A 72,089-nucleotide genomic window follows, 5' to 3' on the forward strand; every position below is an offset into this window, starting at 1 on the left:
TTTTTTAAGCAAGTGAAGTGTTACGTACTGACGCTAAAGATGTGTACAAATTCTGCACGCACATTCTTACCGAACCGTCGCATATGTTTTATATATTAAGTTGGTCACAGTCGCGTAACCATGACAACTACAATGTGGACACCAACAGCACCAGAAGTGGTAAGCTGATAGGTAGATGGCGCTCGTGCTATGTAAATCAACTACAATTGACGCCTAACAATTAACTACAATAAAAATTAGCCGTACGTGACGCCTGTATCGCAAAACTTCATGTGTAATGTTTATAAAATTATACAGCCAGCACTGCAACCAGAATTGACGTTTCACCAACACTACAACTAAGTAGGGTCTTCCCCAATGCACCTTCGAAACATGGCGTGGCTCTGTTTTATTTCTTTATTTTCAATACTGTAATCCCTATCGGTCTGTTAAAAGGTGGGGCAGTTTACAATACTGAAAAATTAAATGCAAAAACACGTTAAAATATACAAACAGCATAGCACAAACAGCGCAATGTCAACTAAAACAAAACAAAAAACACAGGCTTACACGGTGCGAAAAAAATTATACAACAGCACTGTAGTTATACATTGTAGGTATTTAGATAATATACACACAGTAACTGCAGATTTTTGTCCAAACTTCCGAGCGAAATCACACGATGAAATATTTCCGAGCTTAGTTTATTCCATAAGAGACAGTTATCGTGCACTCCACCCGGCATTTTCTTACCTTTCCACCTTTCTTATAAAAAATCAGCCCCCTCCCTCGTCTTCAGTTGTCTTCACCAAAAAAGAATGCTTGCAGACATAAACTCGGGATACGTAGGGTCGTACAACATAAAGGTGGAAGGATCGAGGTGATACTCTGCCTGGAAACGACAAGTAGGTCTGGGATTGATGCTAAGCATTCCATGGTACAAATTTTAGTCTTGTTAATTTTCTGCGTGATGCTAAACTTGCAAGGTTTACCTTATTAATCAGTGCAGTGATGGATTCCATCATTTTGTACTTGGAAAAATAAAGCGTGCTTCAAGACTCTGCACTCGCTCGATCTGATTTATTAGAGTTGGTCGCTACGGGTACCACACTATAACCACGTACTCCGGGGTGGGTCAAGCAACCGTAGTGTAAGCCTTAAGCGTTACATCAGGAGATGCCTGCTTTAGTTTGCGTCGTAGCATTCCCAGCTTTCGCTGAGCTGATCCACAAATGTTAGCAACATGATAAGCCATGCGTGATAGTAACACCTAAGTATTCATCTTCATTGCACACCAAATTTCCGTACTCCCAATTTTATGAGTAAATTGTGACGGGGATTGCTTTGTTGTGACATCATTCAGACTGATTTTTCGAAGTTTGCATGTCATGTTGTACACACCAATCATAAATTTTGTTTAATGATTCATTTAACAAGGATTGTTCATGGGCACTCTTAAGACGGCAAAATAACAAACAGTCGTTTGCAAGGAGGCGAACTTCAATCTGTGGATCCACATTAGCAGCAATATCATTGGCATAAAGCAAAAATAACAGGGGTCCTATCACAGAACCTTGGGGCACCTCAGAGTTGACAGGCAATCAAGCTGAGTATTCATCAGCTATTTTCACAAATTGACGCATATTACACAAATACGCCTCTATCCATTTTATGACCATGGGGCATATCTCATACGTTTTCAGTTTTCGTATCAGTTTCACTTGGTACACCTTATCAAACACCTTAGAGAATTCTAAGGCAATAACGTCCACTTGTTCCTTCTCGTTTATAGCATTTGAGAAATAATGTGTTGTCTGAAAGGGTTGTGTAAATGTTGATAAGCGTTTGCAAAAACCATGTTGCTTGGAATTAAAAAGATTTTCTTTTGCGTACTGGAGCAAATATTTGCTGATGACATGTTCAAGTAGCTTTCATGCAGTGCATGTTATAGGACCGTAATTATTTACTTTTATTTTTTTCCGGCTTCTAAGATTGGAACGACGTGACCTATCAACCAATCATCCGGTAAGGTGGCCCGTTTTAAGAAATGCTGTAAATATTTCTGCTAAAATATTAGAGACCCATTCACTGTAGCGTTTTAGACAGGCATTCAGTATTTCATCGAGACCAGAACTTTTTCTCACATCTAAATTAATCAGGAGTGCTCCAATTCCTCCTTCAAAATTATCATATCACTTGGACGTTCTTCGTTTACCTGAGGGTGCCCGTGTGCACAGATTTGGGTGCACGTTAAAGAACCCCAAGTAGTCGAAATCACCGGAGCCCTCCACTACATCGTCTCTCATAATAATATTGTTACGGAAATGAAGTAAACAAATAGGGAGGACACAATCAGCTGAGGGGTGCGTGAGGGTGCCAATCAGCCATTGTGACTCTTGCCTGTGGCTTTTCCTCTATAAAAGCATTTTGTACAGAAGTAATCAACCCCGTAACATATTGGTGAGAGGTGCTGGGTAACCATCAGGCAACGAAGCTCCGCAGCGGACGTCGCATCGGTTTTCCAGCCATGGCCAATGCTGAGCCCTCCGCATCAACGTCAGCGTCTCCGACGAACACGGCGTCGCAACCAAACGTTTTCCCGCCACTTAAGGATCCCGCTACATTCTGCGGGACTGATGGCATCGACGTTAATGATTGGTTGGCCATGTTAGAACAAGTGAGTGTGCCAAACAGATGGGATCCCACACTTCGGTTGGCTAGTGTGCTCTTCGAACTCCCAAGCTGGGACCAATGCAAAGAAAAGATGCGAGAGGTGTTTGGTGAAACCGCCAGTCGTAAGATCGCCACCAAAAAGGAATTTGCCAGCCGTGCCGAATCCCCAACAGAATCACACCTCGCATACATTCAGGACGTGCTGGCCCTCGGCCGAAAGGCCGAAAGTGGCTTTACAGAAGGTGACAAGGTCGCGCATGTCCTGAAAGGGATTTCCGACGATGCGTTCAATCTCCTGATATGCAAGGGCTGTTCCACCGTGGACGCGATCATCAAAGAGCGTCGTCAGTTTGAGCAAGTAAAAAGTCGCCGCATTCTGCAAACATTCACCCGACTTCCAAACACCGCTGCAACATTGACCTGCGAGGACCAGTCCGCGCCACAACGCCCGTCGCCGCCTGGAGACCTGACACGCATTGTTCGTCGCGAATTGTAAGCAATGGCGCCCTCGGTGTTCTATTCGCGCAGAACCGATACCACTCCTGTTACTGTTCCTCTTGTTCAAGCCATCGTGCGCCAGGAGCTTAAAAACATCGGAGTGCATTCCGTGTACCATGTCACCACGCCCATAGTCAGCGAACGCCCTTTCGCGATGCCTTCCTCCAACCGACGGTTTTCTCCACGTACCCGCAACCCGATTGAGGGGTGAACTGCAGATGAACGCCCTATATGTTTCAACTGCCACCACGTTGGACACATTGCTCGTTACTGCCGCAACACATGGTCCTCGGCCACTCGTGCAACGACCCATGTGTTGCGGCACATGGGTCGTTGTGTGTTGCGGCACATCGACGGCACCGCCCACACCATGTGTTGCGCACATCGATGGTACCACCCACACCTTTTCACTGGCCGAAGAGTCCAATGCCATTGACCTATCTCGGAACACACTGGGTACAGCGGCTCGCCTTCACCACGTGGGCACCAGTCTCATTCGCCGCAGATACGCCGTTCATTGTCTTGTTCGCCACGGCCACGGCACTTCTCTTCCCCCGTGGCTTCCGGCCGCATCATCTCCGAAAACTGAGAAATGCAGCCCCCGGAGATGGTACTGCATTGACGACTTCCACAGCAAATCCTCTCTTCATTCCCACCAGACGAAGTGTAATAGACGTTGAAGTAGACGGCGTACCTGTACAAGCACTTGTAGACACTGGCGCAAGCATTTTGGTCATGAGCTGAAGCCTACTCACACGTTTAAAGAAAGTTCTGACACCAGCGGCTGCCCAAATGCTCCGTGTGGCCGATGGCGGCATGCCGATGGTTGTCGGTCTGTGCACTGCCCGCTTAAGTATAAAGGACCACACTACTTCTGCCATTCTAGCCGTGATTGACCACTTTCTTATGACGTTATCCTAGGCCTGGACTTCTCGAATTATTCTGCTCTTATCGATTGTGCTACCGGCGTCCTTCAGCTAGAGCTGCCTCAGATAGTCGCTGAAAATCACACTGCCCCGCCGCGCCTGTGCCCTCTTCAGGATGTACGGCTGTCGCCTCAGGCCGCCACCTACGTCGTTTTCACCGCACAGCCACAGGTTCCCGATGGTCAATATGTCCTCTTTCCTCCCACCGACATCCTTTTGAGCCGAAACATCGCCATTCCCCATAAGCTTGTGACTGTCACTGACAACTGTACCTCGCTCCCACTTCTCAATTTTAGCTTGTGCCCTCAAGTGCTTCCTCGTGGCATGTTCTTGACCAGCGTATCTAATGCTGACGAATTCAAAATAGCGGCTCTCACCACCGAGATTGATTTACTTCAGTATCCTGTAGCTAACAGCACCTGTTCTCGGCCAGATCGTATCTCGAAGATGATTGCATCCGACCTCAATCCTGCGCAAGCCAATGACATCCATCACCTTCTCGCGTCATATATCGACATTTTTTATTTCGACGACAGACCTCTAGGGCAAACATTTAGTGTTCAACACCGTATAAACACTGGTGACGCAAGTCTTATTCGCCGACGCCCCTATCGTGTCTCCCACACTGAGCGCAGAGTTATCCAAGCGGAAGTTGACAAAATGCTCAACAAAGGTGTAATAGAACCATCAAGTAGTTCTTGGGCCTCCCCTGTCGTCCTTGTGAAGAAAAAGGACGGTACCTGGCGCTTTTTCGTTGACTATCGCCACCTCAATAAGATCACGCGAAAAGACGTATACCCGCTACCACGTATCGATGACGTGTTAGACTGCTTGCACGGCACTACATACTTCTCGCTTACTGATCTTTGGTCCAGCTACTGGCAGATTTTGTCGATGAGATGGTCCGCGAGAAGATGGCCTTCATTACACCCGATGGTTTATACCAGTTTTAGGTCATGCCTTTTGGACTATGTAACGCCCCTGCCACATTCGAACGAATGATGGACTCTCTCCTGAGAGGTTATAAGTGGTCTACTTGTCTCTGTTACCTAGACGATGTGATAGTCATCTCCTCTACTTTCGATAGCCACCTAACCCGTCTCGCTGCAATCCTCGTAGTCTTCAAAACAGCTGGGTTACAACTCAACTCCAAGAAATGCCAATTTGGCCGCCGTCAGATTACCATTCTGGACCATCTTGTAAACGCCGATGGCATCCAACAAGATCTCCCCCAAAATCTATGTCATCCGTAGCATTCCGGTGCCCCACTCTACATCCGACGTCCGGAGCTTCATCGGCTTATGTTCCTACTTTCGCCGTTTTGTGAAAAACTTCGCCGACGTTGCTAGGCCACTCATAGATTTGCTGAAGAAGGGTAGCATATTCTCATGGGGCCCTGAGCAGGCTCAAGCGTTCACCGCTCTCATCGGCTACTTAACTATGCCCCCCATACTTGCCCACATTAATCCTTCTGCTGCCACAGAAGTCCGCACCGACGCCAGTGGCCACGGTATTGGCGCAGTTCTCGCTCAGCGGCACCACGGCAGACAGTGCGTGTTAGCTTACGCCAGCCGCCTGCTTTCTCCCTTTGAGAGTAATTATTCCATCACTGAGAGAGAGTGTTTAGCTTTAGTTCGGGCCGTCGCCAAGTTCCAGCCATATTTATATGGTCGCATAGTCTCAGTCGTTACAGACCACCACGCCCTCTTCTGGCTGACTTCTCGGAAGGATCTGACTGGACGTCTGGGTCGCTGGGCTCTGAGGCTCCAGAAATTTTCGTTTAGCGTCAGCTACAAGTCTGGCCGTTTGCACAAGGACGCAGACTGTCTTTCTCGTCATCCGGTGGATCCTCCTGATCACGTTGGGGCTTACCTGGAGAGCAGCGTAATGGTGTTTACTGATCTCGGCGATATGCGCATTGAAAAACGACGGGATGAGTCAGTGCGCACTATCATCGACGCCATTAAGTCTGACAGCCATGACGCTCAATTCCGTATGTTCGTGCTGCATGACGGCATCCTCTACCGCCGCAACGTCAGCACTGAAGGCCCTGAGCTTCTGCTTGTCATTCCTCGTCATCTACGGCCTGCCATACTTGAACAACTTCACGACGCGCCAACAGCGGGACACATTGGTGTTTCCCGCACATACAATCGGATGTGACGCCGGTTTTTCTGGCCAGGATTGTACCGCAGCTTGCGTCGATATGTCGCCACTTGCGACCTCTGCCAGCGCCGGAAAAGACCTTCTTTGCGGCCAGCTGGATATCTTCATGCAATTGAAGTACCATTTGAACCATTGCATCGCATGGGACTCGACCTTAATTCTTGGCCCTTTTCCGACGACGACACTGGAAAATAAATGGATCGCCGTCGCCACAGATTATGCGACCCGTTACGCGATAACAAAGGCCATGCCAAGCAGTTGCGCCACTGACGTCACGGATTTTCTTCTTCATGACGTCATCTTACACCACGGTGCACCCCGACAGCTGCTTACGGACCGCGGCCGCCTTTTCTTGATCGAAGGAGGTTGTCGACAACTCTGGACGTGTGCTAGAGCGCATAAGCTATCTACCGCCTACCACCCACAAACTAGTGGCCTAACTGAACGTCTCAACCACACGCTCACAGAGATGCTTTCGATGTACGTCTCCGAAGGTCGTCGTGACTGGGACACCAAGTTGGCCTATGTGACTTTCGCATATAATTCCTCTCGACATGACACCACGGGATTCTCACCTTTTATCTTTGCATGGTCGTGACGTCATTTTGCCATTTGAAACCACCTTGCCTCTCAAGCCATCTGCTTCCGAGTACGTTCGCGAAGCCATTGATCGGGCTCACATGGCTCACCAAGTTGCCTAGTCTCGTCTCACCAGGTCACAGGATATGCAAAAAGCCCGCTACGACCACCGGCATCGTAATATAATGTTTGCCCCAGGTGACCGCTTGGTTCTCTGGTCACCATGTCGCCGTGCAGGTCTCTCCGAAAAACTTTTGTTTCGATACACAGGACCCTATTTAGTCTTACGCCAAGTTAGCGACGTCAACTACGAGATAGCGCGATTGCACTCCAATACGTTACCGAGTTCGTCATTTGTTTACATTGTACATGTTTCTCGCATCAAACCCTACTTCTGTCACATTTCTCCAGACTCGCGTCGAGATGGCGCTCCAACGCCCGGGCGTCCTGTTACGGAGATGAAGTAAAGGAAGAGGAAGGACACAATCAGCTGAGAAGTGCGCGAGGGTTCTAATCAGCCATTGTGACTCTTGCCTGTGGCTTTTCCTCTGTAAAAGTATTTCGTACAGAAGTCACCGACCCTGTAACAATATGGTGGTTTCGGAACATAAACCCCACATATTATTATCATTTACCTGAGTGTCTTCAGCAAAACATTCACGTTTGGTGGGAATTACATTGACAAAGTAGTTGTTAAATGCCTCATCCATGCCCCGCCGCGGTGGTCTAGTGGCTAAGGTACTCGGCTGCTGACCCGCAGGTCGCGGGTTCGATTCCCGGCTGCGGCGGCTGCATTTCCGATGGAGGCGGAAATGTAGGCCCGTGTGCTCAGATTTGGGCGCACGTTAAAGAACCCCAGGTGGTCGAAATTTCCGGAGCCCTCCACTACGGCGTCTCTCATAATCATATGGTGGTTTTGGGACGTTAAACCCCACAAATCAATCAAATGCCTCATCCATTCCTAGTGGTTCTTCACGATTTGCCCCATTGCATATTACACTATCTTTGATTTCGAAGAAGACAAGTACCTCCAAAACGTTTTAGGATTATGGACCATGTAACCAGCCAGCGTAGTTGAAAAGAAATGAGTTCGTGCATGTTTCAACTCTTTCCGTATTCACACGCCACGCCTGAGGAATCTTTCTGCGTACATTGCGCTGTCGGTGTTTTAAATTAATAATATTGCGGGTTACCCATGGAATGTGCCGCTCAACTCGTTTTAGTTTTCTCGGAATGAAGTGCGATAAGCAGTATGATACAAGAGACGCCACATTATGTTGACGTGTTTATCACGTAGAAGCATGTCGAACCCCAATTTCTGGGCATCCAAAATTGACGTGCCATCAGCCCGTTGAAAATCGCAGACGTAGGAAGTCCAAGCGTTTCATTCATCCCACTTAGAACAGCTACTGCTGATTTGTGTTCTGATATTCCGAGTTCAACAGGAACATCATGATTGAAAGTTCTATCTGACAAGAATATTAAATGTGGAATTGACTGGCAAAGCTCCTGTATTAATGTTGTATTATCGACTACTTCGACAAGGCTATAATTAACCATTAATTTTAGCATTAATTCCACGTGCGAGTGATTTGAAAAACCTGGAATTCTATTACGCCCATCAACACCCAGTAAATTAAAATCGCCCATAAGTATTATTCTGCATCTTAAATTGGATTTCACAATTAAATAGACATCGTGTTTTTAAAAAAAGTCTAATAAACTTGTTGGTGCTCTGTATAAAACACCCATAAGTATGGTAGCCTGACTAAGGAATAATCTACACTCAATACTTTCATATTCATCGATGTCCGGTTGCAATTCATACTTCAATGTGTTTTTTTATCAGCAGGGAAACACCACATTCTCTGATCGTCCTGTCCTTGTGAATAACGTTGTAGCGTACGGGGAATACTTCCTCGCTGCCAATTTCAGCGTGCTACCAAGTATCTGTTATTCCTATTTCATGAGAGTCATATAGTAAGAATAAGTATTCTAGTTGTTCCTGCTGATGAACAATGCTTCTGGCGTTAAATATTTTGAGTCTTATTTCCTGCGGATTTTTATGTCATGCTCTGTCGCGAGGCAATGAAGCGGAACCCTTAGGTAATCGTACAGGCGTGCCTGGGCGTACAAATATCCAGTGTAGGCCATTTTATTGATGTATAGCCTGTCATTAACAAGCTTGACTTTCACGCCAGCCTGTTCATCTGATTGAGCAGAGTGCCATAGTTCTTTCCTTTTATCTTGCGTTTCAGATGAATAGTCATGTGAAATACTTATGCCGGTTCTTTTCAGTTTTCTGCAGTTCTGAAAAAATACTTCTTTTTTGGTGTGGTTATAAAGATTCAAAATAATCGGTACATCTCGATCCTTCTTTTGTCCCTGTCTGTGAATTCTTTCAGCTGAGGTTACACGGACAGCGATGCGATCTAATAAACTACCCTTTACCACCGAGTTTTCAATTGTTTTTTTTGTTTCATTGGGACTTTCTGGCATGTCGTAAACGATAACGTTATTTCTCATAGCCCAACACGTTGAGCTATGAGAAACAACGTTATCGAATTCAACAGTTTTTTATTTTGCTGTTTATTTGTCTCTTCCATGTTGCATACTGTGTTCTGAAGCCCTCGCATCTCGCACACGCCACGAACACTTTGTCAAGTTTTTGTTCAAGTAACGAAAGCTTAGAATTGATTTGTGTCTGTGATTCAAGAGTTTCTTGTAGCAGTTCTGTGTAAGGGCTGAGATTAGTCTCGATATCTCCACAAAGTAAGAGTACCAAGCATGGTCACAGCAGGCTTATCATATAAGCACAGTAAGCACATATAAGTTCACATAAGCATATAAGCACAGTTTGTAGAGAGTGCCAGCACAATTAAACAAAGAGAGTCAGCGCTAAATCAAACAGGGAAGCAATAACTAACCTGCTAAACAATCCATGTGAGTTTAGGCGACATGAGTGCAAAGCTGCTGCTGCTCCCACTGAAGATGAAACGCCACGGTTGCTGCTTTATAGGGCATGAAAGATAACATGATATGCCTCCACCCGACAACGCCCACTTTCTTGGCCAAGCGACATCATCCGCTCGGAACCGCAACGCTGAAGAGTTGCTGAAGGGCCCACTGCTTTATTCAGTTGATGCATAGAATGGGGCGGTTAGCGGCAGGATCTGGAAAACAAACCATGCGCTTTAGGCGACATGACTGCAGAGCTGCTGCCGCTCCCGCAGCGCGCTTTGACGCATGACAGCGATATTGCCGATGGCCAATTTTAGCGTTTGGTGAGGCATCTAAGACTTTCACGTAATAATGCACCAGAAGGCCTCGATCATTTATAGTTCATATCTTCGAACAGCTATGGTGTTTCGTAAATTGGTTAGACGCACCAACCATATTCGGCGAATGTGCCTCGTGAACGCATCTGACATACGAACAATATTGCAGAAAGAACGAGCTAGCGAATGAGGGAACTAGCGTGCCACCGTAAATGATTCCTCCGCGGGAGCTCCAGTCACGTATATAATAGGTCATGAGAAACAGCTCGTAAACCGTCGCGCGAATGAAACGTACACGTGAGGTTCCAAAACAATGAATGCCACAACAAACAACGCATGCTTTGCATAGCTGCCTTCGCACGGCAGGTTGGCTGATTTGTCAACGTAACAGAGCCAGAGAAAGCAATGGGCTCTGAAATATACGAACATGCGGCAGAAGTTACACCATCTCCACATAAAGGAAATATATGTGGAGGCGAAGCAGTTGGAGATCGTTCGCTTGAGCGCGAGCTGGCCTATATTTTATGGAGAGCCTGGGTTGGCGCTAACACTAACACTGGTGGCGGCGTCGACGCTGGCGCTGATCGCGGCGTTGCGCAGGAGAAAATCGTGGAGAGCTGCAAAGCATGCAGTGATAGACCGATGTTTCCTACTGGAACACACCAATCGCTGCTAATGAGCAATGAGAGACAAAGCACGTGCTGATTGCACGCAGAGACCCTCAGTCTGCTTTCAGTTAACGGGCACGCTGCGAATTTTCATTGTCCAACAACACACAGCAGAAATCTCCCGCCGGCACTACCTTGGAGGTCAAGATCCAATGTCTTAATACATTCGGGGTATGGAAGTGCAGCGTGAGCAGTCGGTTTTTTCAATCAAGTCACTTGCTGCGATGATGTCTTTCGCCGCAAATCGTTGCGATTAACGGGTGGCATCAAGAGTATTTGGCCATCACTAGACTGGTTCTGTCATCAGAAGAACCAACAGCAATGTCAATCTTGGGTGAGCACCATTTCACAGCACAACGCGCGTGGAAGGACAAGCGCGCATACGTAAAACAGGTGCGCTCTTCACCAGTGTGCCCGAGCTTCGAGAGCAAAGATTGTAGTCGAGAGCGACTGTAAACAAACAAACGCTGCGAGTGGTTCCACTCGACGCCACCTGGCCAATGCTGAAAAAGAGGAAAGGCACGCCTTTACCTACATACGTAGCTACATTACGAAGTTCTAGGGGCTTTAAAGCGCGTGCACATGTGAGCGTATACTTTTGCGTATACTATAGAATTTTTGTTTGTTTGTTTGTTCGCAAGAAGCAATATAATTTCATTTATTTCTTTTATTTTTATTTCAAGACAAAATCGTTACACTTTGCCTTGGGGGGCACAACTGAAGGCTAAGTAGACGCCTGGCTAGGTCATGTCACCCTGACAGCAAAAGAATAGACACACCAACAGGCATTTGTTGTACAGAATGCACTGGTACGCAATCCAGAATGATTACAGGATTAAAGAAAACACAGCTGTCTTAAAGTGATATTGATACAACGAACGTGTACTCATATTGAGTCACAATTTAAACAGAAGAAAGAAACTAAAAATTGTCTTTCGCCGCTATTTCGAGAAATAGGTGGATGAAAAACTTTATTGAGGTCCTCAAGGATTCCCCCCCCCCCCCCCGTTTCATAGGGGTAGGATCGCGGGCTGCTCCCACGTTAGGACGAGGAGGCCTAGCCTCACCACCACATCGTGGGCCTTTCGGACAGCCTTGAGTTGTATGAGAACCGGACTCGTGAGCCATAAATGAAGGAAATTTTAGGAAAAGTCTTCATTTTTTTCTTTGTAAAGAGGGGCACCTCCAGAGCTCCTGGTTATAATCACTGCGATTGTGGCAGTCCGGACAAAGTTCTGAAATATCGGAGTAATGGCTATAGGTTACGAGGCTAGGGTATGTTCTTGTCTGAAGCATGCGAAGAGAGATTGCCTGTGGCCTAGAACACTTTTCGTGTGGCGAGAGAAATGCACAAAAATATAATTAACATTCACTAGAAAGGACAACCGATTTGACTGGGCATGCTTATGTACAGAAGGAGAAAACTATGAATGTACCGAGCAGAAAATTTTAAAAGAAAGAGGTTATCTATAACTCAATCATATCATTACAAAAGTTAATAAACAATCACAGGTCATTAGAACAAAGGTGTACACGAATACAAGACAATATAAAGTCGCAAAATTTTGAGGATCAGTAGGGTCGTCATTTTAGTCTGTTAGGAGCTCTTTTGTTATTCTTTTGAATGAACTAACTGATGTTCATTCTGCAATAAATGAAGTATGGTTGGGTATTGATTTAGGATGTCTGGTATAAGTGAGCTTAACCGTTGGTCCCCGTAGTTAGTGCGAGATCTAGGTTTGTATATTAAGCTGTGACGTAAGTCATATGGTGTTTGTTTGACGTAATATGTATCCAAGAATATAGATGCATTTACTTTATATTGGCGCTGTATCTCTAAGCATAGCTTCTGTCTGTATAACTGATTGATGGGCAATATTTTATGGATTTTGAAATGTTGTCGAGTACTTCCGTGGAGTAGAGTGTTAGATATTGCACGTATGGCGCGCTTTTGTAGCACTAAAACAGAAGTAAGGTTTGTGACAGTCGTTGTTAGCCACACTAAGTAGCAGTATGTTAGTCGGGAGTATACTAGAGCATACTAAATTTGTCGCTCGATATTTGTTATTGTGTTAAAAAAAATATTAGCACTGTTCGTAAGAGACAGCCAATCGCTAGTCGTACAAAGGTGTCCAATGTTAGGTGGCTACTATCGGTGTCCCATGTTAGTAAGAAAAAAGGTTGAACAATTTGGTGGCGCGTATGAAAGGCTCTCTGCATTAGGTCCTTGGAAAGAATGCGGTCTGTGATTTACCGTAATTGAATGTTTCGCACCTTTTAGCTCTCAAGTGGCTTCACCAGAAAATTGGAGGTTCCATGTACCTTTTCAGGTTTGTGCGCCTTCATGGAAACAGAAACACAATGAAAACAGGAACGCTTCTTTAGCAGGAACTGCCAATCAAAAGACATAGCAATATATTCGCGAAGAGCCCGTGCCCTCCGCAGAAGTCAATAAGCATCATTTATTAATATGGGAACTGTAATTCACAAATGAAAACGCCTGGCGACCACATTTTCAAAATTTAACACTTGCTGTTCCTTCGGAAGGCAGTTTAATTCACGTGAGACCTCTGTCCCATTAGAGATGGGTCCCATTAAAATTTGTTTCTTTCCTTCATATTAGCGCTTCACTAATAGCGGTTTAAAACTAGCGCCACCTGACTGCAACACAGGGTAATCATCATAAAAAAGTCCTCCGGAAGCTCTGTACCTTCCCTCAATTAACGTGTTGAAATAAGTAATTAAAAGAACTACTGATTGCATTACTGTTCTAATCAGTATGCTGTATGACAACACGAAGTATCCATACGATTTTGCCTCGAAAAAAAAGCAGACGATTGATTCAGGTAAACTAGCAAATTTCTTAGTCAGTCGGCTCTCCTTGAGAAAACAACTTTGCATTTACGAATAATAGTGCTGGCGTAGGGGCATGTTCACAATAGCTGTTGCTCATCGCAAGTAACTTGTCGCTCTCAATCTTCCGCACACGCTTGGCTTGCGAGGTGAATAAATAGCCTACAGAGGCGCACGCATGCTTGGCATTGTATCATGCACAAGCCCCAGAAAAGTGGTTCCTAGGAGCCACCGTTCGTGCTGCGTGAATATAGGAGCCCTCGAAAGCACGTGCAAGCCACCGCCTATGGCGCGAGCAATGGGGCACAAACGTGTCGAATGCATCAGGGTGATTGGACGACCCTAGAAGAGGTGCCCACAGCGGACGAGTAGACATGCAGCACGTTCTTGATGACCCATTGGTCCTGCTTGAGAACATCTCGGAACTGGTCGCGGCTGATGCGTCCTTCTTTCTTGACGTCCAGCCGCCGGAATATCAGGCGAGTGCGGCGCCGGATGAAGTGCAGCTTGTGGTCCTCCATATCGGGCGACTCGCCGTGCAGCTGCCAGAGGGCCTCGACCACGTTTATCAGTTCGTCCAGGGTGACGAAGCCGTCGCCTTTCTGGTCGAACACGTCGAACGCCCAGTTGAGCTTGTCGTCCTCCGTCCCGATCACTGTGATCGCGATCGTCTTCACGAAGTCGCGGAACGTCACGTATCTGCGAGGAAGGAACGGAGACGGCACGCACGTGCTTCAGCCTTGGCTGCCTTTTTTTCCCGATTTCTTATTCGACGGGAAGAGGTTTAGTGGAATATACCTCTACACATGGGCCAACCAAACTTATTTAGAGTGAACGCTTTTACTTTACTTTAGAGGATTACTTTAGAGGATTTGTTACTACAATGAGTTTCGTCGGTGACGCAGTTTCCAGTGTGTTGTGTTTTCAATAGGTACCGCAGTCAACCGAAGGGCATTGTTGTTTACTACTACTACTACTACTACTACTACTACTACCACCACCACTACTACTACTACTAATACTACTAATACTACTACTACTACCACCACCACTACTACTACTACTAATACTACTACTAATACTACTACTACTACTACTACTACTACTACTAATAATAATAATAATAATAATAATAATAATAATAAAGCCTTTTAAACGTCCAAACTTGTTGGTGTATGCTATAGTGCTGACTTTCATGAAGGTATCACGCTGCCCCTATAAAACTTGATGCAGAAAAACACACACGAGCAGCTGCCGGAGGAGTTACGATGACTTGACAGCCGAGACGCCCACGACGGCTTCAAGTGCTTGAGTTTGAAAGTACGGCAGCATTAGAAGTTCGGCGAGACAAAATTGGTGTCTAGTAATGATATTGCAAGCAGTAAAACAAGAATACCGAGCATTTCATCAGACTTTCTGCTGATGGTGGGTTGTAGAGGAACTATGCCTCTTATGATGATAAAGGACGCACAACTTTATTTCTGCAAGCAGCCTGTATAAGTGAAAATAAGCTCGGTCCCGCCCGACTACATTATGGCTGGATGTCTCTTTGTTCAAGGGACGTTGAAGCGTCTGTGTGTCATAGTCTCCGTGTGTCATATTTATAACTAAATGGGAATCTCCGCGAATGTTGTTGCCAAATGACTGACGGAGCACGCATGCTAGTGTGTATGCGCTGTTTTTTTTCTTAGTAGCAAGGTGCCTGGTCATTACTTAGGCGGTCGTCAAACTCGTTTCCAAACAGCTTGCTAATATGTGATACTAATACAGGCAAACATCACCAACACGGGCATAACGTGACCACATATAAGAAACAAAACTGTAGTAATGTGTACTTTTTAAAAAAAGATCTGTAGCAGTTAAAAAACAAAAACATCTTTATATTACCACTTCAGTTGATGCCGATTAGCCCACTGCATGTTATCTGCACGTCTGACACAAATGTAAATGTTTCTATAATTATACAGGTTCATTTAGGTAGTTTTACGGTCTTCGCTACATATTAGAGCTACTGTTGATGTCCACATGCTAAGTGCATGTTAACTTTAAACGTTCAACAAACGTGCTGCACATGACTGCTAATGAACGTAAGTACATTGCGTTATGGCTATATATATATATATATATATATATATATATATATATATATATATATATATATATATATATATATATATATATATATATATATATATATATATATATATATATATATATATATATATATGCAGGTCACACAATATGAAGGGCACCTAATCTACGAGTAAAAAGATATTGCTTCCATGCGCGAGTACGTGGCGAGCACGTTGTTTACAAATAAAAGATAAAACGCATAAAAGATAAAGCACATAACATGGAGAGTAGTCCGACCGGTAAAAACAAGAAAAAAAACTATAAAATACTAATAAAAAAGACAAAGACGTTACAAAGCTGCTACGTAATCAACGGATACAGACAATGTAGTGCGACTTGCTGAGCAAGGTTGAAAAAAGATGGACAGGGTGATACAGGTTACGCGGATAGGCAACTAAGTTTTCCTACGTTTTCATTCAGACCAGATGCGACGGCGTTGAACTTATAGATGAGGAATGATTGACGAGCTTCTATATCATAATTTGTGCGGAAACCAGGTTCTAGTAATGTGACCTGTAGATTTTCAAAAGAGTGGCCAGGGAGGTGCACGTGTCTTGAAATGGGCAAGTGGGGCAAGGTGTTAGCATGAGATTTATGGTTGTTAAAACGCAGTCTAAAAGGCCGTTCTGTTTGACCAATGTACTGTATTTCACATAGCGCAAATTCTGTCATGTATATCACGTTCTTAGAATCGCAGTCAAGATTGCTTTTGATTTTTAAGGAAAAGTTGGAACCAGTACTGGTGACCTGTTCACATGTGCGCATGTACGGGCATACTTTGCATCGCGGTTTTTGGCAAGGATGGCACCCGATCATGTCAGGACTGTCTGCTTTCGACGATGAAAATATGTCTCGAATAGTTTTAGCTTTGCGATACACTGCTTTAGGTGGTTCGGTGAAAATGGTTCTTAAGCGTTCACTTTGCATTAGAATATTGTGGTGCTTTCTCAGCACATTCGAAACACGCGGAACTGACGCAGAATGGGTAAGGACTAAGTTTCTCTGCGGTGAGGGAGTCGAGTTTTTAGCAGCGCACAACAGCGTTTACGATTATGCATGTCGGCACGTTTTATTGCGTCATCAATTAATTGCGGCGGATATTTTTGTTTGACGAGAGCATCCTTTAGTGTTCCGCAATTTTTTTGAAACTCTGATTGCTCTGAGCAGATTCTTTTGAAGCGTAAGGCCTGACTGTAAGGGATGCTAGTTTTGCAATTTTTCACGTGGCTACTGTGAAAATGCAAATGCTGTTGCCGCTCTGTAGGCTTCCTGTATAGAGCAGTGGATAGCTTATCATTTACAATGGAAATGCTTACATCAAGAAAACTAAGCGTTGATGTGGAATAGGTATGAGAAAATGATATTGATGGATGGGCGTAATTAAAGTCAGATATGAATGAAAGCAAGTCCTGTTCAGCATGCGGCCAAATAAGGAAAATGTCATCAATCTAACGTTTATAATAAAAAAGTTTCAGCGCGCGGGTTTGCAAAAATTCACTTTCAAGCTGGCCCATGAATATATTGGCGTAGTTGGGTCCAATACGCGTACCCATTGACGTGCCGCTAACTTGGACATAGTGTTGCCCTTCACATTGAAGGTTATTTAGCTCTAAAATGAGCCTGAGCAATACTGCTAATGTGTTGCTGTCGATAAATTTACCCGGTGATGGTGCTTCATAGGACCTGGCGACTGCCGCTATTCCGCTTACATGCGGAATGGTGGTGTATACACCAACGTTCCGCATGTAGACGGAATAGCGGCAGTCGCCAGGTCCTATGAAGCAGCATCACCGGGTAAACTTATACACCAACGGTGGTGGCACGGGCTTCATCAGAGTATGAAGGGTATACAGGCCTTTGTCACTTTTAAGGGCCGGTAAAATCACACTGTCGATCAAAATTGTGATTGGGAAATACGTCAGCAGCCCCAAAACAACATTGTCAGCAAAATTTGATACGCGTGCTGAGTAAAAAGATCGCTGTCGAAAATTAAAGATATGAGCACGTATTCTGCTCAAGGAAATGTTTAAAATGCTTTTCAAGCCATACAAAGGACACGCAAAAGACAAAGCAAAAAATTAGTGTCGAATCAAATATCATGGGCACATCTTACGCACACAGTAACATACTAAAGGATTTTGATTGATACGTGGGGTTTAACGTCCCATAACCACCACATTATGATTATGAAAGACGCAATAGTGGAGGGCTGCGAAAATTTTGACCTCCAGCGGTTCTTTAACGTGTACCCGAATCTGAGCACATGGGCCTACAGCATTTTCGCCTCCATCGAAAATGCAGCCGCCACAGCATGGATTTAATCCCGTGACCTGCGGGTCAGTAGCCGAGCACCTTAGCCACTAGACCACCACGGCGGGGCATACTAGATGTACAGTAAACAAAATTCAACTTGTCACTGAAGTGTCAATGCCAAGTGTGAAGGCAGACTACTGCACGCACACATATAGTACGTGTATGCACACAATAAATTAAAATAAAAAGAAACGACGTAATGGGTGGGGTGGGGAATTTAGCGCATTACTGTTATGGACAATGCTATATAGGAAGGGAAGATGCGTCCAACGCTTTGGCTGGTGCCTAAGTGCAAAGCTTTGCACTTGTTAATCAGGTAGGACTCGTCAACTTCTCATTCGTGATGAGTTTTAAACAGGAAGGTTAAAAACATGGGCTCTGTGATCGTTAAAACGTAACCTGAATAATGGTGTTTCAGTTTGCCCGATGGGTCACTCCATGCCAAACATCCCAGCTGTTTTGGCGACCTTTTCAAATGTGTTTAAAAATTGTGCTGATTTACTTCATTGAAAACAGTGAAAAGGTTGAGTATTTCCGAAATAATTTTGTTAGGTCTTGCTTTTTGAACTTCTCGGAATGTCGTTTGGGTGTTGTTTGTTGAAAAATTCATTTTACAAGTACAACTCCTTTTTTCAATACCAAATTTAGTCTAAATGTTAGTTAAACATTTTTATGTAAGTTGTTTGAAGTTCAGTAAAATTAGTTCAATTTTTCTTGCACATGACAACTTCACAGCCGTAGATGCCCACGCTGTATGCAATTGATACCACTCTCAATTGATTTTGCCATATTCAAGGGCTCGCTCAAAGCTTAGAACCTCCGAAGCGTGTTTATACTCGTTCCTAGCACCGTTCGTCAGAGATTACAGAGTACAGAGTCAAAGATTACAGAGTCAAATTAAAGATTACAGAGTCAAAGAGTACAGCAACACCGACACTATGTTCTCACTCGGCCGGCTATCACTTTTAAGACCGACGAAAGCGCAGCCGGCAGGTATTCGCTGGAGTTGTCTGCGTCACTCGAACTCGGAACGAAACCACGTCACGCTGGTAGCACTGGCAGTCGTTCGTCGCGTCGTTGTCGTTCTAGGGTTGTATGCAAGATCAGCCGAGTTTCGGCCAAGTTCGCGAAACTAGGGATCTTCCCGAGCTCTGGAGAAACCTCCTTATGAACGAGCCAATAGTGCGATAAAGTTAAATCCACCCTTCAGTCTACTGCGTTTCATTGGCTACGATGGAACCAGTTATCGCGTTAAGAACGGTCGACTAAGTTGGGTGGTGTTTTCAAATCAGATGCATCTTCTTTCATTCTTTTTGTCGTTTCACTGAGAGCAGAAGTGCACCCATGAAATAAAAGCGTCAGAAACATTTCGTAATAGTATGTTTTAGATGCATGGGGTGTTTAATTTATTTTTGAAACTTTTATTGCCTGCACTAAGTCTGTGTTAGAATAATCAGCTTGGTAGCCTCTGAGATCAGTACCAGCCGAGCGTTGCGGCTCTATTCGCCGCGTCTGTGCAAAGTGACATACTGGCTGTGCGAGTGGACAAACACCGTCTGTTTCAGATGAACTAGGCCATAGAACGGGTCCAAATTTTCTTAAACTTAGAAAAGTTGTTGACAAAAGAATACGGCACGAACTTCACGTGCAAAGCCTCGAACAATATGTACTGGCGGGTACGGCTCCGAAGGGGCTGCGCTTGTCGCTAACACCATCGATGCATAACTTTGCCGAAGGGGAAATGAAACGGTGGAATAAAATTCTCGATCACGCCACACAGGAGCTAATTAAGGTCACCATCGAACACTGTAGAAAGACTCTAAACGCACTGACCGACGAGGAGCGGTATTTAAGAAATAACTTTTCTCTTTCGGAGTGGGAAGCTAAAGAACTCGACGTATTTGAGCACAAAAAAAAAAAACGGAGGAATTTGAAAAACTTAAGAGGACGAAATTTGCGCGGGACAATGTGTCACAAGCTATACCCACTGCTGCTTACAGAAAAATACCAAACCATCTCACCTTCAAAAAAATTTGCCACCACACCCCAAAGAGCCAAACGTTATAAACCTTTCCGACAAGGAACTTAGCAAAGAATTATTGAGTATACTATCACGCGGACTTACATTCTGCCCTGGCAACGGAAGGTATGATGAATTCACGCTCCTAAAAGACCTAGACAACTTCGCACGAAATTTACGATTGGAGGAATATTTCTTTGATAAACCCGAAAAAGATAACGCACTTTTTCGTGGGGTAATCGGACGGCAATGGACCCCAGACGCCAATAGAGATTGACATCTGGATCTCTATATAGACGCGGTTCAAAAAGATGTTATACATGCGTACAAGGTGCACAAACCAGGCATGAATAACATATCAAAAAGAGAAAAAGAGGCACTACTCACGTTGAGCAACTGCGAAGATCTCGTCATTAAACCAGCAGACAAAGGAGGCGCGATTGTTGTTCTGAATAGATCGGACTACATTGAGGAAGGCAAGCGACAACTAAATAACAAACAATTCTACAAACACCTTGACTTTGACCCTACCACGGAGCACAAAAAGATCATTGTAACAACCCTAGAGGATCTCACACGTGAAGGCGCCATTGATTCAAAGCTTAAAAAGGCACTTATTACGGTACATTCGGCGCCTGGTCGTTTTTACATGCTGCCGAAGATTCATAAAGAGAATAACCCTGGCAGACCCATTATATCAGGCACGGGAACGTTAACGGAACCCATTTCCAGTTATATTGATTCTTTAATCAAAGACATACCACCCACACATGAGTCCTTCTTGCGTGACACAAACCACTTCCTTCGGGAAATAGCAGACGTGAAAATTCCAGATGGTGCATTTCTCGTAACATTGGATGTTAGCTCACTCTACACAAATATCCCACATGACGATGGTGTAAGGGCGCTTGTTGAATCGTATGGCACACACAACCCTGTCGCTTATCCAAGCAAAAAAGTAATTGAAATTTTCACAAGACTTGTACTCGATTTGAACAGCTTTGAATTTAACAACCAGTACTATCTTCAAATCAGCGGCATGGCAATGGGTACAAGAATGGCCCCAAACTATGCTAACATATTTATGCACCACATAGAGTCCAATTTTCTTTCATCTTGTAATATCAAACCATTACTCTATAAATGGTACCTAGATGATATATTCATAATTTGGACACATTCGGAATACGAGCTCCTCAAATTCATACAGGCATTCAACCAGGTACACCCCAGCATTTATTTTACACACTCCTACTTTAACACTGAAATAAACTTTCTTGATGTACTCATTCGAGTTGACGATGGTGCGTTGGTAACTAACGTATACAGAAAACCCACGGACAGGCAACAATACCTGCACTTCAAAAGCTGCCACCCGCGACATTGCAAGACCAGCATTCCCTATTCCCAAGCACACAGATTCCGATGAATCTGCTCCCGCACCGAGGACTTCCACAAAAACAGCACACATATGCGCGAAGTACTCCTTAATCAAGAATACCCGCCAGCTTTCATCGAAGACGCCATCAAAAAAGCTGAAAATCTGGACCGCCAGATTCTTCTCAACCACCAGAAAAACGCCGACCAACACCGCAACAAAAACTTGCTATTAACTTTCACGAGCAACCCACCGAACATAAACAAGGTCCTAAGAAAACACTTTAACATAATGGAACAGAGCGTGCGACTATCCAAAATTTTCACTTCTCCTCCTTGTGTTGTATACAGATGGCCAAAGATATAAAGCATCATTTAATAAATTCAAAGATAGATGTGAAACCTCAAATTGGGTGTCACCCTTGCGGAAAAAGCAGATGCAAGGTATGCAAACACATGCAGACAACGACAGTGGCGAAAAGCACCCACTCGGATTTTAAGCACTGGATAAGAGGTGCACTAGACTGTGACTCAGACAACGTCATATACCTCCTGGAATGTGGGGTATGTAACAAGCAATACGTGGGCCAGACAGACACTCCGTTTAGAATTAGATTCAACAACCATCAGGCACATGTACGATCTCTGCCAGGCCTTCCACTTTCAAAACACTGCACATTAAAAGACCACAGCTTTGATGACATCAGGGTTACAATACTAGAAAACAACTTTCGAACAATCAGAGAACGGGAACAACGGGAATCTTATTTTATCTACAAATTTAACACGATAAAATCTGGAATAAATGAACACCCAGGCAATCTGTCAGCGTTACGACCGCTAAAAGACGCGAACGCTTCTCTCTAATCAGTCCGGTTTCATTACCACAATAATATTACCCGCTAACAAAGCTTTTGGCCTATGCATCTGACAACACAGAAATGATTTGCCTCATCAAGCACAGCCGGAACGCACAGATAAGTGGTCCCGGATGTCGTACAGTCCCCCCCCCCCTTTTTCTTTTCTTTTTTTTCTTCTTTAGGTTTTAACGCACATTCTGTTCCTTCACTGACAAGGAGACATTGCATATAATGAATATCGATGGCGGTGCATCAATCACCGGCTTTTTCATTCCTCCCGACGCCATCAGCACGCACTCGACGCACTTAAGCCCTCCCCATTAACTTATCCTAAACTTCAAAGAGGAACGAGCCGCCAGCGGCCTACACGGAAAGGTGAAATACAGGAACGGCGGCTCACTGCCCACTTGGGGAAGAGTGGGTGCGGGGGAGGTATTGTTGACAATGATGACAATGCTCATCTACCTCTGCCCTACTCTGTTGAGATGGGGCCCCTTTATAACTACCCCGTGTCGGTCTTGCTTCTTCTCCTAGATTTTCTATATTTTATTTAATGTTTGTCCTCCCGTTTCGCTGTTTCTTCTTCTCCCTTTTTTCTCTCTCTCTCTTTTCTGTGTTTTTTTCCTTTTTTTACTTTTCTTTTGACCCCTTCCCTCCTGTCTCGAGAGGCTATAAGAAGACACGGAACATGTGTAAATAGTATTATGCCTTGAAAAAGACGGGGTTCCCGTCGAAACGTCGGCACAATAAACAGTTGTTATGTGAAAGCGCATCTACCTTCATATATATATATATATATATATATATATATATATATATATATATATATATATATATATATATATATATATATATATATATATATATGGCAGCTGTGCCTTTTTACTCAGCCACAGCTGCCATTCACGTCTTCGCTCTCGTCTTTTGCCACCAACACAGCATGTCATTACCCTCTCCCCGAAGAAAAAAAAAGAAGAAGCATCGCATGAAAGCCATGGCTCCGAAAAACAACGAAAGGTAGTCAGAAATGTCTGCGTCCTTTGAAAAGAAAAAGGAAGAGATGAAAAATAAAGAAGCAAGAAAGTAATGCACAATTGTCTTGAAGGCTATCGCCACATCACAAAGTTCTTGACTTGCAGTCAACACGAATAGTACGGCTTCATCCTGGATACGTGAACCACATCCGAAGAGCGTGGTCTGCGAGAATGGTGTGACGTGTCTGCTCGGACAACTTCGTAGTTCACTTCGCCGAGGCGATGAAGAACTCGGTAGGGTTCGAAGTACCGACATAATTTTTCTGAGCGTCCCCGTTGATGTATAGGAGTCCAAACCCAGACTAGGTCACCGGGTTCGTATATTACTGCTCTGTGGTGGGTGTTGTATTGGCGAGCATTTTGATTTTGCCGCAATAAAATGCGAAAGCGCGCCAGCTGCCGGGCGTCGTCGGCACGCTGAACGAATACATGTGTCCGGGGTAATTATGTCCGGCACAGTTGGTTGCAGCATGGTGTGAAGCATTGTGGTGACGTCGCGGCCGTAAACCAGACGAAAAGGAGCAAAGACGGTGGTTTCCTGCAAAGCCGTATTGTAGGCAAATGTTATATACGGGAGGATTTCATCCCAATTTTCTGATCGTTGGCGACATACATCGAAAGCATATCTGCAATTGTTTTGTTAAGGCGTTCGGTTAACCCGTTAGTGTGCGGGTGGTACGCAGTTGTTGTTCGGTACGTCGTGCCGCTCAGCAACAGAATCTCTCGGAGCAACTGTGCCGTAAAAGCAGTACCACAAACTGTGATGACGACGGCGGGAGCACCGTGGCGGAGAACGATGTTCTCGATGAAAAAGTCAGCCACCTCGGAAGCAGTTGCTCGCTGGGCGGCTTGTGTTTCGCAGTATCTGGTCAAGTAGTCGGTGGCAACCACAATCCAGCGGTTACCAGCCGTAGACGTCGGAAATAGGCCGAGTGAATCCATCCCGACCTTTTCAAAAGGTGCGTGAGGGGGTCGCAAAGGCTGAAGCAGACCGGCTGGTTTCGTCGTTGGAGTTTTGCAGCGCTGACAGGCTGTGCATGTCTTGACGTACTGCCGGACGGTTTTCGTAAGTTTCCGCTAGTAGTATTTGTCTTTGATAGTGGGGCCTGAATTTCGTTATGGCCCATACAATCGCCAGACATTCTTTTTCAGTCGTCGAGTAGTTCTTCCCCGCAGATGACAACGTGTGGCTAGCGTAGGTGATGACGCGTTCCACGCCATCTGGATATTGCACGAGAATAGCTCCGAGGCCAAGGTTGCTCGCGTCAGTGCGGACTTCTGTGTCTGCTTCGGTGTCGAAGTGACCTAGGATCAGTGGCGTTTGTAGGCGTTTTTGAAGGTCGCGAAAAGCGCCGGATTGTTTGGGGCCCCAGACGAAGGTGACGTCATCCTTGACGAGTTGTTGTAGAGGGTCGGCGATTTTTGAAAAGTTCGGCATGAAGCAGCGGTAATAACCACAAAGTCCCATAAAGCAGCGTATATAATGCTTTGTTTTCGGTATCGGGAACAAAGCAACTGCCATAGCCTTGTCAGGATCGGGGCGAAAACCACTTCTGCTGACAATGTGGCCATGAAATTTCAGTTCTTCATATCCAAAATAACACTTTTCCGGTTTCAGAGGGAGGCCGGCAGTGCGAATAGCCAGAAGAAACGCTTCAATCCACTCAATGTGCTGTTCAAAAGTCATAGAAAAAACGACTACGTCGTCTAAATACACTAAACAAGAGTACCACTTCATACCACAGAAAACTGCGTCCATCATTCGTTGGAAGGTGGCTGGAGCGGAGCACAGGCCAAAAGGGAGAACTTTAAATTCATAGAGACCGTCTGGTGTAATAAACGCTGTTTTTTCTTGGTCCCGTTCATCTACTTCAATCTGCCGATATCTGCTACGGAGATCCATGAAAGAGAAGTAACGGGTGTGTCGCAGGCGATCCAAGGAGTCATCAATACGAGGAAGAGGATATACATCTTTTTTCGTTATCTTGTTCAGTTACAGTAGTAGACGCATAATCGTAATGAACCATCTTTCTTTTTAACCAGAACAACTGGTGACGCTCAAGGACTAGTCGATGGTTGAATTACGTCGTCGTCGAACATTTGTTTCACTTGATGACGGATAGCATCTTGCTCCTTCTGCGACACGTGGTAAGCATGTTGGCGCACGGGTTGCACGTTGGGCTCAGTGGTAATTCTTTGCTTCATTAGAGGAGTCTGCCGGACGTTCGAAGTAGTGGCAAAACAGTCACTGAAGGATGAGTGGAGACTGAGGAGCCTTGCCCTCTTAGGTTCTTCCAACTGGCGATTGACGTTGAGGCGACTAGTCACGTCAGTATCGCAGCTATTCTGAGTCGAGATTGTCGTAATCAAAGGGAAGGCGTCCAAATCATCCAATGCCTCCAAGTAAGCTATGGTTGTGCGTTTTGCAAAATGCCTGTGTTCGCCACCGAAGTTCGTAACTAAAACCGTAGTCTGGCCATTTCGCAGTTGAACGAGGCTTCGAGCAATTCCCACTTCCTGATCAAGCAATAACGTCAGGTTACTTTCGGCGATGCCCGTAATTGACTGCTCCCGTGGACACTCAACAAGCACGAAGATACTACTGCGAGGTGGCAACGTGACGCAATCATCGACTACGCGTAAGACCACGCCACAATGTTCGTTTTCAATGTCGGAATCTGGAGAAACACAGTTAACAAAACTGACGAACAAATCACGCCGATTAATTATCGTTCCATACTCTTGCAGAAAATCCATGCCCAAAATGACCGGCCGAGAACAATTGGGCAGTACAAGGAATGATGCTACAAAAGCCGACGCACAAATCTCAAGCCTGGCGGTGCACCTTCCTATAGGGGATACGAGGTGTCCTCCAGCGGTGATTAGTTGAGGGCCGCCCCACGTTGTCAGCACCTTGTGTAGACGGGTGGCCACTGAAGCACCGATCACCGAGTAATCAGCTCCCGTGTCGACAAGTGCAGTCACCGGATAACAGTCGATGGAAACGGTAATGGCAGTGGACGTTCTGTTGGCAGTTTCACAAACAGGCCTCAACGGCACGTCGTAAGGCAGCGGCGGAGGGTATTTGTCGGTTCGCGTGACAGCGGCCTCACCTCCGGAGGTCGCCGTTTTCAGTTTCCCCGGCGTGGGCTTGCGCCACTGACACCAGGGGACCCAAAGGCGGGTCGGGAGCGGTGCGTTAATGTGGATGGACGGGGTGATGGTGACCGTGACTGTCGTCGCGGCGGGACAGGAGCGTGATGACTACCTTCCAAGTAATCCGCAATTTCTTGTGGGTGCTCACCATAGCGTGGACAACGTGCATCTGGGTGGAATCCCCGTAGGCCTATTCGTTGGTAGTAACAGTCGCGGTACATGTGTCCAACTTCGCCACAATGGTAGCACAAAGGACGATTGTCGGGTGCACGCCAGACGGTGGACTTTCGCGGGCCAGGACGAAAATCGGCCTGAGAAGGCAGGCGATGGGCTGGACTTGGAAAGCGTCGGGGGGTCCCAGTAGGTGCATGAGCAAAATGTGCCGTCGACGTCGTAGAGACGCGTAGGGCATCCGCGTAGGAAAGCCTGGGAGGTTCGACTTGCGAAGGTGCTGAGGAGTGAATGAACTGCCTGATTTCGTTACGAACGACGTCCGTAAGAGCAGCGCTACTGGGAGGGGACGCTAGAGGAAATTTCCGAAGTTCTTCGCGTACAACTTGCCGTATGAGTTCTGTGGGGACCTCCCTGTTATCACCTCCTGGTACAAGCGAGCACGCAGCGGACATGGCCGTCTGACTCTCATACTGCGACACCCGCTGCCGAAGCATGCGCTCCATAATTGTGGCCTCACGTATGAACTCGGACACGGTCGTAAGAGGGTAGTGCACAAGGCCCGCGAAAAGTTGCTCCTTTACGCCTCCCATTAGCAGGTGCACTTTCTTGTCTTCTGGCATGTGGGGGTCAGCCCATCGAAACAATCACGACATTTCTTCGACAAACATGGCGACGCTCTCGTTCGGCATTTGAAATCGCGAAGAAAGTGCCTGCTCAGCTCTCTCTTTCCGTTCGGGGTTACTGAACGCCTCGCGAAGGTGCCGATGGAATTCCTGCCAACTTGTGAATGAAGTTTCGTTCTTCTCATACCACACTCTTGCCGCGTCTAAGAGGGAGATATACATGGTAATGCCATGCTGTGTTGGTGCAAAAGACGAGAGCGAAGAAGTGAATGGCAGCTGTGGCTGAGTAAACGGTCCTCCACTCGAGTTCCTGCCTATCGTTTCCTCTCGCGACAGACTGCTGGAGGTTGCTTCTGGTTCAGCACCAGCAGGCATAAGACGTTGCAGTACAGTACCCAGCACCTCCACCAGTCTGTCGCGAGAGGAAACGATAGGCAGGAACTCGAAGTGGAGGACTTTACTCAGCCACAGCTGCCATTCACTTCTTCGCTCTCGTCTTTTGCCACCAACACAGCGTGGCAATATATATATATATATATATATATATATATATATATATATATATATATATATATATATATATATATATATATATATATATATATATATAAGGGGGTTTATCGTCTAAAACCAACTGCCTGGTTCAAGGGGCGTCAGTCACTGTCACGAGCTTCGCTCTTCGTCGTAGTCGTCTTCTAGGTGCTCCGACGAGATACTGTCTCTCTCCCTCTTCCCCACTATAGTTGGCCCGGTGGTCAAGAGGAGCCATCCTGGCAACTCACAGCGAAGCAAGCACAAGGGGATCATAGTAAGGTTTTAAGCGGCTGATGTGGACTGTCTCACGACCACGGCATCGTCTGTCATCGACAGGTGTCACTGGTTCGACGACGTAGTTGACCGGTGACCTGTATTGAACGATGTGGTACGGACCATTGTACTTGGATGCAAACTTTCGAGAGAGGCCGGGGGACTGGAATGGAATCGAAAGCCATACAAATGAGCCTACGGGGAAGCTGTGGGCAGGCTTGTCTTGGTCAAGTCGTTCTTTTTGGAGACTTTGTTTGACGGACGTAAATGAACGCACTAATTGGCGGCACTCTTCGGCACACTGAACAAGTTCGGGGGGCTGGGTGGTATTGTAAAGCATCTGGGCGGGAAGTAAGTATCGTGTCAAGCATAGAAGAGGGCTCACAGCCATACAGTAGAAAAAAGATTAAAACCCAGTAGTTGCTTTCGTGGCCGTATTATAAGCATACGTCACGAAAGGGTCACTAAGTCCAAATTAGAGTAGTCGGAGGACATGTACATAGAGAGCATATCACCGAGCATGTGGTTAAAGTGCTTCGTCAAACCATTTGTCTGTGGGTAATGACTTGTAGTGGTGCGATGAAGAATATTGTACTGAGAAGCTCCTAGACTACTTGCGATAGAAACGCACGCCCACGGTCGCTAAGCAGCTCATGTGGCGCGCCTTGGCGAAGGACAAGGCTACGCAAGATGAACAACACGACATCACGAGCAGCAGCGGTTGGCAAAGCGGCAGTTTCAGCGTAACGGGTTAGATGGTCAACGGCCACAATAATCTTGCGATTTCCAGCAGGAGTACAAGGTAGTGGGCCGTAGAGGTCGATGCCGGTTCTATCAAACGGCCGAGCTGGGCACGGAAATGGTTGTAATTCGACAGAGGCATGCCAAGTTGTTTTCCGTCGCTGACACTTAGTGTAGCAGCGCATGTACTTGCGAACGTACGAGTACATTCCACACCGAAAAAATTGCTGGCGAAGCCGGTCGTATGTTTTCAAAACGCCAGCGTGCACATTTTGAGGGTCTGCGTAGAAGTACGCGCGCATGTTGGAGCGCAAATGGCGAAGTATAACAAAAAGCCATTTTTTACCATCTGGCTGATAGTTACGATGTTACAACATGGCATCCCGTATCGCATAATGGGGAATTTTCCGACGTAGTGCACGAGGTAGACGCTGGCCTCGTGTCACCGAAGACGAGGAGAAAACGTCGATGAGCGAGGCTATCCAAGGGTCCTTGCGTTGTTCCGAAGGCATGTCAGCGCTGTCGATGCTGGCGATGGTAGCTTCGGCAAAAGAAACAGGTGCAAAGGCTGAAGGAAGGGGTGAACGAGAAAGAGCATCTGCGTTGGTATGCTTGCGGCCTGATTGGTAAATGGTGTGAATATGAAATTCCTGTAAACGTAGCACCCAACTTCTAAACCACCCCGAAGGATCCTTCAATGAAGCGAGCCTACAGAGTGAATGATGATCTGTAACTACATCAAATGGGCGTCCGTATAAGGACGAAATTTTTGTAGTGCCTAAATAATGGCCGAACATTCCTTTCCGGAAACCGAGTATTTGTGCTCTGTCTTGGTTAGGGTGCGACTGGCATACGCAACTACATACTGCGAGAGGCCAGGCTTGCATTGAGCGAGGGCAGCGCCAAGTGCTATGCCACTGGCATCCGTGTGCACCCCGGTTGGAGCAGTAGAGTAGAAGTGGCGTAAAATAGGTGGTGAAGTAAGGAAATGGCGTAATGTTGCAAAAACATCATCACATGCTGGTGACCAATCCGAGAGGTGTCCATCGCCAGTGATCAGCTGTGTCAGTGGCGCGATTATCGAAGCAAAGTTCTTCACAAAGCAGCGAAAGTATGAGCCCAGTCCGACGAAGCTGCGAAGCGCTTTCACGGTCGAAGGCTTCTGGAACTTAGCGACAGCACGAAGCTTCTCTAGATCTGAGAGGACGCCATGTTTTTAGACATCGTGGCCAAGTATTGTGAGCTTCCCAGCTCCAAAGTGGCACTTCTTGATGTTTAGTTGAAGGCCTGCGCTCGTGAGGCAGCTCAAGACTTCGCTGACACGATGGAGGTGGCTGTCGAAATCAGTGGAGAAAACAACGACATCATCCAAGTAACATAGGCATGTCTTTCATTTTAGCCCACGCAAGACGCTATCCATCATTCTTTTGAAAGTAGCTGACGCATTACAAAGGCCAAAGGACATTACATTAAATTCGTACAGCCCATTGGGCGTCACAAAAGCAGTTTTTAGACGATTTCATGGTGCCATGGGGACCTGCCAATAACCGGACCGTACGCCTAGTGATGAGAAGAATTCAGTGCCTTGCAAGCAGTCGAGGGCATCATCGATGCGCGGCAAAGGGTACACGTCTTTAAGCGTAACTTTGTTTAAACGGCGGTAATCGACGCAAAAGCGAATTGAGTCGTCTTTTTTTCCTCACAAGTACCACAGGTGAAGACCAGAGACTGCTGGACGGCCGAATGACGCCACCTTGAAGAATGCCGGCCACTTGCTCGGTGATCACACGACGCTCAACAGGAGATACACGGCAGGGACGCTGTCGCAGAAGCGCTTGGGAGCCGGAATTAATGTAAAGGAGAACGGTGTGCATTCGGCCTAAGGACGTCTGCTGACAATCGAACGAGCCGCGAAACTGGCGAAAAGTTCTAGAAGCTTCTCGTGGTGTGGTTCTTCAAGTTCGCCATCAATTGAGGGGCCAAGCAAATTAATGTTTTCATGAACAGGTGAACAGGCACATGTCGTCAGTGCATTAAGCTGCAAATCACTTTCACCGTCAAGGCCGAAAATGGAGGAAACGTCTAAGTCTTGGAATGTTCCAATACATTCTCCACGACACAAGGTTGTGGGAGACGGCAAGGGATTTGTGACAAACAAATTGGTAGCGCCCATCGAAATATCTAGAACTGCAAACGGCAACGCGAGGCTCTTGCGACTTTGGAACGTTTGGGAAGGCGTAAACAACACTGCAGGCTTAGACACATCGTCACAAGACACGGGAAGAAAGGCTGCGTTAGTTGGTGGTATGTTGATGTCGTCTGCGACAAACAGCTTGTTCAACGGAAGTTCCGGAGACGAGGCACACAACGCAGAGAAGGCCACTTCAACACGAGCACAGTCGATAACCGCATGATTACGAGACAGAAAATCCCAGCCGAGGATGACATCATGAGAGCATGCCTGTATCACAAGAAATTCAACGGTATACAAAACATCTTGGATGAGAAAACGGGTGGTACAGGCAGCTGTTGGTCGAATATGGTGAGCACTGGCAGTACGGAGGGACAATTCCTTTGGCGTCGTGGTAACCTTCCGAAGCCTGCGGCAAAGTTTTAAATCAATTACTGAAATAGCAGCACAATTGTACACAAGCGCAAGGGTACGGTAACCATCCACAAAAACTTCGATCAGGTTTGTCGGAGAAATGCGAGGACTTATTATTTCAATAACGACGCAGTTCGTGCCTCGGGAACTGCGGCATCTAGTTTTCCGCGTCTGAAGCGCAGGGTCGATGGCGCATACGGTAGAGGGAGCGACGTCAGGGAGATGTAGATCGGTGACTGACTGATTGATTGATTTGTGGGGTTTAACGTCCCAAAATCACTATATGATTATGAGAGACGCCGTAGTGGAGCGGTCCGGAAATTTCGACCACCTGGGGTTCTTTAACATGCACCCAAATCCGAGCACATGGGCCTACAACATTTCCGCCTCCATTGGAAATGCAGCCGCCGTAGCCGGGATTTGCTCTCGCGACCTGCGGGTCAGCAGCCGAGTACCTTAGCCACTAGACCGCCGCGGCGGGGCGGTGACTGACTGAGGGAGGCCGGTCAGGTGAAGAGGATCCTTGTTGACGCGCCGTGTAGTTGAAGCGCCGAGAATCGTGCGACCATCTTTGCATGGTTTCGCTGTGAACGAGAAGGCGGTGGCGGCACAAGCGAGCCACATGTCTTGCGTAACCGCAAGAATAGCAAATCGGGCGGTTGTCTGCGGTGCGCCACAGATTCGGAAACGCCGCAATTTGCCGGCTGGACGGAACTGGTGATGACCAAACATAGACCGGTGAGGTAGCATAAGTGGGCTGTCAAAGTGCTCTGGCTGCAACGACTTGCGCATACGTCAAGGGTGCGGCCTCCAGAGATGGTGAACGAGCGAAAGGAAAAGCGTCAGCTACCTCATCTTGTATGACGTGCCTTATGGCCGGGGCCAAATGATCTGGGGACGAAGGATGCGTTTGGGCTGGTTCGGGCGTGCTCGATAAAATAGAGAGCTGCCGAGCGACCTCTTCACGCACGAACTGCTTTATGCGAGCCAACATGTCGTTCTGGTCTGCGAGAGTCAAGACCGCGATCAAGTCGCGTTGTCCCAGAGAGCGCCGTGTTTGGGCACGTCGCTTTCGCAATTCGTCAAAACTCTGGCACAAGCTGACGAGACCGGCTATGGTTTGTGGGTCCTTGGCTAACAACATTTGAAATGCATCATCGCATATACCCTTGAGGATTTGTTTGATTTTGTCAGCTTCGAGCATAGCTGGGTTTACCCGCTTGCACAAGTCAACAACGTCTTCATTGTAGCTGGTAAAGGTCTCTCCTGGCTGTTGAGCGCGCTCACAAAGTCGTTGTTCTGCGCGAAGTTTTCGCCCAGCAGGGTGGTCGAGGACTTGCGAAAAGCAGGTCTTGAATGAATTTCAGCTGGCAATGTCGGCTTCGTGATTGCGCAGCCAGAGACTAGCGACGCCGGACAATTAAAAGATTACATAGGTCTTCTTAGCCGCATCGTCCCACTTGTTCGCTGCGCTCACTTTGTGGTAAGTAGCCAGCCACTCCTTAACGTCTTGGCGGTCAGTGCCGCTGAAGATCGGTGGGTGACGCAGTGACCACATGCCGAGAAATGTGGAGGCGGGAACTTGCGAGGTACCTTGGGTGGGAGGGTTCTTCCGGCATTTCTGGCACTGGATGTAAGGTACGACTTCGCAGTTCCAGCTTCGAAGACTACCACAGCACTTCCACCCAATTATACTTAAGGGGGCTTATTGACTAAAACCAACTGCACGGTTAAGGGGGCGTCAGTCACTGTCACGAGCTCAGCTCTTCGTTACAGTCGTCTTCAAGGTGCTCGGGCTAGATACTGTCTCTCTCCCTCTTCCCCATTACAATATATATATATATATATATATATATATATATATATATATATATATATATATTGTTAAACAAGGCAAGGTAACTTAATGGGGGTTTTTAATCGGCCCTGAGTCCGCGATCACAGTATAATGATGATGATCTCCACCGCCATGGCTCGTACCCACTCAGAGGGATCGAAGTGGAGGCAACGTCGTCTTTATTCTCTACCCACGCTTGCCTTGTTTTTCCTGGTAGTGATACTTCTTATCATTTCCCCGGTCTCAGACGAAGCCCTCTGGGCGAGTCATTCTTGCATCCTTCGTGTAAATGGCTTCAGGCGGGCAACATGCGTCACCTCTGTCTTGCATGAACGTCGGCCACTAGTGGCGACACGTGCGATTTCATAGCTGACCTCGCTGAGACGATGGAGTATCACGAAAGGACCGGCCTAGTGCGCCAGTAGCTTTTGGCTCAAGCCACGTCTGCGTATTGGGGTCCACACCCACACTAGATCACCGGGGGCATAGGTTACATGCCTGTGTTGACTGTCGTAGCGAGTTTTGTAGGACTCTTGCGCGGCCAGTGTACGTAAGCAGGCAAGTCGACGTGTCTCCTCCGCACGACACAAAGTTTCCGCAATTGTTAAAGCGTCATGGACGACAAAAGGAAAGATAGTGTCCAGCGTATGTTGAGGTGAGCGAGCGTAGAGCAGATAAAAAGGGCTGTAGCCTGTCGTTTCATGTTTCGACGTGTTGAAGGCGTACGTGACGAATGGTAATACTTCATCCCAGTTTTTGTGGTCGTAGGCGACGTACATTGGCAACATGTTGATCAACGTTCGGTTTGTGCGCTCGGTGAAGCCGTTAGTTTGTGGATGATACGCAGTTGAGTTTCGGAACTTAGAGGCACACAAACGAAGTAATGATTGGACAATATAAGCGGTAAATTGTCGTCCACGGTTACTTATTATCACGCAAGGAGGTCCGTATTGGAGGATGACTGAATGCAACAGGAACTACGAAACCTGGACTGCCGTGGCGGAGCATAAGGCAGCCGTCTCGCAGTACCGCGTCAGGTAGTCGGCGCATAAAATTATCCACCGGTTACCTTTTGAGGAGCGTGGAAATGGTCCCATCAGATCAATGCCGAGAGGAGGAGGAGTAATTGAGGAGGGACAGGGAGGTTAGCCAGTTCTCAGACCGGCTGGCTACCCTGTACTGGGGAAGGGGGTAAGGGGGATAAAGGATGAGAGAAAAGAGACGTTGTAAAAAAAGAGAGAGAAGGTCATCAGAGGATCCACGACACTGTTTACAGTCTGTCTCTAAGACCACTTGCCCACAGAAAGCGCAACAATGCTCTCAATGCCTTGCGTGCAGAGGACGGTCTCGGCCAGTGTCCTAATACCCTTTCTTCCGACAATTGGCCATTGTCTATTCTATTTAAAGCTTTTGACAGTTCTTTTCTTGGCACGCTGAAACGGGGACACTCGCAGAGAAGATGGGAGAAAGTCTGTGCGCAGCCACAGTTGTCACATGTCGAGCTTCTGGCCATTCCGATTCGAAAAGAATAAGCATTCGTAAAGGCCACCCCAATCCACAGACGGGACAAAAGTGTCTCCTCTGCTCTGGTTATTCCTGATGGAAGACGGAGCTGTAGGTGTGGGTCCAAAAGATGAAGGCGGACGTTGGTTAATGCCGGTGAATTCCACTGAGCGAGTGTCTGTTCTCGTGCAAGTGATCGAAGCCTTGCAGCGGCGTCCGTTCTTGATAATGGTATAGCTACACAAGGGGCATCATCATGAGCAGTTTGGGCTGCTTCATCTGCATGGTCATTTCCATCAATGCTGCAGTGGCCTGGTATCCATTGATACGCTATGTCATGTTGTTTCTCTATAGCCCGGTGATGAAGCAGTCGTATTTCAGCAATTAGCTGTTCGTTTGGTCCATGACAATATGGCGAGGCAATGCCCTGTAGAGCTGCTTTGGAGTCGGAGAATATTGACCATGTCTGTTGCGGTTCTTCAACTAGGAACTCCAGAGTGGCACGAATGGCGGTGAGTTCTGCCGTCGTGGAGGATGTCAGATGCGAGGTCCTGAACTTTATCGTGATGGATTTCTCCGGAATTACCACTGCGCCTGTTGAACTTGTTGAAGTGACCAACCCATTCGTGTAAATGTGAATGCGTACACTGTGTTTCTCATTCAGAAACAGTAATGTCGTTTGCTTTAGGGCCAAATTTGACAAATTTTTCTTCTTTTGCATTCCGGGGATGGTTATCAGGGCTTCCAGTGGATGTAGACACCACAATGGTAACGACGGTCTTGCTGCGTGCGTGAAGTTCGTGGGAATGACCGTGCGATGTGGGGCAATAATAGAGCAGAACGCAGAGCATGGCCTGGAAATTGGAAGGGAGGTGAGGTGATGCGATTGAATCCGGGTGGCATGTCTTATGTGCGTTCTTAAAGCATCGACACGAATGTAGGTTGTGATAGGGTGTTCGTGAGCGATTGCGACAGTCGCTGCTGAGGATGCGCATCTCAGAAGCCCGAGGCATATTCTCAGTGCTTGAGCTTGTAATGACTGGAGGACGTGTGCGTTTGTTATGCGGGCCTTGCCAAGCACAGGTAGGCTTTAGCGCATGAAGCCAAGAAAGAGTGCAGCATACAGTTGAAGCATGGCTCGTACCGATGCACCCCATGATTTTCCCGCAAGAAACCTTAGGACGTGGGTGATCATAGTCAGTTTCTTCTTCATGTGAGCGATATGAGGGCTCCAAGACAAATAACGATCTATTGTTACTCCCAGGAAACGGTGAGTCTTTTGATAGCTGATTGTGTGTCCATTAATTCTGATGCGGTATGGCGTCATTGTCTTGCGCGTAAATGCAACTAGGGAGCATTTTTCATATGACAGCTCCTGTCCTCGTCCTTGAAGGTAGTTTGACGTCAGTGTAGCCGCTGTCTGATCCCTGGCTCGTACGTGTAGACGCGTGACCCCTGATGCCCAGATGCAGATGTCGTCCGCGTATATCGACAGATGCACGGAGTGTGGCAGGACGTCAACGAGGCCGATGAGCGCAAGATTGAAAAGTATGGGGCTTAGGACCCCACCTTGAGGTACGCCGCGATAAGTATGATGTTGCCTTGTTGCGCCATCTTCTGTCTGAACGAAGAAGGTTCTGTCCTTCAAATAGTTGTAGATCCATTGGTAAACGCGGCCTCCCAATCCAATGCTGCCCAAGGCGTCCAGGATAGTTTCATGTAATACATTGTCGTATGCAGCCTTAATATCCAAGATAAGTGCCGCTGATAATATCTTTAGGCTCTTCTGCTGTTGTACAGACGTGACAAGATCAACAACATTGTCTATGGAAGACCGTCCACGTCGAAAGCCGGTAAAAGCATCGGGGTATATATTGTTATGTTCCAAGTACCACTCCAGGCGAGTCAGCACAAATTCTCTCCATCACCTTTCCAAAACAGCTGGCAAGCGCGATGGGGCGATAGGAGGCCATGTCCAGAAACGATTTGCCTAGTTTGAGCAGGGGCACAAGGCGGCTGCACTTCCACGAAGGAGGAACCAAACCGTTGCTCCACGAGTCATTGTATACAGCTAGAAGGGCACGCCGAGCTGTTCGTCCTAGGTTAGCAAGGGCCATGTAAGTGACTCCATCGGGTCCAGGCGATGACGAGCGCTTGCATGCTGCCAATGTTGCCTGAAGCTCCTCTAGAGAAAACATATTGTCCATCCGAGTGTCTCTGGACGCCGGCGCGTTTCGTAGGTTACTCATGTTGATGCCGGACCCCTTGTTTGCAACCCTGGCACAGAAGTCTTCCGCTACATCGATTTCACGCCGGCCTTTGTGTTGAGCAAGGCATTTGAACGGACGATTCTGTTGTGGCAATGTTCGTAGGCCGCGGATCATTCTCCATATTTGCGAAAGAGGTTTATGGGGATCGAGCGACTCGCATAGTGACTTCCATCGTTGCGACTGTAGTGCATTGATTCGACGTTGAATCTTCTTTTGTAGACGTCTCGCTTCCCTCAAGTCGTAGATGGATTTTGTGCGCCTATAACGTCGTTCGGCGCGACGACGGATCGCGCGAAGTCGCTCCAACTCCACCTCATATTTGCAAAAATCTGGCAAAGGTCGACGATTAAACATTGCCTCTTGAATAGCGGCCTTCATTATACCTTCTAGGCTTTCAAGAGAACCTTCTTGGTTTCTCTCGCATTGCTTCTCTGTGGATGATCTGTACTTTGACCAGTCTATCCGTGAAGTGGGCGCGATTTGCGACTTGCTTAGCTCCTTGATTTTTATATAGGTGGGGATGTGGTCACTGCCATGCGTTTCATTGTCCGCAAACCACTGCATCTTGGTGTTTAGGCTACTTGACACAAAAGTTAGGTCGAGACAGCTACTATATGTCAGACCCCGTAAAAACGTGGGAGCGCCGTCATTTAAACAATATAGTTGGTGGTCAGATGCAAAGGAGGACACATCTCTTCCCCGACGGTCCATCTTTTGGCTTCCCCACAGGGGGTGATGAGCGTTAAAATCACCGGTAATAATCCATGGCCCAGGTGTCGCTGATATAATGGCGCTTAATCTTGCTGGGTCGAAGCGGCCTGAAGGCTAAATATATACTGCCACTAGCGTGAAGTTCACGTTCTTACGCTTAGCTGTCAGGCACACGTATTGGTTGCTGTCGTCCGGTGTTACTGGATGCTCAATATATGTGAGTTCGCACCTGATGTAAACAATGACCTTACTGGTTTCGTTATGGGTTGCAGATCTGAAAGCCTCGTATTTAGAAAGTCGTATAGCATTCTGAAGACATGGTTCACAAATTACGATAATTGGAAACTGATTCTTGAAAACATATGGTCGAAACTCCGAAATGCGGGGTTTAAGACCTCAGGCATTCCATTGAAAAATTGATGCCTCTTTCACTTGTTTACGGAAGGGCTGCAGAGAAAGAGCCATGGTGCTTCTGTAGATTTGATAGCACCGAGTTCAAAGCGTCCAATATTTGAAGAGCGCTGTGGGCAGCCGGAGTCTGAATATTATTCAGGAGCACTCGAATTGTCTTCATGAGGGTCTTAATCACGTCTATTATTTCGTTATCTTGACTGTGATGACTTACTCGCTCTGAAGTAGCTTTCAGTGGGTGATGCTGCCCCTCTACTGGTGGTGTCACTGACGGCAGCGCTGGCCACGCGTCAGGGTCAATGTTTCTTGCGTCTTTCTGAGGATGCTTGTTGTTGGCACTTGTTGATGCTTGTGGTGGTGAGTGCGTAATATGGGGTATCGGTGTATCCCTGGCCTTGGCAGAGGATGTCCTAGGAGTTTTCCTATGGCGCGAACGCCGACGTCGCACTTTGGCAGCAGCCTCCCTGTGGGTAGAACCGTCTCTGGCCATTTGCCTCAGCACTTGCATCTCCTTCTTCACATTTGGGCACTGCTTTGATGACGCCTCGTGAGGACCTTGGCAATTGCCGCATTTGCAATGTTCTGCCTGGCAGGCTTCCGTGTCGTGCAACTCCGAGCATCGGGAGCACACAGCAGAACTTGTGCAAACAGCACTCACGTGTCCTATTTTACAGCACTTCCGACACTGAAGAGGTTTCGGCATGAACGGCCGTACTGTGTGTCGAAAATGACCAACTCTTACTTGAGTTGGGAGGCTGTCACCCTCAAAAACTAGTTTCACGCACCGTCAGTTCCCGAGACGGCGGGCTTGCAAGATTATAGTAGCTTCCGTCACTGGTTTGATTGGAGTGGGAAAATCAAGATCGCTGATAGAAGTGTTGACGTCGTAGATAACACCTGCCCTAGAGTCCTTGCCATCTGGTATGAAAGAACGTACGTTGATGTTCCCGAGCACATTCACCTTGGTCAATACGTCGAGAGCAGTACGTTGCGTAACGTCTATCACCAGAACCTTCTTGCGGCCATTGATTCTCACGTCTGTTGTTTGTCCCGGAACGAGCGCCTCAAGTGACATAGACGTGACCTGGCGATTAAGTCGGTTCATGCTGTCAGCGGCATTCAGCGGGACAAACAAAATAGTGTGAACCGGTGGCTCTTGAATATTCGTGGTGGCCTTACTTTGAGAAGGAGATGTCGTAAGCAGCCTCCTCTTCGCCTTGTGTCTTGACACGGGCACAAAGTCACTTTCATCGGAGCTCTCATCACTGGCCGTAGAGTACATGAGCGTTTCCTCACTGTCGACGCCACTTGGGTGGCCAGAGCGCTTTCTTAGAATGGCCACAGACGACGCGGAACGTATGGGTGGAAGTCCTGGTAATTCTACGTCCATTTCCGCAGGCAGAAGAGCGGCGTATTCCACTAGCACCAAAGAAAACGAGAAAAAATAACAGAGACTGAAACCAGCGTTCCACTCAGGAAAAACTTCGTCTTCTTTCCAGATCAATGCCGACCTTTTCAAAAGGGAAACCGGGAGGCTTCACAGGTTGTAGGTGACGAACTGGACCCGAGGAGGGCCGCTTGTGGCTCTGGCACTGCGTACAGCTGGCCACGTAGTTCTGAATTGTTTTTCTCATTTTCGGCCAATAGAACCGCTCTTTCGTGCGACTAAGTGTTCGTGTGGTGCCTAGATGGCCAGCGGTGGGGTCATTATGCGTGAGACGCAGAACAGACGTTTGGAGGGACGCAGGAACAACCAACAGGAAGCTGGCGCCCATCGTGGACAAGTTTCTCAGGTAAAAAAGACCATTGCGGACGCAGCATCGGCCTTCGCTTAATGAATTTCTCGCTCTAGGGAAGAGAGCTTTCAAGCTTGGGTCATTACGCTGCTTAGCGGCGAAAGTCACGGTATCAGGAAAGCCAGACGACAGAGAAGCGATAAGGTGGTCAAAGTTATCTCCTTCACAATCTGTCGATGGTAGCGGCATTCTGGAGAGGCAATCCGCATCAGCGTGTACACGGCCAGTCTTGTATGAAATGGTGAAGACATGTTCTTGCAAACGAATGGCCCATCGTGCGAGGTGGCCGGATGGGTCACGAAGGTTGACCAGCCAAAACGGGGAATGGTGATCTGTGACGATAGTGAATGGGCGACCATAGATGTATGAGCGAAACCGTTGCACGGCAAAGACTACCGCTAGGCATTCCTGTTCGGTCACTGCGTAGTTGCGTTCAGGCTTGCTTAAAAACGACTTGCGTACGCCACATGTTCCTACTTGCCAGAATGCTGAATGAGAACGGCACCGATACCGATGCCACTTGCGTCTGTGTGAATTTCCGTGGGCGATGAAGGATTGAAGTGCCGAAGTATTGGCTGCGAAGTTAACAAACACTTCAGCTTGTGAAAAACGGCATCACACTCGGAGGTCTACTGAAACGGGCTGTTCTTGCGTATAAGGCTCGTCAGGGGGTGAACGACATCCGCAAACTTGGGTATGAACCAGCGGAAATACGAGCAGAGCCCGATGAAGCTACGCAGTTGTTTCACGGATTTAGGACGTTTGAACGATTCAACAGCCACTGTCTTTTGTGGGTGAGGTCTAATGCCATCTTTGTCAACGAGATGTTCTAACACCAATATTTGTCGCTCGCCAAAGTGGCACTTTTTTGAATTCAATACAAGGCCAGCTTTTTCACTGCAGCTGAGCACGAGGTCTAGGTGAGTGTTGTGCTCCTCAAACGTACGTCCAAAAATTACGACATCATCAAGGTAACACATGCATATATGCCATTTTAAACCACGCAATATAGAGTCCATAAATCTTTCGAATGTCGCAGGAGCATTACATAATTCGAATGGCATAACGTCGAACTCGCAAAGTCCGTTGGTCGTAACAAATGCCGTCTTTTCTTTGTCAGCTGCGTGCACCGGAATTTGCCAGTAACCTGATCTCAGGTCGACAGATGAAAAGTAGGACGCGGAATGCAGGCAGTCTAAAGCGTCATCGATGCGCGGCAGTTGATAGACGTCTTTCTTGGTAACAGAATTCAGTCGACGGTAGTCAACGCAAAATCTCCACGTACCATCCTTCTTCCTCACTAGAATGACGGGAGCAGCCCACGGACATGCCGACTCCTGTATTATTCCCTTTTCCAGCATCTCTTGGACTTGCTCGTTGATGATCTTGCGCTCCAATGGTGCCACTCGGTAAGGTTTCTGCCTAATGGGATGCGCCGATTCGGTGTGAATCTGATGACGTATCCGGGACGCTGGGATTAAGGGCCTTTGGCTGTATTTAGAAAAAACGAACACTTTCGATTGCTTAGACAGAATGTCGAGCAGTGTATGACGTTCGTTTTGGTCAAGTGACTTGCTGACCATTTGTAGCCATTGAGAATCTTCTGAACCTTCTGAGCCTAGATGTTCATTTTGGTTTGTAGCATCAACAAGCGCAACCAGCGTCGTACATGACTCGGGTCTAAATACTGCAAGTTTCAAGCCGCCTGGCCGAATTGCAGGCTCCATGGAACTGTTCATTGTCCACACACTTGCCCATCCATCAACGACTGACACTATACAATGAGGAATGAGGATGTTCTTTTTCAGGCATGCCAAGGGAATCGGTTCGAGCGTGGCGTCAAACGTGCCACAGTTGTTGCTAGAACATGTCACGGGAACACACACAGCAGAAAATGCAGGAACTACTGTGTCCACGGAGACGAAAAAGATGCATTCCTCCGGACAGGAATTTTTCAAGAGCGCCGTTGGGAAATTACCGTGTACAGAAAGATGCCCACTTCTGCAGCCTACAGTTGCCCCACACTCACACAAGAAGTCAATACCCAAGATAACGTCATGTGTACACCGCGGAATAACCGCGAACTCTGTGCAAAACACCTTGCCACACGGTGAGACGTCCACAGTACAATATCCCGCCGAACACAACACGTCATCACTTACACCACGATATGTCACCCCAAGGTTCAGGCAAAACATTACTTTTTGTCCTAACAGGTTGTTAAAATTTACACTCATCACCGAGACTGTCACGCCTGTATCCACAAGTGCCATAGTAGCCACTCCATCGACAACTACGTGAACTTTGTTCTTCAACATAAACGCTGACGGGGGTATATCTGTAGACAGCACCTGTGATCTCGCGGCCTCACCCCCACTGGCCGCACCGACTAGTTTTCCGACGGCGGTGTACGTGCGCGTCGCCGTGGCGAGGCGATCGTGGAGCACGGGGTGCTGGTGGTGGCGTCAAACTTCGATCAGAGGCCGGCGATGGGTAGCGTGACCCGGTAGGTGCACGTGGTTTCCATGACGTGGAGAGCGGATGGTCGAAAGGTTGGTGAGACATGTGCCAAGACTGTCGCTGATATGGACGGTGGTCACGAAAACGTGCGATGTGACCCGGGACGCCACAGTTGTAGCATACCGGTATCGGTCGAGGGGCACGTGGCTGCTCAGAGTAACGACTCCTCTCGGAAGGCACGGGATAGTGGTGCCGCCCTTCGGGGGCACTGTAGGCAGGCGATGTTGGGTAAACAGGTGGATGAAAACTTCGTTCGTAGTTGGGAGGTGGTTGACGGGGGAATCCAGCCTTCCATGTGCCTTGATATTTATAAGCGTCTGCTGCGTTCATCAATGGTTGCCATGATGGATGAGAAACAGGAATCCGCACACGTTCTGGTTCGCTTACGTACACATCCTGAAAATTGCTGGGGCGATGATAGGTCTGCTGACATCGAAGCAGCTCTTCTCTGACAATCTGCCGTATGGTCAAAGCAAGGTCGTTAGGCAGCACTGTTTCAACACTAGCCACAGTGGGGACGTTGGACAGGCGGCCGAATTTCGGAGAAATTCGTCGCATCTTGAGGGATCCAAAGGTACGACTGCACTTCATCACGTCGGACACGGAGCTCAAGCAGTCTTTCCCAATTAAGAAATTGTACACGTCTTTGGCTATACCCTTGAGAACGTGTCCAACCTTGTCTTCTTCAGACATCCTACCATTCACGATCTTGCACAGCTTCAATATTTCTTCAAAGTATGTCGTACATGTTTCTCCTGGAAGCTGTGCCCTCTGAGACAATGTCTGCTCCGCGCGTTTCTTCTTTGCGTCCGAATCACCAAAGCACTTCTGCACTTCTTCAACAAAACGTTCCCAAGTCGTGAACATGTCCTCGTGGTTCTCGTACCACATGAGGGCGGTGTCAGTTAACGAGAATACGACATGATTGAGTTGTTAGTTCGAGTCCCAGCCATTGCTTCTGCTCACCCGCTTGTAGTTCTTGAGCCACACGTCGACGTCTTCTCCTGAGGTCCCGCCGAAATTTCGTGGCACTCTGTAGTACAGCACAGAACCCATCGAAGTTGGCCTCGAAGCGTTGGATGGCTGCTCGTGGGCCATTACGATCGGCGAAGGTGGAAGTCCAGCGAGGCGGCGGCTGCGACGAAGTCCTGGTAGTGAAGTTCCCGTCTTTGGGTTCGTCCTACCCAGCACCTTCCACCAAATCGTTACACAAGGTAAGGTAACTTAATGGGGGTTTTTAATGGGCCCCGAGTCCGCGATCACAGCATAATGATGATGATCTCCACCGCCATGGCTCGTACCCACTTAGAGGGGATCGCAGTGGAGACAACGTCGTCTTCATTCTCTACCCACGCTTCCCTTGTTTTTTTCTGGTAGTGATACTTCTTATCAATATATATATATATATATATATATATATATATATATATATATATATATATATATATATATATATATATATATATATATGAAGAGAGGGAGAGAGATTGTGTGTGTGTATGTGTGCGTGCATGCTAGCGTGCACATGCGTTTTAAAACAACACAGTTGCTACCAAAAATTATACTTAGCACCAAAGGCAACGACAAACGATGACATTTCCTTTTAGGCAGGTATATTAGTGCGGGGGCAAATACTGCTACGTAACCAACAGTTCCGTCCAACGATTTTCTCCAGTTGAAGCTGCGTTCAATTTATCAGGAATCCGTTCGAGGCAAAATGCGAAACGCATTGAGGATTCGACACAACACGACAAAACGAAACTAAAGAAAGAGTTGACACAGGTGACGACTAATCACCATTCATGTAGGTTACTGAAACCCAGCAGATAATGAAGACAGGGAAGGCATAGCTAGGAGGCACTGATTGTATTCTTCTAGGTGCATTGTGGTAATTGTGATATGGACAAAATGACAACTGGTCAATGGCAGAGATCGCACCTGTGACCTTTTCACGGTGGCAGGTTTGTTTCCTGCCGGCGTCAAGTTTCCTTTTAGACCACTTCCCTTTCTTCACGTGCGTGCTTATTTCTTCCTTTCTTCATTCATTCATATAGTTAGTGATTGTTAATTTTTATCCGTTAATTGCACATGTGAACCCACAGCCCCACAAACAGAAGCTTCAATATAAATGTAAGAGATGCTTTGGGATACATTAGTGGAGCATGTTGAGCGTAATAACAAATCGAGCAATTGATGAAGTTTATGAGTAAAATAATGCTCGGTAACGAGAAAGTTAGAAGGCAAACTTTTTTGCTTGTTTTGTTACATCAAACAAATTGAATACGCATGCTTAGTCTTTAAGTGCGCCAAGAAGGAGAATTCATTGAGTAGATGGGTCAAATATGTAGAAAATAATAACTAACCTCAGAGGTGCATACTATATGCTCATTATTCAATATAAACAGCTATTGCTTCATGTACTGATACAAGTGAATTTTGATGCAATATAATAGCGGTGTCCATGTCCACCTTGCACAAGTGGCATTTGAAGGAGACTTGAGTATTATGTAATAAGGTTTGTAGAATGCGCACACAAGACTAATAAAATGAGCGCACATATCCTGCACTCTTAACTTAAACGCGAAGCCCACTGAGGTTGAGCACAAATGCGTGCCGTCCCGTCAGCCCGTCGAGCCGGCTCACCCAATTCGTCGCTTGTCCATGGCGTTAAATATGATGTCCATGAAGCAGTCCGGGTAGCCGTCGGGAAACATGGTTCTGAATGCGACCTTCATTTCTTCCCGCGTGAAGTATGCCCGTGGAAAGTCCTTGATAAACTCGCGGTGCCATCGCCGCAGGATGCTCGGATTTAGTCCCGTGCACTCCACCAGCTCAACCAGTTCGTCGCCGTGGAGGGGCCGAGAACGGGATTTTGTGAGCCCCATGGCTCGGCGGCGTGCCACCGAAGCACCACGCCAGGCCGCCGCCACAAATTATGGTGATGCTGATGGCGGTGGTGCATAGCACGCAGCACAAAGAAACATATGCTGACAAAAGAAGTAGACGTAGTTTGTCGGTGTTATTTTGCTCCGTGAACGATAAATATAATTCAAATGTACAATTCGCCCGTCCTTATTCTGTATACCCAAGTATAATTGCAAACCCAATGCCAAGCATTGGTGAGAACTCAGCGATGCCTACAGAAGGCATTTTTGCAGTGTGAAGGCGCCGGTAATAATTTTGCGGAATTTGCTCGCATCAGAAACTATTTTTGCTGAACAGGGGTGGCGCCTAGATTTCTTTACTGCGGGAGGGGACACCCACGACAAGCGAAATTGTTCAGGGAGGCAGGGAGGCTGGGAACGTATGCGCTTTGTTTTGACCAAGTGCCCCCCTTTTGGTCGAATTATTCCTTACCGTAGGAGGGCGGGTGCTTGCTGAAAATTTCACGGCATGGTTGCTTTTGGGGAGGGAGGGGGGCAAAGAGGAAGCAGGCGGAAATTTCGAAGAAGCTGTAACCCCGCCCCACGCCGCTCCCCCTATACACTCTACTGGCACCGCCCCTGCTGCTAAACTTGAGAACTAGGGCCAACTGACGACTAAACATTGACGGGTACCACCTTATTGTGATAGAAACGTCATGCCAAATGAAAGAAGAGGCGCCCTCGTAGTACCTTACGTAGCGGATGTAAGTGAAGTAAAATGTCATTTTCCTCATGTGTGGCGAGTTCAATAGAGTGAAACATTTAGCTAGCCAAAGTTGAAGATAAAAGAAAGTGAGGCTGGTCACGCTGGAGATAGTATTCGCGAGGTTACAGGGAAGCGTCTAAATGAGCCTAAATTATTCGGAATAAGTAGGCCTCAGTGGTCTTCATTTACCTATGGCGCCACCAAGAATCACTACGGCAACTCGATGGCAATTAGCAACAACGATAGTACAACGCTACGTTTGCAACAAATTTCGGCCACCAGTCTCAAGCAAAACTATTCTCATTCTGATCTAGCATAATGACGGCTCTGGTCTGGTCTAAACGTAATTTGATATGTGGGGTTTAATGTGTGGTCTAAACATGAAGGGGGAACAAAAGAAAAAACAAGGATGCCAACCTTTTCCGAAGCTGCCACCTCCTACCGTTAATGTCACAACTCCCACTGTGCTCCTGTTTCATTGAGTTTATTTGCTGGGTTCCAGAAAAAAAAACTTTTTTTGATCTCTGCTTCGTAGGAATCGTTATACCACGAAAGTAAAACCTGCCCCTACAAAGGTAAAAATGAATGCTTACTGTACATTGATATAGGAGTATTTGTACCATGTATATTGGCGTTTCGAAGCTATGGCCACCGTCCGCTGACAAAAAACAAAAGGGAGCTGCGTTGCTCACGCTATAGCATTCTAAGTTCGTTAACATTAGCCGTAAGGGGCACGCAGCACGCAGACACCCACACGCGCCCCCCGTGGAAACCAGCCACGACACGCCTACTCATGCAGGGAGAAAGGTATGTGCATATCATTCCATTTTGACAAACCCTGTCTCAATATTGCTTTTTTTAGTGACTACGCTTTGCGTTCTGGCACTGCAGGGCTGCAGTCAGAGTGGAAAACTGGACTTTACAGTGCCTATAGCACATTCTAACGTTTATTCACCCTACGTTGAAGCTTGGAGGTACAGTTACGTACCGACGAGAAACATATCTGATCAATGGTTAAACAAACCATTGCAATAGCCCTAGACGTCGCTTCCGTTATCCTTTATTATAGCAGCTTTACAGTCAGTGAAGTCGTGGATCAGTGATGGGGCGTATTGTGGGATGTTTGCAAGGACGAAGTAGTGGGCAGTTGGCAATGGTGGAACTGTATGCGGTGACGTACATACATACAAGGGATAGACTGACCCACGCCTTTAGGAGCGTGGCCCCTATAAACTGACTGCTCGCGCTGCACAACCATTTACTGACCACCCTGTATATGTAGGCACTAGATCACGCGTTCGGAATTGACTCGAGAGAGTCTTTACTTGGCTTTCGCTTGACGAGCGTTAGCATCGCCGCTAGTGTAAGCATTAGTGCCCGCTGATTCGCATCTACTCATGGTTCCCTTTAGCGGGAGATGGTCTTTTTTCGTACTGGATTGAGGACGCAGCTCACATGGGGACGATGATTGTCGTCTGTACCTTAACGAATGTTTTTCATTCTCTCTCTGACCTGGCCATGCAGAAGCAGTGTTCAACAGTTTTGACTATGCACAGAGCGCTAGTGGCAGAAATTCAATAGAAGCTGATCAGTGTAGTTTTACAATGTATCAATTCGGTGCATAGTCTAGCAACTAAGCTGGAGGCATAGATTCGCCGCTGCAGCCAGTGCAGTTGGCTGGTAAAATAGTGTGAAGGGTGAACTCGAATGAGATCAAACATTAATGTAGATGTAATTGATGTAGAAAACATTCTATTACTTAGCCTAGGTAAACGTCAAACTGTAGTCGACCAGTGAGTCACCAAAACAAATCTCAATAAACCAATTTGATAACATACAACACACAGAAGAAACAGTAGCAATAGAAACAACTCAGACGGATTGATAACATCAAATAAAATATGGCATTGCATGATGTTAAAAGGCACCAAAAATACTTAGTCAGACATGTAAACTTGTGCAGATGAACACATGTACTTTTTTCCCAGTTTTATTTTCGACTTAGGAAGCTATCAGCAATCCCATTATCGTAATTCTACTCATATCACATTGAAAAAAAAAAGTATTAAAATACACGTTTTAGGCTGGGGTGGTTCCAAGGATGGGAATAAGTCTTAAAGAAACAAATCCTATATTCGCATGGCACCTTGCGCATGCGGAGCCCGAGTGGAGGGAAAAGGTCGTCTGGCTTGCTCGGGAAATAAGCATCTGAGCAACGGTCACAACCATCGAGGAATCCCTTACTCCACGCGACATCCTTAATGAAAAATGAGAATGACAAAAATACAGGCATTCTCGTCTGAATATTACCGGACCACAGGCGCGACATTAACGTTGAGTACGTACGAACACGTGCCCTCACAAAGAACACACCTCATGAGCGCAGCAGCTTGTTATGTGAAGAACGGCCAGCTCTCGACCACACAGGAATACCAATCGCGGCCCTAAAACATCCATTCTTCTCTTTTGGGGACATGATCTCGAACAAGGCAATGAACGACTTGGCTTGCTAGCAAGTATCAAGACAGCCAGCTGCCTCTGCTCGACACAGCTCAGTGAGCGGCAAAGGTCCGGGGCCCCGCCGCGCTGGTCTAGTGGATAAGGTACTCGGCTGCTGACCCGCAGGTCGCGGATTCGAATCCCGGCTGGGGCGGCTGCATTTCCGATGGAGGCGGAAATAATGTAGGCCTGTGTGCTCAGATTTGGGGGCACGTTAAAGAACCCCAGGTGTTCTAAATTTCCGGAGCCCTCCACTAGGGCGTCTCGCATAATCATATGGTGGTTTTGGGACGTTAAACCCCACATATCAATCAATATCAAAGGTCCGGGGAGCACTAGACTGAGGGCCCCAGCCACTTGCCCAGAAACCCTGTAGTCAACACAAAAGTTTTTCATAATCATCATCATTGTTCTTAATTTCATTTTCAAGGTTGTGTCTCAACGAATGGCGCAGTCATGCCTGAGGCTATTTTTCCGTGTCCTGGTACATTAGCATGACTCTGGATTTACTACCATGAAATCATGGTAAAATTGAAAGCTTGCTCACTAGTAGGGCGTTCATTGAAAAATATTTTCTTGCCAAGCAACTAATTTGTAAAGGAATGTTAAAAACTGGGGTATAATTATTTACACTCAGTGTAGGTGATATTTCGCGAACTCTACACTGCAGAGTTCGTGAGATAGTCGATTTTTGCACATTTTCTGCGCCACCGCCTCGACAGTTCCACTAGATAAAGAACTTATTTCAACACAATAGAAATACATATTCACTTCCCGCTATACCGCTGCTACTCTCATTGCCTTGCTTTAAGTCTTCTACGATTTTAAAATAGTCCTCTCACTCGCGCAAGCACTAGCATACTTAAAAGACACCAAAGAGCAAAACAATTTTTGGCGCATTAGTAAAGTACAATGTGACGATCCCGAGAACACCACTCCTACCGCGACACGACACCTGGTAAGCGATAAAACGCACGAAAAGAAACTGCGGTTGGAGAAGCCACCTTGAGATTCCCGCACTAAACACTGTCATGAAACAATATTTGAGGGCGTCCACTGGGTCCTACGTAGCTTCCAATTTCTAAATTGACGCACATTGTAATGTGTGAGTACACTTAGCATACAAAGTGTAAAAAAATTTAATTCAGCCAATGTCGCCAAAATTGGAAAATTACCTTGTAAAATTTCTTACGTCACGTGCGGAGATTACGGCGCCAAATTGAAAAGTGAAACTTCAACACTGATTTTCTCCGCTATTAATGAACTTATGACAGGGAAGGTGATCACATTAGAGTTCTCAGATTGCACTTTATTCGTCTAAAAAATTGTTTCTCTTTGTCCCTTACATTGTACCACTGTAACAGAGGTATTATTGTCATTAGGTTCAAATTCCATGCTTTGCAACAAATGCCATCTGATCTGTGGTGGTGCAACAAAATAAAAAAAAGTAATGCTATTTGTTTATGATACTAGTGTCGATAATTCAGAAAAAAATTGTCGGAAAAGCTGAGTAAAAAAAGTACGATTGTAACAAAGTGAAATTATTTAGAAGACAAGCGGGAAGTCACTTCACTAAATAAACATGCATATAAATTTTGTATTGCAGAATATATGGCCACGATAAGCCAAGGAGTCACTTAGCCTCTAGTAACAGCCGATGGAATAAACAACACTGTTATAGTAGAAGAAGCACAAGCAACACGGCTAACATGGCAGTAATAAAACGCACACCACACTTTTTGAGTGGAAGCGCGTGTGATTGAGTGGTCCGAGGGATTTCCATGTTGCGCGAACTTCACTTACAGTATGACGAGTTTGCAACTATAGCCCAATAATATGACACGAAAGAACCACAGCCGCTGAATAATAACGCCAGGCTGCTGCAAGTAATGCATTTAGTTGCTTTGTACTCGACGTTCCGAGAAATGTACATAAGTCAGAAGAGATTTGACAGGGAAATAAAACAATATGCCCCGCCACGGTGGTCTAGCGGTTAAAGTACTCGGCTGCTGACCCGCAGGTCGCGGGATCAAATTCCGGCTGTGGCGGCTGCATTTCCGATGGAGGCGGAAATGTTGTAGGCACGTGTTCTCAGATTTGGGTGCACGTTAAAGAACCCCAGGTGGTCAAAATTTCCGGAGCTCTCCACTACGGCGTCTCTCATAATCATTTGGTGGTTTTGGGACGTTAAACCCCACAAATCAATCGTTAGGGAAATAAAACGAAAATTTCTCCAGACACCATGGCTGCAGATACACGCATACACGTGCACAGAGGCGTCTTCTTGATTACATTGTGGCCGACCGTGCCGGCGGCCAGACGCCTCCGACGTGGAGTATGAAAATATTTTGCGATAGTCTTCTCTACACCTGTCCTCGTTCAAATGAGAAATGTCACTATAATGCCGTGTTTCGTTATTATTGCAGGTCAAATTGACAATGCCGAATGCCACCTTTTCAGTGGTCTTTGGGGTATAGCGTGTATACATTCGGTTCGACTGCGACGGTGAATGTGTTTCTCAAACTTATTCGTTGCTTAATCGTTCAATTCGTATGACATTATACATTGCAATGTAGCAGCAGAATGATGTCATTAGATGCAAATGTTATTAGATCGCTATGGCCTTGAAACGTCCAAAGTGAAAGAGACGTCGCCTTGCTACAGGCCACAAACAACATACCTTGTTGCAGGCTCAGCGTTGTTGCTCTAGTTTCGCCCCTTTCAACCCAAATTGCTGACGTTTTAGACCAGATGGTGCAAATTGTTTGATCTAATGCACCTTATACAGTTTTAGTTTTAACACATCGGGGAGATGAGAATAGGGCACGTTACCAAATTTAAGGACATATTTTGAATCGTAACTCGAAGAATACGTATATTCTGTAACATTCCGGGATTTGTGAAGCGCCTTCGATAGATGCTTTCAATTTATATGATATAACACATGGCGGGAACTGCCATAGCATTGGGCTGGACTACCCGAGCCCTTCGAAGAAGTTCTTTCGGACCTGTTTCAAGAGTTCAGAGTCGTAGATGAGCTCGAGATCTGTGAGACCCATGGCCTTTGCCATGAGCAGTGTCGGGATCTGTGCTTCTTTGTAGCCTACAGCGGCGGCAAACTCTCGGCAACGGTTAGGAGCCGAGCAGACGGCGAACGTCGGCTCGATGGTTGGCACGATTTGGGACACGTGACTCATGTCTGAGGAAGACAAGAAGGCGTGCTCCGCCGAGCTTTTCGGTTGGAGCTGTAAGCCCAGCGATGCAGCACTCTTGCGGAAAGCGTCGGCCAGCTATCTGTTGGTGAGCAGTGCCTTGTAGCCGCCTTTCCATCCATGTCGAGGGTGCAGCCCGTAGACAATGCAGCACCTTGAACGCAGTTGCCGAGCAATCACCGTAGCTGTTCCAGCTCCGACGCATTGGACACTCGGTAGTAGTACAAAAAGGTATGTTTTGTCCCGGATGAAACTTAACCAGCGCTGGTGATGGCGCCGTACACCTGCAATATGTCACGCGTATGACACCCAGAATACCTGTGCCTACGTCAGAGAAGCACACCCCCACCCTACCCCACTCCAATCTGCTTAATTCCGGGATTTCTCGCTGCATATTTGAGCAGAAAATAGCAATAGTATACAATGTATTTCTCTATCTCTATTTTTACATGAAGCCTTTCGCGTGGTTTATTCAATATGACAGTATACACCACACCGGAATACATTACAGTAGTGCAAAGGGCCCCCTATATTACAGCACACTGCACAACAAAACAAAGCAAACAGACAATGAAACCGAGGAGGTCGCCCTTTATGCCTTCCTTAACTTCATTGTCTGTTGTCTTCATTATGTTGTGTCGAACAATGCCATGAGTCATTGATCCATTCCGCTTCTAGTGCTGCCGACTAAATGATCACGACTTCGATTTCACGTGTTTGCCAGTTTTACTAGCAACGGTAATTGCCATTACGACCAGACAATGTTCCCAGACTTGACGAAACAGTGTGTAACCTTCCAAGTCAGTTTTGTATGCTGGCGCACAGCGTTCACAGCGCTGTATGCGGTCACCGTGGTGTCCAGAGCGTTGATTGGCTTGGAAGGAACGTGCACCATGGACAGTACTGCAGTGTACCGCACACACTTTGCCCGCTGCCAAGTAGGGCGGCGCCACGTCGTTCCCCGAACTCGGGTGTGCTATAATCACAGCATCCACGCTGGCTAGGGCGCCGCCTTTGACCATTAGCAGCCGTAAAAAAAGTGATCCTGCTTGTTTCGAAAATAGTGTGACGCAGCGACTTGCGCATTGTCGTAAGATCCACTCTTAGCGACAGCCTCATCATAGAGACTGTAATCAGCACTCACTTGAGAGAAAATACGCTAACAGAGTGTTCTAAGCATCTTTTCTCGATGATCTGCCGCGGTGGCTCAAGGTATACAGTCGCTATCTGAAGGGTCTCGGGTTCAGTTCCCGCCTTCAGCAGCTGCATTTCCACAGAATGTTACATTAAAGCGAAGGTATGCTGTGCTTTGTTAGCATGCAAATGAATTCCAGGTGATATAAACTTATCTGGATATCCCGCGCTTTTTAAGACGGATAGTAAGTGAGTTACTATGAATATTCGAATCGAATGACGTTTTTTTTTTTGAAAAATGCACTTCATTTTCAACTAGAAAGTGGTTTATGCCAGGTTGACCACAGCTCCACTGACGTATTTATGTCATGGATATGACGTCATAAACTATCTACTAATCGATTGCAATAAAAAAAAACGGAGAAGGAAAGATTGTGTTGCGGGGCGTCGAACCAGCGACTGCTCCACCCTCAGCGTGCAGCGCTTGTCACTGAACCATGAATCGCTTTTTTTTTTCTTTACAGGTGTTCACACAGAAACATGAATGGTAAAATACACTTGGCCCAATGTTTGATCCGAAGTGCTCACATTAAAATTTTTTCAGGTTGCACAATTCCTCTAACATTGTTAGCCAGCTGGGAGGTTCTTCTTGTTGTTTATACACCTCAGTGATATACCACATATTTGCAATGAAGTTCTCCCGGACAGGACGTATGTTCTGGTCAACATTACTGTAGCCATTGTGGTCTGATAGATGCTGTGAAGGCTAATTAACATAACCATGTCATATGGTATGCCGTCGTCATCATCCACACAGAGAAAACGAATGCCATAGATTGTAATGGGGAGATCTTTTTTCAATGTTCTTTGAAGGATGCCCCAATGAAAGACAGCGTCTCAGCAATGAATAAACACATGGTCTATTGTCTCAGGTGTTTTACAAAGTAAACAATTGGTTGTCCATGGTGCGTCGATTCCCTTGTCCGCTAGCCACTGCTTTACGGGGAGAGTCCCGGAATGCAATTTAAAAAAGAAAGTTTTTGCCCCTGCTTTTACTTTCTTCCTTTTGACCCTTTTCAAACGTCCTGTCCGGGTCCTCCATTGAACATAGATCTGTACAAAGGTGTGGGAAACAAGACATCATGGAGATCCCTGTACAGATTTTTTCACTTAACAGTGGCAAGATATTCCAGCGAAAAGCGCACTTTCACTGCGCACTGTATAACTTTTCTCAAAAAACCACTCACATATCGACACATATCACTGTTTGTAGACACAAAAAAATCTGGGATACGTAATGACAGTCTTACCTTTATCACTGTTTGCAAAAATTTGTTTCTTTGATCGCGAAGAAAAAAAAACCGAGAGACAACTTGTCCAATAAATAAATGACATAAACCGAGTCCGCCATTGCTAACGGACTGGAATAAATTAGGCCTGCTTGTACGTTCCCACGGCGATTTCCACGCAAACACAGCAAAAATCCTGTGAAGCTTCTGTACATTGACGCGTGACATACAGATAACTTGCATGACATACCAGATTTTCGATATCAAAGACATGTTGCATACAGTCGCACGTGCGAATATAGACAGATCCCGACCACCCCAGACATTTGTTTTTTGCCTGAGGGTTTCTGCTTCACCTTTCCAGTAATCCGCGTTGTCGCGATAACTGTCCAAGGGTACACCAAGGTACTTTAAGGGTTTGCTTTCTCATTTTACGTTAAGGTATACCTCGGGCCTCACATCCCAATTGCCGTACCAAAAGGCAGTTGTTTTATGCCAGTTAATTACACTGCCTGTCATGTCACAAAATTTAGTTGTCATGTAAACGACTTCACATATCCTTGTCTATCTTGGCAGAGTACTGCCACATCGTCAGCATATGCGAGTAATTTTATCTCCGTGTTCTGTAATCGAAAGCCTTGCACACTTGAGTTTTGAATGATTGATAAGCAAAAGGGTTCTAGGTAGATGGCGAATAACAATGCTGAGGCCGGGCATCCCTGTCTGATAGAACTTAGTATTTCAATTTCTTCACTGAGCTGCTTATTGACTATCAACTGCGTTACACACTGTGAATATGCCATCTTCAAACCATCAAAAATTACGTCACCAACTCCCACATGCTTCAACACACTGAACAATACTTCATGGGAGACATGGTCAAAAGCTTTCTGTAAATCTATCTGCATGATTGCTATTCGTTCTTCAATGGCGTCACAAATCTCTAGTACACTTTTCACTATATGTAGGTTCGTTGGGATGTTGCGACCCTTTATGCCGCATGTCTGATGTGTCCTTACAATCTTTTCAATGATGTTCTGAATTCTCCTGGCTAAAACCTTCATGAATATTTTATAATCAGTGTTCAAAAGATTGATAGGTCGATATGACGTTACAGATTGAAGTTTGCTGGTTTCATCTGTCTTCGGAATCAAGGCAGTATGCGCCTGCGTGTAAGAGCTTGGCAGTTTTTTTCTTTTTGTATGCTTCTACGATAACTTCGTATAGCGCAACTGCCACGTCTTCTTTATAAACTTTATAAAACTCCGCCCCGATTCCATCTGGGCCGGGCGTCTTGCCTGTACTTAGGTCATCAATAGCTCTTTTTATTTCCTGTACGCTGATAGGAGCCCCTAATTTTTCTAGTGAATCGGCGTGAAGCTTGGGCATCGTATCAAGAAAGACATCACTAAAACCCGTGGCCATCGGTACTCGTTTTCCGAGCAGATTGCGATAATGGTCCACAAACGCCTCCATTATCTGACCTTTTTCATTCGTCAGTCTGTCATTGCGTACTATTTCTCTGATTTCATTTCTTTGTGCGTATGTTTTTTTCGTCATCCAAAGCTCGCTTTGTGGGTGTTTCACCTATCCAAAGTTTTTCACTTCTAGCTCTTATTATAGCGCCTTTATACTTCTCTTTATCTAAAATCTCCAGTTTGTGTTTAGTATCTGTTATTTCATTGGTAAAGAAGCCGGGTTTCACAGTTTCTTCCAGCAAGAGCACTTGTAATTGCCTCCGCAGGTTCCTTTCCGCCTGTTTCTTCTCGAATTTATTTTTTGTAGATCGTTCTATCGCATTCATTTTAACCTCTTGTTTGAAAAATTCCCACTTTGTTTCCCAGTCATCTTTTTGATTACCGTGGAGTTTCGTGAGGGCTTCGGTTACATCTTTACCATAAGATTCATCTTTCAAGATTTGGCTGTTTAGTTTCCACAAGTGCCAGTTAAATTTCGGAGTCCTGTCTTTAGCGCCAATTGTGAAACTAATCATAAAGTGGTCACTGAAAGACACTGGTTTAACAACATATTCATCACAGCACATAATAAGGTCCAGTGATATGTACGCTCTGTCTAAACGTGCATGGCTTAGACCCTGAAAGTGCGTAAACTGAACACTGCAATTAGACATACATAAACCAACATCTTCCAGGCCATTTTCTGCAATCATCTCATTTAAGAACACTGCGATTTTATCAAATGACTGGGCCGGCTTGGCACGGTCCTCCTTTTTACAAACACAGTTAGAATCACCAAAAAGGACTACATATTTGTCACATTCCAGTAAGTTACTTATTTCTTCAAAGAAAACTTTCTTTTCACTGTCTCGGTTCGGAGCATAAACGCATATGACACGCCATTCGGAATTCAAGAACGAAAAATCACACACTACGTAGCGTCCTTTATCGCTCCTTGCTACACTTCTTTCAACAACGCCTATCGAGCGTCGTATGAAGAGCGCACACCCTCCCGATAAGCCATCAGCATGGGATACACAGATGTTATACATTGAGCGAAAAGGTAACGTTATATGATCGGTATCTTTCTCTGTAGCTATTTTAGTTTCCTGCACAGCAATCACATCCAAGTCATGCTCCGAAAACAGCCTACTCAACTGGTACTGCCGCCTTCTTGAAGCTAATCCGCGTACATTTAAGCTGGCAAAACGCATTGTTCTTTTAAGTTTCAGGCTCATTTTTTTTAATTACAATTAGCTGCTCACCATACCGTCTTAGCCGAACTCCACCTATTTAGTAGTCCGGTGCACCTTCTTGGTAAAAGGCGACACATAATGTGTTGTCAAGAGGCCGGTTTTCCCGCCCTCTTTTTCCCTTCTGTTATGTTTGACCGCCACTCGTTGCCTCTGAAGGAGAGCTGCTTTCGGTGGCTGTTCTTGATTGCTCATATCACTCGATTCTGTTGAGAAGTCATGTCTTGGTCGTTTCCCTCCCGTACCTGGTTTCTCGGCGTCGTGCGACTCCATGGCACCACCCTCGGCAGGTTCCTGGACAGTTTGAGTAGATAATTCGCTCATCTGTTGCAGCGGTTGCGTCGTTTAAAACATCAGTCTCCTTTGCGCTCGTCAATGATTCTGCTGCCGCTTGCATACACGCAGGTTCACTTCTTTTTCCTGCTTCTTTCACATCCATCACGCCTTTTGTACTGAATGTTTTTACCGCAGAAGTCACCTGTGATTTCGCCGATGCATCCGCGATAGGTTGCACTCCCCCACTGTCAGTTGACCTTGGCGGTTCTTTCTGCAATCAGGTCATGCCTGCTGCACTAGGTGTTTTTCCTTCACAAGCCATTTTTGATTTCACCGATTCTTCTGCTTCGGCCCCGTCCATAGTGAGCTCGGATTTATCCATGCTCCCGGTGTTCAGTGCAGATGCTGCATACGTCTTCGTGCAGTTCCCAGGGTCGTGTCCAAAACGCTTGCAAGTGTCACACCGCGGGACTCGACAGTCCCTCCTAATGTGGCCAATCTGCTGGCAGCGCAAACACCGCGGCGCTCATCCGGTTGCCACAATAAGCGCGAGCTCTCCTCCAACTCGTAACTGGTGAGGTATATCGTCCAGCGTAACGTTAGCCTTTAGCCGGAGCGTTATGGTTCTCGTCATGGTATTCTGCTGGGTGTAGCCGTCAATTCGCCACTTATCCATTCCTACGTCAAGCACCGTCCCGTAGGGAGTCAGTGCATTTCGTACGTCCTCTTGCGCGTGTCCTGTGGGTTTATGACTTGCCAGAATTTTTTTGGGTTGTTCGTAAGCATGTTCGGTACTTCCGAATGGAAGAATGAGTGTTTGGCGTGACGTATGGCTCGCAGATAAGCAGATTCGGCGGTTTTGTACTTGTTCCATGCATCAGGGGTGTTACGGGACTTGGCTGCGCGGAAGGAGCGTTTTTTCTTGTTTTCTAATCGTTTCAGTGCTTTATTGAACCAGGGTTGGGCGGTATTAGGATTGATGTTAATTCGGGGAATGTATTTATCAACCATTAAGCTAAGCTTATCTCTGAAAATCAACCAGTTTTCGGTTACATTATGATGAGAAAAGGCAGTGTCAAAAGTGGAATAAAAATTTGTTAGTTCAGAGTTAATTGCTTCGTAATTTCCTTTATCATACAAACGGATAGTTTTTTTATGGTCGGGGCTAAAGCAGGCTTAATCACGAAGTCAGCATGAATGACTTTATGGTCACTGATTTCAGGCAGGTATGCAATGGAGGACACGCACTCGGGATGGCTGGTTAATATAAGATCCAGAATGTTTTGGCAGTTATCGGTAACGCGGGTTGGTTCTGTAAGAACTTGAGATAGGTTAAAGTTAAGGCATACATCAAGGAAGTCGTTCGATTCCCTTGACGTAGCCGCTGGTGCAGGCTGGCTTGCCCAATCGATATTAGGAAAATTAAAATCGCCAAACAGAATTACATGCATGTTAGGGTGTTTGGTCGATATTTCGCTTAGTTTATTATTGAGCTTAGAAGAAAAATCAGGAGTACTGTGAGGGGGCCTATAGCAAACGCCAAGTAAAACTGAGTGCGGTGCGGCATGGCATTTAAGCCACAAGATTTCAAGGTCGGACACAATGTTTATAGACGAACAGGATATGTTGTGACTGACAGCGACGAGTACTCCTCCTCCTCTCGTGCCGCTGCGATCGTTTCGAAACACTCTAAAGTTGGGTAGGTCAGCGAGTACCTCGCCGTCAGTCACGTCACTAGTAAGCCACGTTTCCGTTAGTATCAGAAGGTTGCTATCAGATGATAACACCAGATTAGAAATAATGTCATGTTTTGGAATAAAGCTGCGTATGTTAGTAAAGATAGCAGAGAGCAATAAGTTTGATCGAGGGGCGGATCGAGGGTGGTGAGGCCTATTTTGTTGATGGGGCAATTGCTACAACATTTCCTGAACAGAATCTGTGGAGTGGTCATACACGTAGCGTTTGGTACCAATGTGCAATGTTTTGAACCGCAATGAGTAGGAAGTAGATTTTGATTTAGCGAAGGCGATCAGTTTTTTTACGAGCAACTCTAACGGGATGAGAGAAATCTTCACCAACACTGAAATTGCTTCCCCTAAATTTGGGGCCATTAGAAAGTAGAGATTCTTTAGTTTTGAATTGATTGAATTTTACAATGAGTGGCCGATTATGGCTTCCTGTGTGGCGTCCTAGGCGATGTGCGCGTTCAATGTGATTAGGGTCAACGGTGAACTTCAAGTGATCATGACAATGACGGGTGACGATTTCTTCAGATTCTGCAAATGTTTCTTTAGGGTTTGGGTCGGGAATGTTATAAAAGATCAGGTTATTGCGACGGGACCTGTTTTCGGTATCATCCATCTGTGCAGCAAGACGGTCAATCCGGTTAGCCATTTCAGTGGTAACTGTTTTTATAGTGTCCAGGTCGGTTCGGATGGTTGAAATGGCGTGATAATGTCCTTCTAAATCAGTCATGCGTTTATTGAGGTCCGATAGGGTTTTGTCTGGTGTTAGTAGCTGGTTTTTAAGGTCTAGCATATCGGTAATCAGCTTCGACTGGCCAGCCGATAGCTTTCTTAACTCGTTCATTACGTCCTCAATACTGGGAGGGCCAGGGTTGGTTTCAATATCTCCCGCCAAAAGCAAAAACGACTGCATCACATGAACACATTCAACAACAACTGTAGCGCAACACCGTGGGCTCGGTAGCTGTATAAGAAAGTAATTGCTAGTTTTTTTCCCTAAAGAATGAGACATTCGACTAACCTGCATGGCGAAAAGCAACGGATTAGTGGTCTGCGCTGAAGCACAGCCACCGAGCCCACAGAGCGTGCGGGACGACAGGGGCGGTTTTATAGCTGACTTGGTGGATGATGTTGCTGACGATAGCGCTTTCCAGGGTGATTGGGGAACCAAAGAGGGCAGTTGCGGCGCTGTTGGGCACGCTGAATCGGTCGCGGACGGAGCAGGGCAGGGGCCCGCACCGGGCGTGCTGGAACGGTTTGCTGCGATCGCTGTAGCTTGGGGGAAGGCCAGAATTGCGGGCAAAAGTAGTCCAGTGAAGAAACTGCGGACCTGCATGGCGAAAAGCAACGGATTAGTGGTCTGCGCTGAAGCACAGCCACCGAGCCCACCTTCCTCGTACGTACGTGGTAGAGCAACTAATGCAGCTTCAGACGAACGTCGCGGTGGCTTGGGTCGATTATCATGCATTTGAGGCCTTTCACAGCCAATTGCGGATCAGTTAAAAATTTCTTTACACCTTCAGTGCTTCTGCACGTCACTGCCCACACGTGGTTCATTTGATAAGCGCCGAGCGCAAGAACGTCGGTGGGCTGAACACGTCGAAAATGTGGCTCGCGAAAGTCTTCCGCGTGATAAGATCTTCCTTTTACATTCGCATGCAGAGAAACAGTGTTCTGAACGACATACTCATTCGGCAGAGGGAGCAAAAGAACAGCATAATCCTGGGGCATTTCAATCCTGGAACCACGGCTAAGCTGAGCCGCCGATACCGCTCCTACGGAGCTCATGATACACACGTCCGCACGCTTTCGCAACCGGAAGTGGAATCCCTGAACCATGAATCGCACGTTGAGAAATTGGCTAACGGCAAGCTACTTATATAGACTATATATCATTTGGCAGTCCTCAGAGCTCTGCAGCTTAAGCGCATTTTTGTCAGTGGTAGCGAGATGGCGCGAAGAACCCGCGTTTGGTGCGCTCTAAAGATTGTCCCCTATCACATTCCGTTGAGCAGCGCCTCACCAGTGTGTGGTATCTGCTGCACGCGCTTATCAGACTCAGGGGGTGGGGGGTGGGGTGACGTTCGCTGCCGAGGCCGCATTTGGGAAAGAAGCACTCTGCTCACACTCGAAGAAGCAAAGATTGTGATAGTTGTTCGCGCTGGTCGTGTGTATTTTGTGGATTCGTTTCGTGCGTTTTTTTTCTGTTTGAAAAGCGCTCTTTAAGTGTCGAGCTGCGACAGCTGTAAGCCCGCGGTCGTCCTGTGTATGCGCTGCAAGTGTCGAGCTGCGAGCCGTTCTTCGCGTGACTTCGCAATTTCTTACTGCAGCATAATTTCCTTTGCACTTGTGGTAAATCCATGCACAATAAACGCTCAAATAGCTCCTTCAAAACACAATTAACTTTTGTGTTATACCTATTTTCGATAGAAAAGTCAGCTGCTTTTTTTTTTTTTTTGACCGCAACACTTTGCAAAAATGCACTGTGGGTTGCCACTATAAGACTTATGCCTGATAGGACGCACTTCCTTCTTTCTTTTTTCTCGTAATAATATTTATGCAGGGTGTTTCAAAAATGTGTTCAGTATTCTATAAAAACACGAAAAAGCGTTATCTTCTCGTAGTTTTCACAGTTAATTCTGTGAAGGCAGCACATCGTAAAAGGTTGAATACGTCATTTTTAAAAGCAATTAGAAGAGTTGTAAAAATTAACTTTTTATTTAGTGAATTTAGGCCGTTAAGTCAATGTGAGAATTGAAATCCTTCATGCGAAGAACTCATTGCAGCTTTGAGATTTCGGAAAAGTAATTGCTAGCGTTACCCTCGAACACGTGCAGTCATACAAGTATCTCGGTGTCACCATATGTAATGATCTAAACTGGCCAGCACCTGTTACTAACATTACATCATCAGCGAACAAATCTCTGGGTTTCCTGAAACGTCACCTCCGGCACGCACCTAAAAATGTCAGGCTACAGGCCTACAAGTCCCTTATACAATCCAAATTGGTATACGCATCCGCAGTCTGGAACCCACACCAAGCCTATCTGATCAACTCACTCGAGGCAGTTCAAAACCATGCCATCAGGTTCATTCATTCTTCGTACTCGTAGAAGTGTAACATCGCTAAAAAAAGAATCGGCTATTTTAAGCCTTGACATTCGCCACCGCATCTCTAGTCTCAGCCTTTTTCATAAGTTTGTTCACAGCACGCTTCGTCATCCCTACATTGCCCCAACGACCCGCATATCTCACCGCACGTGTCATTCACTTCAAGTTGCCCGGCCGCGGATTAAGACGACCACCTTTGCTATGTCCTTCTTTGTTCGGACAGCAAAAGTCTGGAATCACATTTCCCATGATGTCGTCACCACTGAATGCTCATCATCATTTTTTGATCGATTATGTGATCACTTTTCGAGATAAAATCTTGTGCCAATAAAAATTTATATGTTAACCCACCCCTTATGTAATACCCCTCAAGGAGACTTTATGGTAAATAAAGTTATGTTATAAGTTAAGTTATCTCCATTATTAACTGCTCATTAATAATTTTTTTTCTAAATTCTGCGGTGAAACCGAAGCGCGAAAGAGTGCGACTTCCAATTTTGTCTGAGACACCCGAAATGAGAGAGCGTTGTTATGTACCATTAACCGACTTCACTAGGGGGGTATGTGGGCTGCGCTTGCAAATACAGCACGCATGACGCATATATGATATTGAACGGAAAATAGCTGCCCCTCTGTAACCACTGTTTTCAATAGGGACGGCATTGTAGTCACCTCCTTCTTGCGCTTATCGGTCCTTTAGTTTTGCTTTCGCCGCAGAATTCCGGATAACTTCATTAATTCGCAGCTATTACTCGAGACCACTTTTTTGAAATCTCGAAGCGGCAGTGGCGTCTATACGTGAAGTACCTCAAATTTCCATTTTACTTAACTAACTCCACTAAATAAAATGTTATTATTTTAACATTCCTAATTATTTTTAGGAATAACACCTTCAACTCTTTTGATATGCCTGCCACTACAGAAAAAGCAACTGTGAAGACTGTGAGCAAATAGCACCTTTTTTTCCTGATATTTAAAGAATATTGCCCCCATTTCTTGAAACACCCTGTATACCGATTTCTCGCATTCGACCTGCCCAACCGGCCAGTGATGGTGGCATTAATCGACCATGATACGAGAGGAAAGAAGCGTAAAGAACTGAATGACAGTAATGAAAAGATGAAGTAAGTGCGTCAAAGCAGTTGATCATGTTGCTATTGCGTAATTTTGTCACGAACCTTAGTGTAGCTGCCTTCGACGGCTTTTGCGATCAAGTTGTGTCCGCAGGAGTGGTCAGTCTCGTTCAGTGCATTGTACTCGGCCACGAAGCACACGCAGACGCATGGGGCGCTGACGCCTGTCTTCGAGTGCTCGGCCCGAAATGCCGTCGGCAAGACGTAGCTATAGGTGTAATCTGCGCAAAGGCAGGCACTGTCTTCTACAACATTTGCGGTAAGGGCGCACTTGCACAGCTAAATGCATTACTACACAATTTTTATTGTTTTTAGGTGGCAGCCATGTTTCGCCGGGGCTTAGGTTCAGGTAAAACAACTGCTCATGATAGGAACCGGTCTGTCCTAAACGCATGTTTGCCGCCAGTGTTTGCACATCATCAGCTAGCTGTTGACGTAGCCAAACCGATTATACCTATACTGTAGACGCTAACATGTGATAGCTACGATCACTTGCTTTAAAATTGGATGCAACAGCAGAAGAATATTGTCGCAACGTGCAAAAAATAGGACACAAGGCTTCCTTTTGACGTTAACAGCAAGGCTCTATTCACACACGAAAACAAAACGCAAGGGTAGACGCGCAACGTTGTCTTCCTCAAAAAACGCCAGAGACTGCCGCTCGTGATGCTGGCTTCTTCCTCCTTTTGAGCAAACGGCTAATAACCGTGACATTAGCCTCCCTCTCAAGAAGGCATCGTCCCGATGCTTCATCATCATGGCGGAAGGGTTCGTAGTCACTGGAAGCGCACGGGTTCATTCCGACAAATAAGGATTCATCAGAACCACGTGCACAGCTTCTGGTGCATGTCTTTGACGTCTTGAAATATGTGGACTGTCGGGAATCACCTCCTAGTTAACGTCGCTGAGATGACGGAAGACTTTATACGGCCCAAAGTACCGTCTCAAGAGCTTCTCCGAGAGGCCACGACAACGAACTGGGGTCCAGATCCAAACTTTCTGTCCTGGTTCATAGGAGACAGGTCGGTGACGAAGATTATAGCGCCTTGTATCATAGTCCTGGTGGCGACGAATACGTACGTGGGCGAGTTGGGGGGCTCCTTCAGCAAGCTGAGTTGTGTAGTCAGCACTTCTGTCAATGCCATCACTTTCATGCGGCAACATAGCATCGAGCATGGTTGTGACGTCACGGCCATAGAGAAGATGGAATGGTGTCATGCGTGTTGTCTCTTGCTGTGGCGTATTTTAAGCGAAAGTGTCACAAGGCAGTATCTCGTCCCAGTTTTTATGTTTTATGTTCCACATCGACGTACATGCAAAGCATATCCACAAGTGTTTTGTTCAGCCGTTCCGTCAGACCATTTGTTTGTGGATGGTATGCCATTGTGCGCCGGTGAGATGTTCCACTTACACTTAAAACTGTGCGTAATAGCTCGGCTGTGAACGCTTTTTCTCTGTCAGTTATTACTACAGATGGAGCGCCATGCCTCAGGACTATATTCTCAATGAAAAACTGGGCTGCTTCACTTGCTGTGTCCTACTCCAAAGCCTTTGTTTCGGCGTAGCGAGTAAGGTAGTCTGTGGCTACAATTATCCATTTGAGACCAGCAGCCGAAGTTGGAAATGGTCCTAGAAGATCCATTCCGACTTGAAGCGAATGGAGTTTCCGGTACATCAATTGGATGGAGGGGCACTGCTGGTTCTACAGCTGGCACTGTCCTACGTTGGCACTCAAGACAAGTCCGAACGTGCTGTTGAACGGTTGCCGTCAGTTTCGGCCAGTAATACTTCTGTCTCACTCGGCAAAGCGTTCGTGTGTGGCCTAAATGACCGGATGTCGGTTCGTCATGGCACGCCTCTAGTACTTCTTTCCCGAGTGGTGTTGGGACGACATTGATTGATAAGTGGGGTTTAACGTCCCAAAACCACTATATGATTATGAGAGACGCCGTAGTGGAGGGCTCCGGAAATTTAGACCACCTGGGGTTTTTTAACGTGCGCCCAAATCTGAGCACACGGGCCGACAACACTTCCGCCTCCACCGGAAATGCAGCCGCCGCAGCCGGGATTCGAACCCGCGCCCTGCGGGTCAGCAGCCGAGTACCTTAGCCACTAGACCACCGCGGCGGGGCTGTGTTGGGACGATAAGTAAGTAGTTGTTGCCGCTTGGAGAAAAGTTCACCTTATAAGGGACCTCGTTGTGCAAACAAAACGATGCTACCCCACTTGCGAAAAGCTTTGGTATTGCAGATGTGCGTTCCTCTAAGAAATCAATAAGGGGTTGCAACTCGGGATCGTCGCGTTGCTGCTGTGCGATTGTAGACGTGTTGACTACACCGACAAACGCCGCATCGTCATCATCAGCATTTGCGTCTTCTAATGGGGCGCGAGAATGGCAATCGGCGTCTGTATGTCACTTTCCGGATTTATAAACTATAGCCATATCGAATTCTTGAAGCTTGAAGCTCCAGCGCGCCAATCGTCCTGATGGGTCCTTTATGTTCGTCAACCAGCAAAGCGAGTGGTGATCGCTAATGACTCTAAACGGGTGGCCGCACAAATATGGACGAAACTTCATGACCGCCCACACCATCGCAAGACACTTTTTCAGTGGTAGAGTAATTCTCCTCTGTATGGGAGAGAGTCTGACTTGCATATGCAATTACTCGTTTGGCGTCATCTTGCCATTGAACAAGCACAGCTCCTAAGCCGACATTGCTGGCGTCGGTGTGAACTGCTGTCGGAGCGTCATCGTCGAAGTGTCCGAGAACTGGCGGGCTTTGAAGACGTCGTCGCAGCTCGTTGAACGCTTCCTGCTGCTCTTCACCCCACACAAACGTGACGTCTTCTCGGGTGAGTCGTGTTAAAGGTGATGCAATACGCGAAAAATTCTCAATGAAGCGTCGGTAATAGGCGCACAGGCCTAAAAATCGCCGCACCTCCTTCTTGTTTGATGGCGTAGGAACACTTGCAACAGCGGCCATTTTGTCTGGGTCAGGCCATACCCCTTCACTGCTGACAAGGTGTCCCAAGAAAAGAAGCTCTTCGAAGTCATAGTGACATTTTTCTGCCTTGAGTGTTAGTCCGGCCGATAGTATCGCTTGAAATACCGCGTGTAGTCGCTTCAAGTGCTCGTCAAATGTCGCTGAAAATACAATTACATGGACCAAATACACCAGGCACGTTTGCCACTTTAGGCCTGACAGGACTGTGTTCATGAGCCGCTGAAACGTTGCCGGTGCTGAGCACAAGGCGAACGGGGGAACTTTAAACTCAGAAAGACCACCGGGTGTCACAAATGCTGTTTTTTCTCGATCTCTTTCGTCAACTTCTACTTGCCAATATCCGCTCCGTAAATCCATCGACGAGAAATACCGCGCATGGCGTAGTCGATCGAGAGAATCGTCTATACGAGGCAGCGGGTAAACGTCCTTTTTCGTAACCTGATTGAGCTTGCGGTAATCAACGCAGAAACGTAAGGTGCCATCTTTTTTCTTCACCAATACTACCGGTGATGCCCAAGGTCTTTTTGACGGCTGAATAACGTCCTCCTGAAGCATATTTCGCACCTGACTTTCTATGGCCTCACGTTCCCGCGGAGCTACTCGGTATGGGTTCTGCCGTATGGGTCTGGCCGTTTCAGCTGACATGCTGCCAAGCCCAGTGGGCTTGGCAGCATGTCAGCAACGCCTCACGCGATCCGCTTGCCTTTCGTGCAGTCACTCACCCTGATGTGCCTGCTGACATCCTTCCATGGGCCGCCCAGCGTAGCCGATGGAGACCCGATGTTCGTGGGCCACCAGCTGCTGCATCCTTCAACTACGACAGTCTTCGTTAACGAGATCCTGGCTCTGAAAACGAGCGGCGTGTGCATGATGATCTTCGCAGGCACACCCCTGCTTACGTCATCGCTCAGCTGCCTCATGCCCTTTCCTTCTGTGGATGCTTCACTGCTACATCGACCACTCTGACGTCTCAGCAGCACTATATAAGGCCTGACAAAACGTCACCTGCTTCCAGTGGGCTTGGCAGCATGACAGCAACGCCTCACGCTCACGCGATCCACTTGCCTTTCGTGTAGTCACTCGCCCTGATGTGCCTGCTGACATCCTTCCATGGGCCGCCCTGCGTAGCCGATGGAGACCCGATGTTCGTGGGCCACCAGCTGCTGCATCCTTCAACTACGACAGTCTTCGTTCAACGAGATCCTGGCTCCGAAAACGAGTGGCGTGTGCATGATGATCTTCGCAGGCACACCCCTGCCTACGTCATCGCTCAGCGGCCTCATGCCCTTTCCTTCTGCGGATGCTTTACCGCTACATCGACCACTCTGACGTCACAGCAGCACTATATAAGGCCTGACAAGACGTCACCTGCTTCCAGTGGGCTTGGCAGCATGTCAGCAACGCCTCACGCGATCCGCTTGCCTTTCGTGCAGTCACTCACCCTGATGTGCCTGCTGACATCCTTCCATGGGCCGCCCTGCGTAGCCGATGGAGACCCGATGTTCGTGGGCCACCAGCTGCTGCATCCTTCAACTACGACAGTCTTCGTTAACGAGATCCTGGCTCTGAAAACGAGCGGCGTGTGCATGATGATCTTCGCAGGCACACCCCTGCCTACGTCATCGCTCAGCGGCCTCATGCCCTTTCCTTCTGCGGATGCTTTACCGCTACATCGACCACTCTGACGTCACAGCAGCACTATATAAGGCCTGACAAAACGTCACCTGCTTCCAGTGGGCTTGGCAGCATGTCAGCAACGCCTCACGCTCACGCGATCCGCTTGCCTTTCGTGCAGGTAACATGTTCATATTCTCTCTTCACCGCCGTACCCGATACATGGCATTAGTCGTGCTGCCAAGCCCACGGTGTTGCATTGCCATGATTTGTGAGTGTACTCATGTTATTCTTAACCTCTTGCTTCTAGCATGCGATATTGAGGAAAACCCTGGTCCCAACACTCGATCCGCTTCATCACAGCCATCTAATGACATAATATCAGTGCTGAGCGCGATTCAGAGCGGACAAGCAACACTCTTAGATGAAATGAAATCAATCCACCTAAAATTATCAGAAAATGACAAAGCTCTCGACGACATAAAGAAAAGACTTGGGGAAATAGAGGGCGTTTGTTCTTCGATCACCTTAGTCAAAGAACAAATCCATGAAGTTCGAGGCATGGCGGAGCAGAGCACCAAAATGTTTGCAAATTTGGCTACCAGACTAGACGACTCCGAAGATAGGGCTAGATGCTCAAATCTAGTATTATTTGGGCTAAAATACAATGAACATGAAACATGGGAGCAATCGGAGAAGTTAATAATCGATTTCTTCAGCGCGAGCCTTGAAACTTCTCTGCAACCAAGAGACATAGAGCGCGCTCACAGAATTGGCCGCTTTCGACCAAATAACAATCGACCCATTATTGTCTGATTTTCCCATTTCAAAGATAAGGAGGGCGTATTATCAAGAAGCGCGCGACTCAAGGGCACCAACTACAGGATTACAGCAGATTTCTCGCCAGCTACTCGCCTTGCCCGCAAAAAGCTAGTCGAATTCGGTAGAACTCAACGCAAGCCTTTCAAGCTCCGTTATGATAAACTTATACTCGATAACACTACTTACCTTTTTGATTCTGCTGAGCAGAAGGTCATTCGACAGCCACGGTAGCAATCACATGACTCTCCTCGGCGAGAATTTCGACGCACAGCTCTGTCTTTCGTATATACGAACATAAGAAGTATCCTGCCCAAACACGACTCACTTTCACACATAACAGATACCACTGACTGCAATTTTATAGTTCTAACCGAAACTTGGCTTAATTCATTCATTTCCAACACCGAACTACAGTGCTGTTTCCCTGATTTTGTAATTTTTCGGCGCGACCGAGAAAATAAACGTGGTGGTGGTGTCATGATGGCCGCCCATAACAGTGTTCAGTGCTCCATAGTTGATGTACCCTCTCCCTTAGAAATCTTTTTTGTGCATTGCCAAGCGTCTAATCCACCTGTTGTAATCGGAGTGTGTTACCGCCCACCTGAAGCCGATACGTCTTTCACAAAACATTTCCATGATGCCATTTATTCTGTCACAACTGCATTTCCAAACGCCCCACTTATTTTATTTGGTGACTTCAATTTCCCCGGAATAACATGGTCAAATGTAGCACTAACTGCATCAAAGCACAGCGCTGAAAGTGACTTCTTAAACTCTTGTTTAACATTCGGCTTATCACAACTTATCTCTAAACCTACTCGACAAACAGAACACTCCTCCAACATTCTAGACCTATTGCTTACGTCTCACCCTGATAATTTTAGCACAGTGTCATATTTATCTGCCATTAGCGATCACTCTGTTCTTCTGACAACCTTTCAGTGCTACTTAGCTACTCCCAAGAAAATTAAGAGAACAATCACATTATACGATAAGGGCAACTACAGAGCTATAAACGATGAACTAACAGCTTTCTCTGAATCCTTTCTAACCGATTTTTTGTGCGCACTGTCGAAACAAACTGGCACCTATTTAAAACCAAACTACAGCACCTGATAAAAGTTCACGTTCCCACCGTCACCTTAACCATAAGGTCAACATCCCCATGGTTCAACGCCTCACTAAAACCTCTCAAAAATAAAAAGAAGCGCCAGTTCCGCTCCGCTAAGCATTCAGACACCCAGTACGCGTGGGACAAATACAAGGCAACCGAAAAGCTTTTTGATTCTCTCGCAGCTAAAGCCAAGCGTTCTTTCTATTCTTCTACCTTACCTGATGTGCTCCGAAAAAATCCTAAGCAATTTCGGAAAACAATTAACCCATCATCTATTACCCCTTCAGCGAACATTACACTACGGGACGAAAAAAATGTTTCAATTCCTGAACACTACACTTCGCATGTATTAAATGAAACCTTCTGCTCTGTATTCACCATAGAACCTGACGGTGACCTTCCCCCATGCCCTTCCTGTATGCCACCCGATCATGTCGAAAATCGTATTTCATGCCAATGGTATTTCCAAGATAATCGACTCGTTAAAGCTTACTTCATCAATGGGTATAGATGGCATTAACACAAAAATATTGAAAAACACTAAAATTGTAACAAGTGTGATTTTATCTAACATTTTTCAGCAATCACTCCCATCTGGAGTGGTGCCCCAAAACTGGAAGGTAGGCAAGGTCATTCCAATCCGAAAGAAAGGTAACTCGTATTCACCCAAAAACTATCGTCCCATTTCGCTCACAAGTGTATGCTCTAAAATAATGGAACACGTAATCTATTCCCACATAGTCAACTTTCTCGTACCTCTTCATTTCTTTCATAAAAACCAACATGGCTTTTAGAAAGGTGTTTCGTGTGACACTCAACTAGCTCTGTTTACTAATGACATTAGCTCTAGCATTGATGTAAATATACCAGTAGACGCACTCTTTTTAGACTTCGAAAAAGCTTTTGACAAAGTTCCTCATAAACGCTTGTTCTTAAAACTTTCTTGTCTCAACCTTGACCCCTTAGTTTTCAATTGGATTTGCGACTTTTTAACTAACCGCCAGCAGTTTGTTTACGCAAATAATCTTTCTTCGTCTTTACGCCTTGTCATTTCAGGTGTGCCTCAAGGCATGGCTCTAGGACCTTTGCTTTTTCTCATATATATTACCGACTTGCTGAATAATATTTCTTATAACATCAGACTTTTCGCCGATGATTGTGTCATATATCGCCCAATTAACAACACATCAGATGTTCATGAACTTCAATCTGACCTTCATAAAATTGAAATCTGGTGTACAACGTGGTTAATGTCCCTTAACGCAAACAAAACGTCACTAGTCTCTCTCCATCGCCGACAGTGCTACCCATCTCCAGCATACTTCATTAACAACACTCAAATTTCATGCGTAACTACATACCTAGGTGTCCATTTTTCTTCTGATTTAACATGGTCCCTTCACATAACGCACATTACTAACGAAGCAAACCATGCTTGTTTCAGAAGGACCAGAGAGACCACAGAACCGATACGTCTTCGGTTTAAACGTAAACATTTTGACAGCAATCTGTCTGGCTGGGTAGAAAAGTTTCGAAAATTGAAATGGCTCCAGCCACAGTTCAAATAGAGCCCGACGTTTCGAGACCGACTCGGTCCCTTCCTCAGGGGGTGACTGTCTTGGTCATGGAAGTGTCGTCGCGTCGTGTTCTCTCACCACGGCTCCGGCTTTCCCTTTCCACCACGTTTCGGAGACCGTGAACGTACACCGAAGGCATTGTTCCCAGCGAGCGGTTCACGTTGGCAGGCGTATGCTGAATGTGCCAAGACTCGAGCAAGAGCCTCTTTCCCAAATTCCGTTCCGTTTCAATAACAGAAGCGCCGTCTAAGTCAATTTTATGGTCGTGCTTCTCGCAGTGCTCCGCCAGAGCGCTACGTTGCACTTCCATCTTCCTGACGTCGTTCTTGTGTTGGCGCATTCTTTCCGGGAAACACTTGCTCTCGCCTATGTAGCTGGCTGGACACCCAGAACACGACACTTTGTAGACAACGCCCGGGTGTAGCTCCCTCGGAGGTCGGTCTTTCGGCCGCGGTAGCAAGCGAGTGAGCGTCGAAACAGGTTTATGGATTACCGTGACCCCGGCTTTTCCTAGGACTCTCGAGAGCTGTTCACTTATGCCCGGCACATATGGAATGGCGACGCGGTTGTTTGGCGCCTTCGTTTCTCTCGTGTGTGGTGGTGTGGCCAGGGCGGAAAGGGGGTCGGGCGGTGTGTCGCTTGCAGGTGTCTTTCCGTGGTGCGGTGGTTGTCGTCTCGACAAACGGCGTGACGCCCGGCGGATGAAC

General features: G+C 46.6%; 1 protein-coding gene across 1 annotated transcript; it reads right to left on the reverse strand.

Annotated features, from left to right (window-relative positions):
• Positions 1–12,094: 12,094 nt before the first annotated feature.
• Positions 12,095–45,427, reverse strand: LOC119176873 (uncharacterized). The gene is made up of 2 exons (XM_037428216.2): positions 45,155–45,427; positions 12,095–14,319 (listed from the first exon to the last, which is right to left on the reverse strand). Exons 1-2 carry the CDS (start codon positions 45,394–45,396, stop codon positions 13,944–13,946), a joined length of 618 nt encoding a protein of 205 aa, XP_037284113.1. The 5' UTR covers positions 45,397–45,427; the 3' UTR covers positions 12,095–13,943.
• Positions 45,428–72,089: the final 26,662 nt, after the last annotated feature.

The sequence above is a fragment of the Rhipicephalus microplus genome, chromosome X (genome assembly GCF_043290135.1).
Source record: "Rhipicephalus microplus isolate Deutch F79 chromosome X, USDA_Rmic, whole genome shotgun sequence".
Taxonomy (NCBI): Eukaryota; Metazoa; Arthropoda; class Arachnida; order Ixodida; family Ixodidae; genus Rhipicephalus; species Rhipicephalus microplus.

Excerpts from the sequence above, each read along its gene's own strand:
- LOC119176873 (XM_037428216.2), bottom strand. The coding sequence starts at position 45,396 with ATGGGGCTCACAAAATCCCGTTCTCGGCCCCTCCACGGCGACGAACTG. Across the intron at positions 14,320-45,154 it reads ATGGACAAGCGACGAATTGG|ATACGTGACGTTCCGCGACT; the intron begins GTGAGCCGGCTC and ends CCTTCCTCGCAG.